This window comes from Malania oleifera, chromosome 6 (assembly GCF_029873635.1).
Source record: "Malania oleifera isolate guangnan ecotype guangnan chromosome 6, ASM2987363v1, whole genome shotgun sequence".
NCBI lineage: Eukaryota > Viridiplantae > Streptophyta > Magnoliopsida > Santalales > Ximeniaceae > Malania > Malania oleifera.
The window spans coordinates 8,036,052-8,108,140 of record NC_080422.1 but is presented as its reverse complement, the minus strand read 5'-3'; the positions used below and the strand labels follow the sequence as shown (position 1 = coordinate 8,108,140).

At 35.6% G+C, this 72,089-nt stretch overlaps 2 protein-coding genes across 4 annotated transcripts; one reads left to right on the top strand and one right to left on the bottom strand.

The window, feature by feature from the left end:
* The first annotated feature begins 3,862 nt into the window (after positions 1-3,862).
* LOC131158448 (uncharacterized) lies at positions 3,863-5,576 on the top strand. The gene is made up of 3 exons (XM_058113320.1): positions 3,863-4,637; positions 4,748-5,040; positions 5,283-5,576. The coding sequence occupies exons 1-3, from the start codon at positions 3,863-3,865 to the stop codon at positions 5,574-5,576; spliced, it is 1,362 nt and encodes a 453-aa protein (XP_057969303.1).
* A 30,933-nt stretch (positions 5,577-36,509) lies between these two features.
* On the bottom strand, positions 36,510-47,966 carry LOC131158440 (cation/H(+) antiporter 18-like). 3 transcript variants are annotated; one of them, XR_009137489.1, is made up of 6 exons: positions 47,534-47,966; positions 45,198-45,455; positions 42,807-43,808; positions 41,345-42,702; positions 40,455-40,643; positions 36,510-36,703 (listed from the first exon to the last, which is right to left on the bottom strand). XR_009137489.1 is itself a non-coding variant. In XM_058113313.1 (4 exons), the coding sequence occupies exons 2-4, from the start codon at positions 45,390-45,392 to the stop codon at positions 41,482-41,484; spliced, it is 2,418 nt and encodes an 805-aa protein (XP_057969296.1). In that variant the 5' UTR covers positions 45,393-45,455; positions 47,534-47,966; the 3' UTR covers positions 41,259-41,481. The 3 variants fall into 3 exon arrangements, 1 of the variants encoding a protein (XP_057969296.1); XR_009137488.1 differs by lacking the exon at positions 36,510-36,703 and having other exon boundaries at positions 40,382-40,643; XM_058113313.1 differs by lacking the exons at positions 36,510-36,703; positions 40,455-40,643 and having other exon boundaries at positions 41,259-42,702.
* Between the last annotated feature and the right edge of the window lie 24,123 nt (positions 47,967-72,089).

Below are 72,089 nucleotides of genomic sequence, written 5' to 3'. Positions count from 1 at the left end.
ACGTATCCCCTATCCTTTTGTTTTAAGGTAGTGAACTTGGTCTTGTCACCGGTCATATGCCTTGAGCATCCGCTATCCAAGTACCATTTGTCCATTGTCGTAGTTGTCCTAAGGCAAACCTATAAAGAGGGACACTCAGTGTTAGTTTTTGGAACCCAAATTCTTTTGACTTTTATTGTTTTACTATTAGTTCCATTATTTGTCTTCCATTCTCCTTGGACTTTAACATATTTTCTCTTTAATGGACAATTAAACATTATATGACCTTTAGTCTTGCATATATAGCAAGTGGTGTATTCATGTTTGTTATTTGATGAAGTGCTAGCATAGAACTTAGCTTCCTTATTAAAGTATCCCATGTATAGCTTGTTGTTCTTTTTATTTGTTTTACCATTGTAGCTTATTCCTTCTTTATTTCCATGAAGCCTTTGCGGTCCAATCATTTTTTCAAAGTTCTCTTTGCCTCTAGTGAAATTATAGATAATCTTTTCTTTATCCTTTACTATCTTTTTAAGTTCATTTATTTCTAACTCTTTCTTATTTAAACCATCTATATGGGTTTTATCTAACTCTTGTTTTATTTCTTCTTCCAGTTTCTTAATATAATTATTTCTTTCTTCTTCAATAACTTTGAATGATTCTAGTTGTTTTACTAGTTTTTGATTCTGATCTTTCAAAGTTATGTTTCTTTTAGACACTTTTATAAATCTTTTATGTAGTGAATATAATTTAGTTTGTAATTCCTCATAAGAAGGCAAACTATCACATGACTCATCACACGACACATTTTGAGATTCTGTTGAGGAGTAATAAGAATTTACCTCTTCATTGTTTGCCATGAAGCATATATTTGCCATCTCTTGCTCACTTGATTCAATTTCAGTTTCGCTGGTGTTTGAATCATCCCAAGTAGCTTTCATTGCTTCCTTCTTTTTCTTCTTGTCTTTCTTGAGTAATGGACACTCTGGTTTAATATGCCCTGGCTTTTTGCAATGATAACAGATTGGTCCATTCTTACTTTTATTTTCTTTCCTACTTGTATCTCTTTTTTCAATTTTCTTTTTATAGAATTTTCTAGGAAACCTTTTATTTCTTCTATAGAATTTTCCTAATCTTTTAGTAATGAATGTCAATTCATCTTGATCTAGATCACTTGTTTCACTTTCTTCTTCACTAGAATTATGGCTAGATGCTTTTAGAGCTATGGATTTTTTATGCTTTGGTTCAGGATTCCTTTCTTTCAGTGCCATTTCATATGTAAGGAGTGAGCCTATAAGTTCATCCAAAGAAGTAGTCTTAAGATTTCTACCTTCTATGATGGCTGTGGCCTTTGGTTCCCAAAGAGGAGGTAGACCTCTTAGAATTTTCCTGATCATTTCATATGTAGTATAGGTTTTTCCTAAAGCACTTAGAGAATTTATTATGTGAGTAAATCTGGTATACATGCTTGATATTGTTTCTTCAGAATTCATTTTGAAAGCTTCATATTCACTTATCAGCATGTCTATCCTATTGTCTCTAACATCAACCGTTCCTTTATAAGTTACCTCTAGTTTATCCCAAATCTCCTTAGCTATTTTGCAGGCCATGACTTGATTAAACTCATTTGCATCTAGTGCACAATATAACGCGTTTATAGCACTTGCATTTATTTGAAGCATTTTATAATCTGAGTCAGTCATGTCTTTCTTTTCTTTTGGAATATGTTTTCCATCAACTAACTTAGAGGGAATAAGGTTTCCATCCATGACAACTTCCCAAGCTTTCCAATCCATGTGTTAGAGATATATTTCCATTCTCTTTTTCCAAAAAGTGTAATTGTGTCCACAAAAAATTGGTGGACGAGTTGAGGATTGTCCTTCACCAAAAGGTGCTACACCAATGTTTGCCATTTTATTTTTTATTGATTCTTGTTAAGAATTTCTATAACTAGACTCTGATACCAATTGAAATGAGGAATAACTTCCCAAGAGGGGGGGTGAATTGGATTCTTTTTATAATTTTAATGATTTATAGACTTTTGATTTTAACAACCTAGAAAACAAGATATATATGAATGATAACCACACTCAAGAATATTGAAATTTAAATTTACAAGTCAATCAATGAAATCATGATAATTCAACCACTCAATCAAAATGTAAAAGCTTTTGTTGATTTCCCTGTAAACTTTTAGCATACACTCTACTCGATCAAGATTTCCGCAGATTAATCAACGTACTCCCTTCTTGGGTTTCCGCAAACGATTAATCAAAGCATACTTTCTAAATATCAAATACTTTTTGTTTCTTTCTCAATTTAGAACCTACAACCTGCACATATAAATCATATAACAATAGCTAGTAAGGAATGTAAAGTAAATCAGAGAGAAAGAGATAAGAGTTTTTACGAGGTTTGGTTTCAATACAGCCTACGTCCTCGCCTTTGGCAAAAATACCAAAGGATTCCACTATATCAATTCCGTTACCTGGTCGAACAATACCAATTTAAAACACACTCCTTCTATTAGACTAAAGCCCGCCTCTCCAAATAATAACCCCTTATTTGGCTCAACGATTCAACAACTCTAAATCGTTTAAGAAAGATAATAAAGGTATTTGTGTATAGAAGAAAACTCTCACAATAGTGTGAATTAGTACAACAATCAGCTCACTTTATACCTCAAAGTAATTCAAACATAAGAAATTTCAAGCTCAATATTTAGTATGAATTACCAAATAGTATTCAAAAGAAAATGAAAGATTCTGATTGTTGGAAGACTTTGCTTCAAAAAAAAACAATTTCAGATCAGCGATTTAACCTTGAAAGAATTTTAGATCCTTTGAAAACAAAATTTTGAATACTTGAAGATCGGTTTATCTAAAACCTTTCTTAAAAAAAACTTACTTTGATCTAAAAGTCTTTGAATATCTATGGATCAAAAAAGTTGTTGAAAAACACTAGATCTGAAAGCTTTAGAAGATTTCTCAATTTCAAAATTCTTTTGAATATTTCATCAAAGTTCATTCTCTCATTTTTTTTTTTTTTTCTTTGAGATTAAGACTATTTATAGAGGCTTTAGAAATCATCCATTACTCCCAAATATTTCTAAAATTCATTTTCAAATATTTTGAAATAAATGTATTCAAAAATGTGGTTCAAAAAATCTTTTCGTTGAGAAATTTATTGCAAACGTTCGAGTGGCAGTCGCCTGTCACAAAGCAACTCTCAACACAGAATGCAGGCAGTCGCCTGCCAAAACCAAGGCAGTCGCCTGGTTTGTTCACACAGGCGCTTGTCAGTTTAGGCAGTTGCCTGTCTAGTTACTGACTTTTAAAAAGATTTCTATTTTAATTTGGCAGTCGCCTGCCTCATCATAGCAGTCGCCTGGCCTTTCAGTAAAAAAAATTTTTCTTTTCTGAAACCCTTTCTTTTTATTGATTTGAAAATTATTTTATAGGGTATATGTTTAAAGACATATTTTTGACTTTCTATTGAGCGTCAAATTACTTTATACTTGAAATTTACTTTGAAGTACTTACATTTTAAAATATCCTTAAAAGTATAATTTAGTCTTCAAGCTTGTTCTTCCATCATCTTTGTAGTTTCATGCTTTCCTTTGAGCTTTTCACAATATGACTTTGTTCTTCATGCTCTTTGTAATCCATTGAACTTTCTTATGCACTTGAGCTCTGTTATTTCCCTAAAAACTTTTACTTGAAACATATTAAACATATCATTAGATTTGTTATCATCAAAATAAGAATTGTAAGCCTTATTAGGCCAACACATTATGTGCCGAGCCTTTGTAGCAACCCTCAAGGGTAGCGCCAGAGATTGGTATCGAACCCTACGACTCAGATCAATCGGCTCCTTCTTAGAGATGGAACAATTGTTCACCAGCCATTTCCTCAACAGTCAGAGGATTGTCAAAACAACAGCTCACCTAATGAGCATGGTCCAGGGAGAGAGGGAGACATTAATGAAATTTATGCATCGCTTCAACACCGCAACCCTGGAGGTCCGCAATCTAGACATGGGAGTGGCGTTGGCAGCCCTGACCACAGCTCTCCAACCTAGAAGTTTCCTATACTCGCTAGGGAAAAACCCACCGATTGATATGGGAGAGTTAATGGCCCGAGCGCAAAAGTACATCAACTTGGAAGAGATGATGGACACTAGGGGAAGCCGCATTGAGTTGAAGAGGAAAGGGAATAGCTTGGAGATAGGCAAATCTTCTAGGTCTGCAAAAAGGCATGAGAACGCAACGCTGCTTGCTAGCCCTAGCACGAGACGGCAATCCAGTAAGTTCTCCACCTATACACCCCTGAATATACGGTGTTCTAAATTACCAATGCAGATAAGAAAGAAAGATTATGTCTCATGGACCGAACCCATGCGAACTCCCCTGCATAAATGGAACATGTCTAAATTTTGCCAGTTCCACAAGGATCACAGGCACGACACAAAGGAGTGCATTCAGCTGAGAAACAAAATTGAAGCCCTAATAAAAAGGGGATACCTATCAAGGTTTATCAAAAAAGAAGATCCACCGAGGGAACCTCGCAAGCAAAAGAGACCCAACGACAAGGAAGAACAAGTCATAGGGGAAATTGCAGTGATCTTCAGAGGATCTGCTAGTGGAGGAGACAGCGGAGGTGCTCGCAAAAGTTACGCTAAATAGATGCTCCTTATGGAAAAAAATGGGAACCAAATAGAAAAAGTAACAGACAAGGTGAAGATATCATCTTCAACATCTGAGATGAAGAAGAGGTACAGCAACCATATGATGACGCATTGGTACTCTCCTTGTTGGTGGCGAATTACAAAGTCAGGCGCATATTAATAGATAATGGGAGCTCGGCAAACATCATGTTCTGGTTTATGCTAGAAGGGATGAAAATTGGAAAGGAAAGACTCAAGCCAATCGCAACCCCCCTAGTTGGGTTTGGTGGAGATGTGGTTCATCCCGTAGGGACAATCACGCTACCTGTAACCGTGGGGACGACCCCACAGCTAGTTACTTCATTGACAGAGTTCTTAGTGGTGGATCGACCCCTGGTATACAATATCATATTGGGCCGCCCTTTTCTTAATGTAGTTTGAGCCATCACGTCAACATACCACCTCAAGATGAAATTCCCTACACCGCACGGGATAGGAAATGCTACGTTATGGCCCTAAAAAGAAAAATGGAGGCAAGAGAAACCCTAACCGTGGAAGATCTGGAGGTAAGGGGAGAATATCCTCAAATCAACACGGTAGATGAAGATATTGCCCGCATACCCCTACTTGGCCACTAGGAGAGATCCGTGCAGATAGGGAGTCACCTGCTTGAAACCCTGAGAGCAGAGCTAAGCCAGCTGCTAAACGAATTCTTGGACGTATTCGCTTGGTGTGCTGATGATATGTCGGGTATTGATCCTACCATCATAGAGCATAGGTTGCAGGTGGACCCCAACCACCGACTTGTGAAGCAGAAGAAAAGGAGTTTCGCGATGGTCCTAGTAACGAAGCCTAATGGAAAATGGCGCACCTGCATAGATTTCACAGATCTGAATAAGGCGTTCCCGAAGGACAGCTTCCCTCTCCCCTGAATCGATTAGATGGTAGATTTAACTGTTGGGCATGAGCTTCTCAGCTTTATGGATGCATACTCGAGATATAACCAAATCCCCCTACACTAGCCTGACGAAGAGAAAACGTCTTTCATCACTGAAAGGGGGTTGTACTGTTATCGAGTGATGCCCTTCAGATTAAAAAATGTGAGACCCACGTGCCAGAGGTTGGTGAACAAGATATTTAAAGGTCAGCTCGGTAAAACTATGGAGGCATACATAGACGACATGCTGGTAAAAAGTTTGAAAGCGGAAAAGCATTGCGAAGACCTGAGAGAGACGTTTGAACTCTTACGCAGATACAACACGAAGCTAAACCCATCAAAATGCATATTTGGCAATTCCGCAGGAAAGTTCCTTGGTTTCATGGTGACACACTGAGGCATAAAGGCCAACCCAGAAAAAATAAGAGCACTACTAGAAATAAAGGACCCATGGACGAAAAAGGAGATCCAAGTCTTAACAGGGAGGATAGCCTCCCTCAGCAGGTTTGTCTCCTACTAAGGGGACAAATGCTTACCCTTCTTCAAAGCGTTGAGGAAGAGAGGAGGATTCGAATGGGGGGAGGAACAGAACAGCGCCTTCGAACAGCTTAAAGAGTACCTCAGCTCCCCACCCCTATTGAAAAAGGTAGAGAATGGAGAAGAATTATACTTGTACATAGCCACCATGACAAACGCGATTAGCTCAGTTTTAGTTCGAGAAGAAGGCCGGCAGCATCAACCCATATATTACACTAGCAAGGTGTTGAGGGGAGCAGAAGGAATTACAGCATGACTAAAAAGGCAGCATTCTCCATCATCTGTGCTACACAGAAATTACGGCCATACTTTCAGGCGCATAAGATAACTACGTTGACAAACCTACCGCTGAGACAGATTCTCCAATGACCAGAAAGTTTGGGGAGGATAACGAAGTGGTCCATTGAACTGGGCGAGTTCGACATACAATACTTGCCAAGGCCTACAGTCAAGGACCAGATGCTCGCCGATTTCGCTGCAGAAAGACCCCCTGAATTAATGGGAAGGTCAGACGTATGGGCGCTGCATGTAGACGAGTCATCAAACGCAGCCGAAGGAGGCACAATATTTATCCTTGCGGCACCAGATGGTACCGAGACTCTGTACGTACTAAAATTGGAATTCTCAACAACGAACAACAATGCCGAGTGCGAAGCTCTATTAGCAGGTCTTCGACTAGCAGAAGCATTAGGGGTAGCACAGATCAAGTGTCAAGTGATTCCCAGTCGGTAGTAGAGCAGTTGAAAGGAGAATTTGAAGCTAGGGATTAGAAGATGAAAAAGTACCTGGACAAGGCCCAAGAATACGCAAAAGCCTTTATACACTTCTACATAGAGTGCATGCCAAGAGCCAAGAATACAAAGGCTGATGCGCTAGCGAAATTGGCCTCGGCAACTAGTTCAGAATGGAGGGATGTAATTTACCTAGAGCGAATCGCGAAACCCTCATACGAGGAGTGCGGAATCAACTCACTACATTCTGAAGTCAAAGATGGAGATTGGAGGGCGCCTTTATTGCATTACCTCCACAACGGGTCCATATCAGGGGATAACAAGGAATCCCTTAAATTGAGAAGGAAAGCAGTGAGATACACACTGATTGGAGCTATACAGACGATCTTTGTCGTTGTCGTACCTCTATTGCCTGAGTAGAGAAGAAGGAAACTATATCCTGAGAGAAATCCACGAAGGAATACGTGGAAACCATCTAGCTAGCAGGGCTCTAGCTCACAAGGCCCTACGACAAGGGTTTTATTGGCCAACGATGAGAAAGGACACAATCGAGCTCGTTAAACGATGTGATAGCTACTAGTTCTACGGAGGAATACCACACGCACCCTCCAATCCGCTCTCCCCTCTGTCTAACCCCTGCACCTTTGCCCAGTGAGGGATAGATATCTTGGGACCTCTGCCTACAGCAACCGGACAAAGGAAATTCTTGTTGGTAATGATCGATTACTTCACTAAGTGGGTAGAAGTCGAAGCATTAGCCCACATAACTGAGTGAAACATCACCCGATTCATTTGGACATCGGTGGTATGTCGGTTTGGAATTTCGTGGGCCATAATTACCGATCATGGGAGACAGTTCGATAATGAGCGCTTCAAAAAATTCTGCTTGGACTTATCCATCAAACTACTCTTCGCGTCAGTAGCACACCCCCAAAGCAATAGACAGGTTAAAAACATGAATCGTACCATACTATACGGACTAAGGACAAGGCTCGAATCTATGAAGGAAAGATGGGTAGAAAAGCTGCCCTCCATCATCTAGGCATACCACACAACCCAGCGTGCCGCGACAGGGGAAACCCCATTCATTCTAGCCTTTGGGGTAGAAGCTGTCATCCCGGCAGATGTGGGTATTCCCTCTTGGCGGAGGCAATACTTCAACGAGTAGGACAACAAAAAAGAGCTCAGGGCAGAAATAGACTTGCTAGAGGAGAGACAGGATTAGACCGGGATAAAAATCATCGCTTACCAACAAAGGGTGGCAAGATACTACAACCATCGAGTAAGAGTGTGCAACTTCCGGCCCGGAGACTTGGTCCTCAGAAAGAATCGAATTAGCCCACAAGAGTCAAGCTTGCACAAGCTAAAGCCAAACTGGGAAGGTCCATACTGAGTTGCAGCATAGATCAAACCGGGGACATACAAATTGGAGGAGATAAGGAGAAGAAAATTCATTATACATGGAACTCTAATATGTTGAAAAAGTATTATTCATAAAGTGTTTCATACAACGTAGTAATAAATTCTCAAAAATATCAGTTGTACTACTTCAATAAGTCTAATAGAGCTACAAATAAAATTTTAGCGGCGTTCTAGCTCGCTTTGCTCCCTTCTCCTACCTCCTCCTCTTCCCCCTCTTCCTCTTCGTCCTCCGCAGAGTCAGGACTCTCATCTCCATAACCATGCGAACAAATGCCCTCCAAAGGGAGATCTGGGAGCTTAGTTCCCACTTGTTCCCGTCACCTCCTGAACCCTAATCGATAGGTTTTCACGGTGTCAAATACGAACCGACAACAGGTGCGTCCCTTTGAGATGATTCTCCCTCAAGCTCCCTTCTCTTCTTCCTGCTCCTACTCGCCCTCTGCTTCTTAGCTTCCCCCATAAGAGATTCATATCTATTAAAGTCCATATCTACAAAGACAGAAAAAAATATATAAAAACGCCAACAATAGCAGGAATATCCGAAAACATATATAGAAATCAAAGGCAAGGTAAGACTTGGGGAAACGGGGCTGATCCCCCACTGCACGAGGACACACGCCTAGAGCAGCTCCTCATGAGGGACGATCCCCTGTTTGCCAAGGGCTTGTAGCTCTTTCAAGATGGCCTGCTCTTCGGGGGAAAGCCTCGAAAGAAGATGGCGCACCCGAACTACAAAAAAAAAAGGGATGAAAGGGAAACAAGTGGATCAGCGAATAACCTACACGTAGCCCTACATGAAAAGATGGATAGGTATAGAAAACATTACCATCCAGAGGAGTAAACCAGACAAGAGAGCCTATATAGTTCAACTTTCTCGAGGCAAAGAAGTACCGGGACTTCCAATTATGTATGGAAGAGCTGCCCTGCGTAAAAAGCTTATAACCTGGTAAAGAGTTGAAATAATACAGTTCCTTCTCTACAGAGTGTGTTCGCATTTGGAAGCAACTCCTAAAGAAAAGAACTGTAGGCTGATAGCCAAGACGAAGCAAGAGGATGGAAAACAGGTGAACAAAAGGTGGGAGTTCGGAACCAATTGGGAGGGCGCAATTCGATAAAAACGCAATACATTAAAGATAAAGGGGGGAAAGGGGAGCTTGAGACCTAGGTCCAAGTAATCCGTATGCAGGCAGAGCTCCTCGGAGCCCGGATCAAGGGCTAATTCTGAAATAGAGGGCAACCTAACAGAAATGCTCTGGGGGATGCCAAAAAAGTAACGAACATTTTGCAAATCGGAGGGGGTGAGGTCGCAACGAGTGCTCCTCACTGTAATGCACATTTAAACATGCATTTATTACACCTCTGCAGGATAGACGATACCTCGAAAGGACAGTGGCGATGCCTCGGAAAAAGGGTTACATTGAAACCCCTCATAAATGAGGACATCCCAACAGGCCCAATTGACGAGTACGACTCGTGAGGCCAAAGACAGCCCAGCAAATGAGCACAACACATAAGGCGAAAACAGGCCCAGTTGATGAGCACGACTCGTAAGGCCAAAGGCAGCCCAGCAAATGAGCACGACTCATTAGGAGAAACATGCCCAATTAACGAGCATGACTCGTGAGGCCAAAGACAGCCCAGCAAATGAGCATGACTTATTAGGCGAAAAGGGCCCAACTAACGAGCACAACTCGTGAGGCCAAAGACAGCCCAATAATAAGCTCAAAAAATTTTGCCCAGCCCAAGCCAGCTCAGGAAAAATGCTCCAAGGAGTAGCTCAGAATATCAGTTTGGAAAAAATGCCCCACGGAGCATCTTGGAACATTAGCTCGGCAAATTCTACCCAGTCTAAGTCAGTTCGGAAAAATGCCCCATAGAGCAGCTCGGAATATCAACTCGGAACATCAGCTCGGCAAATTCTACCTCAACTCTATACAGCTCAGGAAAAATGCTCCAAGGAGCAACTCGAAATATCAGTTCAAAAAAAATGCCCCCCCGAAGCAGCTCGGAACACTGGCTCGGCAAATTTTGCCTAGCCCGATTTAGTTCGAAAAAATGCCCCACTGAGTTGCTCGCAATATCAGCTCGGAACACCAGTTAGGCAAATTCTGCCCAGCCTGAGTCAATTCGAAAAAATTCCCCACTAAGCAGCTCGGAACATCAGCTCGGCAATTTCCGCCCAACTCGTAATAGCTCGGTAAAAGTCCTCCACGAAGCCGCTTGAAATAGCAGCTCAGGAAAAATGCTCCATGGAGCAACTCAGAATATCAGTTCAGAAAAAATGCCCCATGGAGCAGCTCGAAACATCAGCTCGGAAAATCCTGCCCAGCTCGAGTTAGTTCGGAAAAAAACCTCACGGAGCAGCTCAGAATATAAACTCAGAATATTAACTTGGCAAATCCTACCTAGCTCAGAACAGCTTGGTAAAAGTCCTCCACGTAGCAGCTCAGAATATCAGCTTGGGAAAAATGCTCCATGGAGCAACTCGAAATATCAGTTCGGAAAAAATGTCCCCACGGAGCAGCTTGGAATATCAACTCGGAACATCAGCACAGCAAAGTTTGCCCAGCTCGGAATAGCTCAGTAAAAGTCCTCCACGAAACAGCTCGGAATATCAGCTCGGAACGTAAAAAAAATAAAACTAAAAATAAAAAAGGAAAAAGGGGGAAGAAGAAGAAAAAGAAGAAAAAGAAGAAGAAGAAGAAGAAGAAGAAGAAGAAGAAAAAGAAGAAGAAGAAGAAGAAGAGGGAACATTACATATCCTGGAAAGAAAGTGCATACACAGCAATTGTTCAAAATTCCATCCAGAAATTTGAAACCGAGGGGGGGACAATGGATACACCCAAAATAGTCTAGCCTATAAGAGTAGGTCAACACCTAGCCCGCGCCTCCTCCGGGTCAAACATTCTAACGAGCAATCAGCTACAACCCAATAAAGAGGAGGAGAGATCCACGCCAATGACTTAACTAGCCGAGTGATGGACGCAAACACTTTATGAGCTGGGAGCGATTCACGCCCCCACGCAATAAAGACGAATCAACTAAGGGTCAACTCGAACCCCTATAAGAAGGGATCTAGAGAAGAGATCAAGGTAAGTCATTCAATCTATTCTACTGTTGCATTCAGCCTCTCTAGAGCATCCCTCTTACTCAAGCATCAAAGTGATCCCCCGAAGTACACCCCGAGTCCTCCAAGCCTTTCTGTTTTCTATCCTTTTCAGGCCACTAGAGATCTGGGAGCACCCCTATTGGTCGTCACCGATTTTTTCCTAGCAACAAATATACATACATACCTATATATATAAGTATATGATATTATAATAATAAAAGTTATATATATATTCATATCAAATCTTCCTCAGGAGCAGAACGTCTCTCTTTCTCTCTCTCTCTCTCTCTCTCTCTCTCTCTCTCTCTCTCTCTCTCTCTCTCTCTCTCTCTCTCTCTCTCTATGTGTGTGTGTGTGTGTGTGTGTGTGTGTGTGTGTGTTTGTACTCTCCTCATCTCCTCTCCCACTCTTCTCAAATTCTTGATAAATATTCGGTTAATCAAAAAATCAAAAATAACGTTAGGTTCCTAGTTCCGCCACCGACATTTCTACTAGAGCGGATTTGTCATAGGAGCGGTGTAGGCACCATTCCTGGGGTAAGGTAATCATTCTCTATTTTCTCAAATTCTTTTTAGATCTTTAGTCAAATCGACAATCGAGCACTACCACGGGGTCCTAGCCGCAATCGTTGTCATTTTAGTTGGAGTAAATTTTCAATTTGGGTTTCTTAGGCATCATTCCAAAGCGAGAGTGGGATTTGGAGAATTAAGTAAATTGGTTATATTTGAGGGTATAACTATTTATTTGAAAATTTTGGGTGTATGAAATATTAAAATAATATTTTATTTAGGGTTGATTTAGTGGAATTAGGATTATTGATTCAGAGCTTGGGTAAGTGTCGCGGGTGTAATTTTGGAACCCTATAGGCATAGTTCAGGAAAACGAAGATAATTTGATTATTTTGGAGTTTAATAATTTATTTAGATTATTGGGAGCCTAGGAAATTTTTAATGGAAATTATGTTGGAATGTTGTTGAAATTTCTGGGGAAATGGAAATTGTAGACTTTGTGTTGGAAATGCCACGGGCTGAGGATTGAACTTTGTGGGCATGTCAGTAAGCCAGGTAAGGGAATAAATTATGTTCGTATTTTTCATGAAAATATTTACAATTTTACAGCATTTTATTCCAGAAAATTGTGTATAACATAGAATTATGTTTGGAAAATTTACTTCTATTAATAGGAGATTGTTTTAATACATTTAATCAAGGAAAATGATTTCAATGCAGATTTTATGAGTAAAACATGATTTACTTTTGTGTGGCATGGGTATAGAATTTTATGATTTTATGTGATAGCAAAATGCTATATTTTCAGAATAAGTATGCTATCACTATTTTAGGAAATTGTTAAAAACAGTACAAAAATATGTTTAAAGTATATTATAATGCAATGGCATAAGGGCCGTAATTTATGATATGTTGGCACAAGGGACGTAATTTATATGAAATGGCGCAAGGGCCATAATTTATATGATATTATATGCCGGCGCAAGGGTCGTGATGTATGATATGCTATTTTCATGAAATTATTATTATTTCAGATATTATAATGAAATAGTTATGTTCAACATATGAAACATAGTATATGATATCATAACCTAGATGGCTTAGTTGTTTTCAGAAGCACGGTACCATAGCTATATATATTCAGATTATGATAGTGCAACCACACGATTAGAGTTTGGTAAGGTGGCAGTCAATTTGGCTTCAGTATATTTTGGAGATGTTCCCCTGGGAGTTTGGACTAGGTGGGGCAAACTCATCATACTTACAAAACATAGTTTTTGATTTAGCATGGTAAGCCAGTCATTGCTAGGTCCCGCCTTCAGGCCACACAACCCAGTCATATGGGGGTAATACATGACACTAGCTAACTATCCATCCTGAGATTTATTTCACGTATTATACAACTGTATAAGATGATTTACACGTACAGAGATATAGCATGACATGTATGTTACTTTTAAATATATTTATTTAGTAAATTATCAGACAATTTTCACAGATATGATTTATATACAATATATGCTTATGACACATGAAAATACCCATATTGTCGTACACTGATATTAGTTTATTTCCCTTACTGAGAGGTGTCTCACCCCAACTCTAAAACATTTCAGGGAATCTAGGTAGAGGGGCGGATAGAGCTCCGCAGTGTTAGTGGTCGCCTGATCTACCCTTCCAAAAGGGTAAGTCGCTATGCTAAGGTCAGATGGGTTTCTGGATAGTGACCCTAGGGAACTTTATGATCATTTTGAGATGTGTGTATATTTATAGGACGGGCTTGTAAAACTCTGGTATTGTATTTCTACGGTTGGTTTCTTATGTATATGATGTATGTTTTCCACTGCTAGAGTGTCAGTGATACATGACAAGTTTATTCCCCAATACCCACGGTGTAAACCCTATGGGTCATACCCTATTTTGATTATGACAAATACTCAAGTATTTAATGACTACCGATTTGATGTGCAGGTTTATCTTGGTAATATCCTAGGATGGCATTCGGAGACCAGGAGGAAAACGAAGACCCTGAAGACCCTAGATATAATTTATTTGTTGTAAATTATATTCAGGCCTGTAATATTTAAGTAGAAAAGGTCTGTAATAGTAAATAGGGCTTTGATTGTAATAATTGCATGTATTACCTGCATGGCTTAATACGTAAGCTCAAAATGAAAATGACCTTAGACAGACCTTAAGGAACACCAAAGGTTGATCGACACCGAATTTTTTCGGTGTCTTCAAGAGAACCCAAAAATGACCCTAGGACATTCACCATTGCACCTATCAATGTTAGGTACTTGAATAAGGTTTGTGCGAATCATAACAGGACCGAAATGCACACTTTGTGCACTTTCAGTCGACCAACCTTGGCAGTTCATTTTACCCCGGTCGACTGACCCCAGGTCCAGGGCAACGGTTGACCAATGTCCCGGTCGACCGAACCATTGCAGTTCAAATCCCCTGGTCTACCGAAACCTCTTAAAGTCAACAATTTGACCACTTGATTGACCGAGCCAAAATTGAATACCAACTACCTAGTCGATCAAGGGTCCTCGAGAGAAATCCCAACTGTCTGGTCTACTGAACCATTCAGTTCAAAATAGTCTGGTCGACCGAAACCTCCTGAGCTCAACAGTTTGACCACTTGGTTGACCGAGCCAAAATTGAATACCAACTACCTAGTCGATCGAGGGTCTTCAGGAGAAATCCCAACTGTCTGGCCTACCAAACCATTCAGTTCAAAATAGTCTGATCGACCGAACCTCAGTAAAATTGAAAAATCACCTCGGGCATGCACTTTCGGTCGACCGAGTCCCAAGTTCAAAAATGTCCTAGTCGACTGAGCCATATGAACTTCGGTCGACCAAAAGTGTTCTGGTCGACCTAATCTCTCGGGTTGCCCTAATTTTTTTACTGTGGTTAATTTTTTAAACAAGGTTAAAATAATAAAAAGGTCATTAATCTTTTCTAATAATACCAGACTTGTCCCCAACGGTCATAATTCATGGGGTGTCTATATATACCCCTTCATTTGGGAAAATTAAAAAGATTAGCATATTTGATTAGGGAGAAATTCTCTCAAAATCCCAAAACCCATAATACTCATCTTTGAGTCTCCAACACTTATCCTTACCAAATCTTACTTCTCAAATACTTTTATAAGTGTGGTTTAAGTGTTGTTGTTCCTTAAGGATTGCTCTCTCAAGAATGTGTTTGTGTGAAATTATTTTATTTGAGAGCACACCCTCAAGCGTTCTTAGGGGACTTTATCAATAAGTCTTTCCCAAAAAGACTTCGTTGGAGCTTCTGAGTATTGCATCGTCATTGCAATATCTTGAGAAGTTTATATTTGATTTTGGTTGCAAAAATTCTTTTCAAATCACTTTCAAATATCTAGTGTGTTTCATCTTGATAAATCTTTGAAGAGATATTTGTTTGTATGACAAAAATCATTGTTGCAATATTCATTGATTTACATCATTCGTTGAATACAAAGATTAAACTCTTTTTGCAAACAAAACATATATATTACTTGAGCATCATACAACTGAGAAAATCTGTTGATTGAAATATACATATATATTGTCTGGCTAGTATCTTTGTATGAGCTGTTAGATTGAGCACATTGTAGACACCCCATTTTTACCCAGGCCCAATATTATTATTATTATTATTATTATTATTAGTTTTCATTATATTTATTACTTTGTTATTATTATTATTACTTTACCATTATCATTTTTTATTCTTATTTATTTATCTATTATTATTATTACTATTATTTATTTTCCTATATTGATATAAGTAATTTATTATCATTACTATTATTATATTATTGTTATTTTCCTATAGTGTTATAAGTGGCTTATTATTATTATTTTTATTATTATTATTATTTTTGTTAGTATTTTTATTTATTATTATTATTATTATTCTTATTCTTATTATTATTTATTTATTTTTGTTATTACTATTATTATTATTTCGTTATCATTATTATTTTTAATATTTTTATTATCATTATGTTTTATTATTATTATTATTATTATTTATTTTCAAATCTTATTGTTATTATTATTCTACCACTATTATTATTATTATTGTAATTATAATAATTATTATTATATTTAATTTATTATTATTATTGCACCATTATTTTTATTATCTATGATTATTATTTTATTTTTATTACCATTTTCGTTATTATTATCATTATAATAGTATATATTGTTACCATAAAAGTATGAAAAGAATAAAAATGGGAAAGGAAAAGAAAAGATGGAGTTTTTAGGTTTGAAAATTTTATAAAGGAGGGGGGGGGGGCACTGCGAACACGGCCGGGGGGCACCGGCAGAGGCCAAAAAGAAAAACAACCAAAAAAAAAAAACCTCACTGTCTCTCTCTCTGGCTCTCTCTCTCTCCGGCAAATCTCCTTGCCACTCTCACATCCTCCCATCTCCTTCACTCCCCCAGCAGCCGCCTCTGTTCCTCACCTCTGTCTTCTTCTTCTTCTTCTTCTTCTTCTTCTTCTTCTTCTTCTTCTTCTTCTTCCTGTTCCAGCCACGGCAAGACCTCCCTGCTCTCCTTGGCTCTCTCAGTTATCATCTCCCGCTCCAGATCCTCCCTGCAGCAATCTAGACCACCCGAGAGACTCCCCTGCCAATCCTCACGACCAGTTGCTCCGGTCCTCACGCCCAGCCTCCAGCAGTGTCGCCATCGCTCTAACAGTCACGCCCAGCAAACCACCAGCCACGACCCCTGCTGCAGCACGGCCACCGGCTGCCACCCTACCGCCGTCGCCGACGGTCCACCACCAGAGCAACCCACAGTCAGCATACCCAGAACTCTCCGGTCACACAGTCCAACAGAGAAGACACCATCTCCAGCAGCACGGTTGGAGTTCTCTGCTACGATCAACTCCAGTTGCAGCAGTCTCCTCTAAGCACCCACGGTGAGTCCCTGCCTCCCTCTGCTGTATCTGCACACACACACATAAAGTTTAAGTTTTTCTTAATTTTTACATGTTGTGTGTACTTTAAGTTTTCTTATTATGTATTTATTTTATTTTACTTGTTAGATAATAAATATAGTAATATAATATGTTTAGTGTTTAATGTCCATTTTTTTTAATCTCATAATGGTAAATATTAATTAATTTTATTCTTCTTGTTGCAGAATTTTTGTCCATATTTAAACTTTAATTATTTTTGTTTATGCATGGAAAACACTAATTGATTTTATTCTTCTTATTGCAGGATTTTTCTTCTTTTATGATAATATTTACTTGGGTATATCTGACATCAATTTTTATTCAGGATTTTTTTTTTCTTGTGTAAGAATTTTTATTTAGGTTTTACATATACATATCTAATGTTATTATTATTATTATTATTATTTTCTTTCTGTGATAATGTTTATTCATGTTTGTTTTCATTTTTTATTTTAGGGCACTAACTATGCATATTTAATGATGAATATAGGTTAGGATACAGTATTTTTATGATATATAGTTTTGTTATTGTTACATATTCGTGGTATATTATATATTATGGTGGGTATACTATCATAGGATTTTTTATTATTGTTATATATATCTAAGGGGTTCGTATATCATGTTGTTGTGTAGATATTATTTAGGTTTTCAGTGTATTTAGGATATTTATCATGTTTATTTTTCATATGATATTTAGGGATTTTGTTTATTATTTAGGATTGTAATATTTATGCACATCTAGGATTCTTGATTATTTACATTATTTTCATAATACAACCATTTAGGGTTTTGGGTTATTGTTTTGTTTCAGGGTTTTGGCTATTTCACGTTATTAAGGTTTTGAGTAGTGTTTTATTTAATTTACTTTATATTGTTATTGCATATATATTTATGTTCATTATTGATTATTATTTATTTATTTCTTGTATACGATTGTATTATTATTTTGTCATGTTCATAATATTGTTGTGGAATTTTTAATGCTATAATATTTATTTGAATAAGTGATATTTACATTTAGCAACTTAGAATTTTAAGTAACATTATACATTTAGTATTTTAGGTGACCGTGTACATTTAGTAATGTAGCGTTTTAGGTAATATTATATATTATTATTATTATCATATTTTTAGTATGTTAATATACAAGGTATTATTCATTATGGTAAGTTTGGTATTTTAGTTAATAATGTATATTTGGTGTTTTGGTATCATGCTATAATATGGTATGTTTAGTATATATAGTATTATAGTAATTTATTACGTATTATATTATTTGTGGATATTTATTATTATCGTGGTTATATGTATTATGGTATGTTTAAGTATTTTTGTTTATAACGTACATGTAGTATTTTAATATTATGATATGTTCATTATCTTAGTCTATGTGATATGTTTATATTCTACTATTATTGGTATGTTAGATATCTTAGCTTCTATTATATATGTTGATTAGCACGTATTATGGTATCCTAATATTCTAGTTTATTACTACTTTATTTATTTATTTATTATGTTTAAATTATTATATCTATTATCCAAAACCTCCCAAACTAGTATTTTCATACATAGGAAAACCCATAAAATTTCTAAAATTTGGGAGCGTATTTTATAAAGTATTTTTGATTTTTAATCCCTATGATTTTAATGCTAGGGTATCAGCCTTCGGGCTTCACGTACCCTAAGCTCTGAGGGATTATATATGTATATATTATCTTTATTTATTTATTATTTTATTTATTTATTTATTTATTTTTCACATGTATTTATAAATTCATAAAATAGGAGTAATTTGAAGAATTATTAGATTAACTTAGGGATAATTTCAAATTAATTAGGTACCGTTCGTAAGAACGGGCGCGTAGGGGGTGCTCGTACCTTCCCCTCGCGTAACCGAACTCCCGACCCCAACTCTGGTAATGTAGACCGATTCTACCCCTAACGGGATAGTAATCATGTGTTCTAACCGCACTAAAGGTTAGTGGCGACTCCGACATTCCATGTTTTTCCATGAAAATATTAAAATTGATTTCTAATTTCGCCGCCCGGGGCACACGCGCTCCCGGGACGTTGCAACACACATATTGTGATACAAAAATCATACTGGTTGATACTCTCATGCACTCATTACACTGATAGTAAATATATATATATATATATCTGAGATTTGAAAAACTAGACCACACTGAGCTTACATGTTAAATCATCTTGTGGTGTTTGTAACTGAGCGCATTTAGGTACATATTTGCTTTACACGAAAGCACAATCAATGTACCATTTCATTTATTGAGTGAATCTGTTGTATTCCAGGAACGAGCCTGAAGAGGGAGACTAGCCCTGGAATAGTCCCGAATTGGCTTAGATCCGATTAGGAAAGTTAGGTGCGCCATCCTGTTAAGGTGTGTAGGTTAAGGTCAGCCACGCTAATTAACCTAGTTAAGGTTGAGGTCAGTCCTGTGGTAATTGACCTGGTTGTAATCGGTGCCGCTCCACCCTTAAGTGAGATATTAGTGGAATCTTCGAGCTTGCGAGTTAGAGGCGGGGACGTAGGCACAGTTGGCTGAACCCCGATAACATATCGTGCATTTGTTTATATTTTCTCACTTTATATTTACCGCACGTGTATGTTATTATGTGAATGATGCGCTTGATTTAAATTTCCGTATATTATATTTATTGGCGTATTTGGAACTGCATAGAAAGACCCTAGGTTGCAATATTCTACTAACATCTAGTTCAACCTAGGAGAAAATTTTAAAATTGCAATTCACTCCTCCTCTTGGAAATACACCAATTCTAACACACAGGCCCGGGTGGATTATATTTACGGTTATCATGATTATTGGCATTCTATTATGTGAAAAAAAAATATGGTAAATTAAGAAAGTCATTACAGTTTGGTATCAGAGTCAAGGTTGTTAGGTTCTGTAGACTTTAGAGTGCAGCGGAAACAATACCAAAGTATAGGAATGGATTTTGATAAGAGTATGAGATGGGTAGATTGAAATATAAGTTATTTTTAGAGGATGAGATTTGGAATTTGGGGTTCTATCTTGCGGCCTAGAGGCAAAACTTCCGTGATTGTTTCTATTTTTTTCTTGGGGTGACGATTTCAGGAAAACCATGGATATTATCACCGGTTCTTGTTTCTGAGTGGTAGGATTGAATCCTAAATTGGGAGTGAGTATGATAAAATGAATGGTCATAGAAGGTTATTTTTTGATCCGAGTGTGTTAAGTGTATCAGTGGTATTACATAGCATCACCCAGCAGGTGATGGTAGAAATGACTAGGAGTTTAGGGGAACGGAGTTGCACGATTGAACAATTCATGCATATGAACCCCCATCGTTTTTTAGAGGGGCTGACCCATTAGTGGTTGAGAATTGGGTTCAGGATATGGAGGACATGTTGATAGTGTTCCCTTGTATTGAGGAGCAAAAAGTGTCCTTTATTATATTCAAGTTGACTAGGAAAGCAAATGCTAGTGGAGATCAGCGAGACTGGTAGAGGAGCAGAGACCTAAGCCTATAACGGTGACCTAGAGCCACTTCATGAAGTTGTTCTTCGAGCGATACTTGCCCGCTACCATTAGAAATATGAAGGCGGCAGAGTTTTGTATTTGACGCAGGGGCATATGACGGTACAATAGCATGCAGCTAGATTTATCGTGTTGTTCCGATTTGCCCCACACTTAGTGCCAGATAAGGAAAGAAGGAAAGAAAGTTTGGGGAGGGCCTAATTCAGGGATTTTATGAGCAGGTTGGAGGTTTCCAGACCCAAAATTTTTGGAGATAGTTGATAGAGCCACAATGATTGAGAGTGGCCTATAGAAAGGTGCTACGGCACAAAGTCAGAGGAAGAGGCCCGCGCCTCTAGATTTTCAGGTAGGGTTCAGCCGAGGGCTGTGGAGGAGGTAGGATAGTAGAGGAGGTTAGAGACAGGGGATGGGAGGTCAAGTGATAAAAGATGGACCGATGCCCCCTCTTTATCCCAGATGCTACAGGAGACACCCGGGTGAGTGCCGAGTGAGGGATTTTGTCTGTTATCGGTGCTATCATCCTGGACATATTTTGAGAAACTGTCAGGCACCTCTAGTGATAGCGGCTACTCCTCAACCATATAGAGGAGGCTATTAGGAACCTCAAGGCAGACAACAGATGAATACTACTCTAGCGCAAGTTTATGCACTGACGCCGGGAGATACTAAGGCAGTAGGAGACATGGTGACAGGTAATAAAGTTATAATTTCAGTTAAAGTTATTGTTTTATATGATTTAGAAGCAATGTGTTCGTTTATTTCTTGCGAATATATCAGACTGTCTAAGATGGGAACTTAATTGTTAGACATCAAATTATTTGTAGCCACACCAATAGGAACAATGGTAAAATGTAGAAGGGTGTTTAAGGATGGTCCAGCAGATATTCAAGGAAGTATATTGTCTGTTGGTCTTGTAGTATTTTATAGCCACTAGCTTATTTTAATCTTGGCAATGGATTGGCTAGCTGTCAGTTAGGCCAGTATTAATTATTATCAGAAAGAGGTAGTGTTCAGACCTCCGAGAGGATAGGAGTATAGATTTGTGGGGCCATGTGTGCGAGCCCCACCACAGTTGTTCTACGCCATACAGGCAAGGAGGTTGTTGTTGGAGGGTTGTCAGGGATTTGTGGCCTATGTGAAGGAAGTATTAGAAGGGGAGTTGAGGGTTGAGGATATCCCCATAGTGAGGGATTTTCCTAATATATTTCCCGAGGATTTGCTGGGACTACCTCCTGAATGTGAGGTAAAATTTGCTATTGATCTAGTTCTAGGGACAGCGCCGATTTCGAAGGCGTCGTATAGAATGGCACCAGGAGAGCTGAAAAAAAAAATGAAAGAATAGTTGCGGAAACAATTAGAAAAAGGAGTTTATTAGGCCTAGCGTGTCACCCTAGGGAGCGCTAGTATTGTTTATGAGGAAGGAAGATGGGTCGATGAGAGTGTGCATCGACTACATATTTTCATATTTCCATAAGTCGGCCAAAATAGTGAGGACAATGTAATCCTAAAATTAAGATGCCCATAAAAATGTAAGATACTAAGTGGGTAACAATTTGACTTCTATGTTTTGTGGAAATTCTTTATTCCCTGGGAAGTGATATTGTCACCATAAGCTGAAAACAAACCTGAGAATAAGATGTCATGAGCATCACATTGCCAAGTCTTCCAAAGGATTCTATGAATCAAATAACACCCAACAGAATCATCTTTATCAACTTACCTAAAAGAAAAATCATAATGATACTTGGATCTTTAACAATCTGCTATCCAGAAGAAAAACCATGTATGCTAGGACGTAAAGTTTTATTTTTTCTCTATATTCGTGTGAATCCTACTTGGCAATGGGACACCAATTTAACTACTTAAACATCGGCTCTGGTTGGGATTTAGCTTGTATACAACTTCATGTGAAATCTTCTGTAGTTACTAGCAGTTGATTATGGCTTTTGAAGCCATCTTTAGAATCTATAATCCTTCTACCATTAGCAACTTGATTATGCGTCAAAACTGCATTATTGGACATCTTAACCCGGGTTTTACGGCTTATATTCTTAATATAATGTCCAAATTTGTAAAACATTTTAATAAAGTGCCAAAATTATCATTCTCGAGTTTTATTGTGCAATTTATGAATTTTTGGTAATATTTTATCGCAGGAAAATTTTCGGGAATCAAACTGACAACTATTCGTATTTTATGCATAACTTTTCCGTCTGAGCTCTGATCAAGGCGATTCAAATTTATGGAGAAATAGGAAAATATTATCTACAACTTTCATGTTTTGAGTTTTACAAGAAACGGACTCCAGAAGGGTCAAATTTGGTGATGAACAGAGAATGAAAAAAATGAAAAAATATATATATAAGGATATGTGATGTGACCCGGCCATGCAAGCCAGGTTAGCTCAATTTGGGTCAGGTTGAGCCATCTGGGTCGTGGGTCTAGGGCAAGCCTCCCCTCTCCTTTATTTAAATTTCCTATTCTCCTTCTTTTCTCCTGTTGGGCGCTGCCCCAACCGCACCATTCTCTTCCTCTTCCTTTTCATCTTCCTCTTCTTCTTCTTCTTCTTCTTCTCTGTTCCTTCTCTTCCCCTTCCTTATTTTTTTTTCCTTGCTCTCTTTTCTCTCTTATCCTTTTCTCCCTTGTCCTCTACTCTCTTACCTTTCTCTTCCCCTGTTCTATCTCTCCTCTGAACTCCATAACTCCAGTAATACTAGCCCTCAAGCCTCCCTCTATTGCAGTAACCGAGCCCCCCATCACACCACAGCAGCAGTCTGGCAGCCCTCTGCATAGCAGTCCTTGCGGCCACTTCACCGAGCCTCCACAGCAGCGCTCCCCTGCTCTCGGCAAGCACAGATCCAGTTCAGCCACCTCTACTCCATGCTCCAAAGAACAGTAGCTGACCCTCTCTCCTGCCACACCAGCTGGACCCAAGCCTCCACAGCAACACCAGGAACTCTACGGCAACACCAACAGCAGCATACATGACTCTCTTTCAATTTTTCTCTTTTTCTATTTTTCTCTTTATCTCTCTTTCTCTCTCTCTCTCTCTCTCTCACACTTTATTTATTTTTGTTTAGTCTTTAAATACTGAATAAAGTTTAGTTTATTTTTTTTTTATGTTATTTGAAATTTCTTTTTAAGATTGGACATTGTCAAGTGTTTAATTCTTGTTAAAATTATTTGTTTGTTTATCTAATTAGTTGGAGTTTTAATTTAGTCTTTTTAATTAAGTCTGGTTTGATTTCTCGTGTTTTTTTTTTTTTTTATTATCGTTTATGTGTTAAATTTTTGTTTGTTTCGTGTTTAAATTGTGATTATGGTTGCGTATTTTTAATTCCATGTTTAAAGTTTTCATTTTTAGTTAATGTGCTCTAGTGTCTCCTTAAGTAAACTAGGGTTTCCATTATTGTTATTTAATTTAGTGCGTGCTAGTTTTAGGACTTTAATTTGCGTATGTATTTAATTTGTTAAATTAAGTCTCCATAATTTTGAAAATCCCGAATCTGAACCGAGTTCAGTACCTTTTTTGTTTTCGATTGGATGAACGTAAATTTTGAAATTAAAACGCATTCCCTGAGGAGACGATCTACCCCTTGGGCTTAATATTACACGACATAACTCCTATACTTGGGATAACTTCCGAGCTACTCATTTTTCGAGTGAGTCACAACTCTCTAGTACAAATGAATGTCACCCTTTTTCCTTCTTGGTCCATTTCATACAAGATTTATGCTGCTAGAAAATGTTCAATCACTGATCATAGTTGACTAAACAACTTCATTTGTGTTGTATTTTATACCAAAAAACCAAGACACGTGTTTATTGCATATTTTTCCAATCACTAGAGCAAGATTATGGTTGGCTTGAAGTCAGTATACCAGGACTTAAACTTGCTATAATTGCAATCCATGTTTTTCATTAAGGATATTTTCCAGCTATGTTTTGATATTCAATAGGTGCCAGCATAGGTTAGAAGTTAAGTTTTAAAAACTATTTGAAGTAAGAAAAAAAATATATAGGAACCAATTTGGTAGGAAAATGGTACCTTACCTTGATTTAAAAGTGTAAGCCTATACATTGGTTTGGCATTGAAAATAAATTGGGTGATTAGGATTTCAGGGAATATTTAGGGGTTCATATAATTTTTACTCAAATGAATTGCAAAGTTATGATGAGAGTTTGAAGTGCCTTTTATACATTTTATCTGACAGACTAATGATTACACATCCTGGTCTGGGATGTCTCAGTAGGTATGATCCTTGATGAGTATGAGTCATCATTGCAAGTTCTTTGTTTAAAATGAGGCTAATCATTGGTGGTTATTTATTGATCATACACCTAGTTGATTATTTCCAAAAAGAAGTAGTACTCGGAGATTCAAATGGAGTGATGGTTTCCTTCCAACTAACAAGCTCTCATATTTGACATCTTGAGAGCTTGTGAATTTGGGCACATGTCTGGGGTTTGTAGCAGTAATGAAAGAGATATACGAGTTAACGAATCCCAAACTTCTTTACCCATAGGTGATGAATTTTTAGATATTCTTTCTAGATGACTTATCAGGTCTACCTTCAAGAGGAGATTGAATTTAATATTGATTTGGTACTAGGAACGGAGCCTATGTCAATTGCTTCCTATAGAATGACATCAACTGAACTAAGGCAACTTAAGGTGCAACTAGAGGATTTCCTTAACAAGGAATCTATTCGACCTAGTATATCATTATAGGTTGCACCTGTGTTATTCACTAAGAGACATAATGGGGCCTTGAGGTTATGCATTAATCATTAGAAGTTGAATTATGTTACAGTAGGAATTGATATCGACATCCAGGTATTGGGGGATTATTGGAATAATTGATAAATCTCAAAATTTTTGAAGATTGATTTGCAATTAAATTATTACTAATTAAGATTTGGGAATTACACATCCCAAAGACAGAATTGAGTACACAGTAAGGTCGCTATAAGTTTCTGATGTTACCAATTGGGGTTATCAATGCACCTCGCATTTTCATAGATATAATGAATCAAGTCATTCAACCATAGCTGGATCAGTTTAATGTAATTTTTCTGGATGATTTTTGGAGTATTCAAAGACTCAAGAAGAGCATGAACAATATTTGAGATTAATTTTTCAAACATTATAAGAGCATTAGTTATATGCTAAACAAAAAAAGTGGGTTCTAGACAACTAATACGAAATTTTTGAGTCACGTCATAATCAAAAGATAATTATCTATTGATTCTTTCAAGGTTATGATGGGGTTAGATCTTTAAAAGATTGGAGATGAAAATTGAAGTTGTGGAGTGTTGGTGCTAAAGCAAGGTGTATTAGGAGAGAATGTATAATCCATCGATTTATATTAGTTACCATTTTTAATAGAGTTGTTTAAAGGATTAACTCAAAACTTGTTAGGTTAACGATGGATTTTACTTCGGATTGTATTTAACAAATTTCGATGACGAAATTTTTATAAGGAGAGGATAATGTAATGCCCCAGAAAATTATATGCATAGAAGTGTGGAAAATAATAATAATAATAATAATAATAATAATAATAATAATAATTAACTATTAATTATTTTTAAATTGCATTAATTCATTAAATTAAGCATTGTTGAATTGAATTTATTAAATAATTAAAATGATATACATACATATCAATATATAAGTATATGATATTATAATAATAAAAGTTTTATATATATATATATATATATATATTCATATCAAATCTTGGAGAACGTCTCTGTGTGTGTGTGTGTGTGTGTGTGTGTGTGTGTGTGTGTACTCTCCTCATCTCCTCTCCCACTCTTCTCAATTTATCGACATAATATTCAGTCGATACCGGAGTGGATTTGTCATAGAAGCGGCGTAGGCACCATTCCTAGGGTAAAGTAATATTTCCCTATTTTCTAAATTTCTCCTTAGATCTTTAGTCAAATCGGCGATCGGGCACCACCATGGGGTCCTATTCGCGATCGTCGTCATTTTGGCGGGAGTAAATTTTCAATTTGGGTTTCCTAGGCACCATTCCAAAGTTAGAGTGGGATTTGGAGAATTAAGTGAATTGTTTATATTTGAGGGTATAATTATTTATTTAAAATTTATGGGTCTAGGAAATATTAAAATAATATTTTATTTAGGGTTGATTTAATGGAATTAGGATTCTTGATTCAGGGTTCGGGTAAGCGTTGCGGGTGTAATTTCGAGACCCTGCGGGCATAGTTCAGGAAAACTAAGGTAATAGTAATCAGGGTTGAATGTGCATGCATCTTACATGATTTAAAATTGAAGCTCTACCTGACCTTAGATTGGCCATAAGACATCCAAATAATATGAAAAATTCTCTTCATAAAATGTATAACTTATACAAAGGTTTTTAAATGGTTTTAAAGTTAAAAGAAAGCCAAAACTAAATTTTTCAAAGGGGTCAATCAACCGGCTAGTCAACCGAATGTTAAAAATGAGCAATTTTCTCACTCAATTAGATCTCATCTCAAACCATATTCAACTTGAAAATTGTGGAATTTTTCCACAGCTTGCGTTTGATACCAAGAACGTCCAAATTTGAGTTACATATAAAAAGTTATGGTCAAAACACTGAAACGTGTTCGTAAGAGAAAAACTCCCTTCATGTTTCTTCTATCTCATTGATGGGCATTTTTATCAAACCAAAACTCATTATTTTAAAATGTGTTCAACATGAAAGTTGTGGATTTTCACTTACCTTTCTATTGATATCAAGAACATCCAATTTAAAATTGTATAGAAAAGGTTATGGCCAAACAACTGACAGGTGTCCGTGCAGAAAAGTCGAGGCCGGTTGACCGAACCTTCGCTACGGTCGACCGAAACTCGAGGATTTCAAACCTCGGTCGACTGTACCTTGAGCTTGGTCAACCGACCTTCTCGTGAAAGTGTCCCAACGGCCAAAAAATTGCTAGTTTTCAAAATAAAAATATATTTTAAGGTCTCAACGGCTATATAACGGTCACAAGGGGGATTTGCCTATAAATACAACCCCAAAACACTTGAAAATGGTTGGAGAATCCCTTTGTTAATTTACTTTATCATTATTTGATTCTCCCACACTTCTATACCCCATTTGTTCTTTAAATTCTCATTTTTCTCCTACTCTTCTTTTATTTTAAAATCATTTTGAGAGAAAATATTCTTGGGAGTTTTATGTGAAGAAGCTTGAACATATATCATATACATATATATTGCTTGATGGCCTTCTTCTTTCATTTATGATATATTTTCAAAGATTAAAATGTCTCCTATTCTCTTTTTTTGAAAACCATTTTTGGGGAAAATATTTTTGGAGTTATATTTGAAGAGGCTTGAGCATATAACATTCTCTATATGTATATTGCGTGAAGGCCTTTCTATTTTTCATGTTTTCAAAGATTAAATTTCTCCCGTATTCTTTTATTTGAAAAAATATTTTTTTGAAGAAATTTCTTGTGAATAATGTCTTAAAGGCTTGGGCTAATATTCTTGCTCATATATTTTGCTTGAATGCCTTCTTGGGATTAATTTACTAAGGTCAATCATTTTAAAGAAAACCCTAATATTCTCCTACTCTTATCTTGAAATACATTTATTGGAGAATTTCTTTGGGTTATGCAAGAGGGAGCCTTGAGCATATATCAATTTAATATATACTTGCTTGAGAGGCTTCTCCTTTTATTTTATAAAGGTCAATCATTTTGATAGCAAAATCCTAGTTTCTCCTACTTATCTTAAAGTATATTTTTGGAGAAACTCTTTGGGTTATTTAAGAGTTTTGAGCATATATTCATTAATATATATTGGCTTCAAAAGCTTCTTAAAAAAAAAAAGGTTAAAGCATATATTCATTTTTGCTTGGAAACCTTTATGATTTGAATTTGAAAAGGTCAATCATTTTAGAAAAGAAAATCATTTTCCAAACTCTCAAGTTTTACTTGAAAAATATTTTGAGAGAAAACCCATACACTACATGAGCTTCATTTCAAAATCATATGAGAGTGCATATTAGACTTTAATGTTGTACATCCCTTCTTAGTTTAGAAGAATTTGTTTGTATGCAAATTTTATTAAATATATTTGTATTCCAGGCGTGGCTTGAAGAGGGAGACTCACCCTGTGAAGAGTCCCGGATAGACTTAGACCCGGTTAAGAAAGTCCCGGACTGGCATAGACCCTGTTAGGAAAGCTAGATGCGTCATCCTAGTAAGGCGTGATGGTTTGGTTCAGCCCGTTAATTGAACTGGGGAGTTGCAGCCCCGTAAATGAGACCGGTTTGATTCAGCCCGGAATTAAACTGGGGAGTTTAAGTCCCACAAGTGAGACTAGTTTGGCTCAGCCTAGTAATTGAACTGGGGTTTTCCTTACCCCGTAAGGAGAGGATGTAAAAGGCTTTTGCTACGCCCAGTTAAGTGAGCATGTTATAGTGGAATCCTTGGGGATAAGCCCAAGGCGGGGATGTAGGCTGGTTTGGCCAAACCTCGATAACAAATCTGATGCCGTTCTCTCTATATCTTATTTAAATTCCTGCACTTTAATTTCAGCATGTGTATGAATGTTTATTTAATGTCAAAATTATTCTTATGCACACATTTAATTTAAATAAGATACTACACACGTGTATGTTTGCTTTTATTATTAAACTCGACTTACATACACACACACACACACACACACACACACACACACACATATATATATATATATATATATATATATATGTTGAATGGGATATGAACTGTGGTGAATCGGTGAAACATTTAAATTAGCTAAAAAGTTTTTAAAACTCAATTCATCCCCCCACCCCTCTTGGGATCACACCAAGTCCAACAATTGGTATCAGAGTCTTGTTGTAAAAGGCTAAAACATTTATGCATAAAGATCGCAATGGCTTAACTTTTCGGTGTATCCCAATTTTGAGGGTCAGCGCTTCGCAAATCCTCCACTGTTTTATTGCATAGATTTTACTGTGTTAAATCTGAAAATATGTTTGTAAAATCAAATGATTGGTGGATTTGGAAAGTATTCGTGTTTGTTATGCTTATCATATCCCATTGAAAATGTTTTCAAATTACAAATTTCCTAAATTTTGAAAATGAATTATATTTGCATGACATATGTTTTAATCCATATCATATGTGTGCCATGCATATTTTTTTGTGTGCCTTAGTCACTAATGCCTTTGTAAGTTCATTCTTTTGAGTGCTAAGGTCTTTTGGGAATCATAAGAGGTATAAGGAACTGAAAGAGAGATGACACAGCTCCAAGCTTAAACAATTAAGAAGGTGTAAAACCTAAAGGTATATCTATTCTCCTTCTAATATATTGAATAACTCATAGTATGATTCACATGATATATGTTGTGTTTAATTTGTTTGTTGCTGTGAATCATATGATATTTGTGTTAATTTCACGTCATGATTTGTATGATATATCTTGTATTAAATCTTTGTATGAATCATGATAAATCTTTTATGATAATAGCATGATGTCTTACGAGGTACATCCTAAAGAAATTTTTATATACTCATAAGATTTTAGAAATTGTTATACATAGGGTTAGAATACTTTATATGCCTAAATAGTGTATAATGCTTAAAATTCTAAACCTTAATATACACTATTGTTATACTAAGAACCCTAAGGAAATCTAGCCAACATGTAAGTTTTAATTGTCTCATCTAATCTAAGCTTAACATTTATATAAATCATTTTGATTGGATGTTACTTGATAATATTGGCTATAGCATGCTTATATAGAATTACCAATCATTAATTCCAATTTCATAAGCATGTTTAAATAAAATCTCATTCAAATGGACAAACTGATTTTAAAATGTCATTATATTTGTAATGTTATATATATATTTGTGTTGTAATTTGAAAAATCTTAAATATAGCATGTTTTGTCCATCACACAGATTGAGGTTTAGGGAATCCATCATAGTTTTATATATCATGCTACCCTAAACTTATCATGGAGCTTAAACGCTTAATCATATTCAAAAAAATTTATAAGCTCATCGTCCTATTTGAAAATATCAGTTATGCTGGATACTTAACTGAATATAAAACTTTTTAGCTGCATAACGGAAGGGGAGCAGAAAATTTAAAATTCATCTAATAAACATCTTAATTTAGTGCTTATACTTTTTGGATGTCTTTTTGTTGAGCTAAATGCAAATATCCATTTGTGCAAAATGAATATTCTCTATGATGGATGGATATTGTTTAAATTTGATCTAAAGAGAGCTGAATGCCTATGTCCATTCTTACTTAAATGACCATATTTTCTCATGAATGGATAATTTGTTTTTAAATAAATGCATATATCCACCTTTCGATTTAAGTTTAATTATATTTGATGGATAACTTATTTGTATTGAATGCCACTATCCATCGCTTGCCTGATGTGTACATCTTCGTATGGATAGTTTATATTTTATTTGATATATTGATTGAACTACCTGATTGCATGCTTAGTCTAGAATGTCTCCTGCATGACGGATGCAGCTGATGAGAATTGCATGCTGGTAGTAGAAATAGGTTCTCACATGCTTAAATTGGATTATTATTTGTTGATTGCGTGAATTTATCAGGTTTTAGGTACTTGGTAAAAATAGGAAAAATGTTCAATTTATAGACGAAATGCTGCCGAAATTTTGATAGAATCTTTCCCAAAAATGAAACCATGTACTAGGATAATAATACAATGCATGCTAAAATGTTTTTGAAAGGATGAGTGAATCATAAATGAATATCATCGTTCATCCTTAGTTATAGGTGCATACTAAACCATTCACTTGTGCATGTTAAATTTTGAATGACATATGCTAAACTGAAAAAACATGCACAATCTTCATACTTGTTTCCTAGGATGCTAGATAACTAAATAGGTTGTACATGTATAAATCCAAACCGCTATATAAATTGAAGACATGTACACATTATGTTGTCCTAGGAGAGACTAGTTCATGGACACCATTTGGTCTAACTCTTTGTGTTATATACTTTCACTCAGACCCAAATGGTAAAGCATCATCCTTAAAATTGAACATACCATATTTTGATGATGATCCATAGACTAGGAGAATTGCATGACTCAAGGGGGTTTTTTCATTTCACACACACTCATTGTGAATTTTGAATTGTGTCATTTTTTTAATCCCCTATTACATTACCTTTGAGTACAATCTTGATTGACTATCGTGTTGTTAAAATAAAATGCAATATGCCATGCTAGTATATGCTAAATGCCTATATTTGCTGCATGCTAAAAATATTTTGAAATGATGAATTTTTTAGGAATGCTCTTAAATGACCACCATCCTGAACTTAATGCAAGTACGTATGCACATAAATATAAAGGGGGAGTTTAAGCCCCACTTTTAAGAAAAATGAACTTAATGCCTATAATCTCCTGCATGTTAAGTAATATTTAGAAGGATGAACATGTATTGAGTGTGTTTAAATGAAATCCATCCTTAAATGTTAGTGCACTTTTGTATGCTTGAGACAATACCGGGGAGGTTAAGCCCCATCCTTGAAAAAGGATAAGAATCACCTGACCTATGGACTCACATTATTTCTATTGCTTCTATTTTTTGAGTCTGAAGGTTTTCTAGGCACCTTGAACAACATATCTTGTCTCTACTGAATATCTTTGATATGGATTGTTCCGGGTACACATGAACACCATGCATGAATTAGTGTTTGATTTTTTAGCGCATGTGTGCTTACGGATATTTTACTGGTGAAATTTATTTGTCTAACACTTATCCAGTAAAATCTAAAATTAATACTTATACTGTTTGAACTCTTAATGATTTTTCATGAATTATATCAGTATAAGTAGTTAAAAGAATCTAAGCACGTATTCAAACTGATAGGGGGAGCACCTAGAAATTATTTTTCTATCCTGTTGTGCTCGCAATATTTCTAGTTTAGATTTGGTTTTTGAATTCATTGTGGCTTGTTCTTAATTGTAATGTCTTCATTTGAATATAACCAATGAAAATATTTTGTTTGCCACAGTGTTTTAGGTTTTGCCATATGATCCCCTTTCTTGAATTTATTTAATATCCTTGGATCTATATGGTTGCATATTTCTTGTACTTTGTGATTTGTACTTAAATGATAAACCAGGTTAATAATGTTTTCTTGAGTTTTTAAATTAAAGTTTCTTTTTCAGCAAGCATTGTCCCCAGAACTTATTAGTAATATTCGAAAGGAATTTTTTTTGGCAAGAATGATCTTATAATTTTTAAATCTTATTTCTTGTCTATGAGCTTAAAAGCAATCATGACAGGTACTACTTAGCTTCAAAAATTCATTTGTGTCATGATTTTTTTTTAGGTTTTTAAGGGCTTTGGACTTTAAATAGTATTCTTTTCAAAGAAATTTTGTTTTAGCCCTTTTGCTGATGACAAAAGGGGGAGATGTTTCTTAAGAAAAATTATAAACCTTTTTTATCTCTCTACCTTTTGTTATTCAAAATGAAAAATGACAAATGCACAAACTTGAATATTTTGTTAAAATAGCTTCAAACATAAACTGCACATTGAACCACTGAACTTAACTATCAACTTGAAAATTCGTGAAGTCTCCATGTTTATGATTGAGCATTTTTGAATATCATTTTGAATTTATGCATATCGTAAGGGGGAGCCTTATAAGGCAATCCCAATTTGCTCATGCGTTTGCATTATCAAAAAGGGGGAGATTGTTGACTTTTTGAGTCTAATCCTTGTTTTGATAATGACAAACTATAGTATCCCACTTATGTAACTGAGTGTGAACAGGTTTATATTTCTGTAATTACAAGTGATGAATGCAAAATGGAAGCTATAAAGAGCACTGAGAAGAACACCAATCGACATATTCCATGGAGCATTGAGGAGCAAAAGACACGAACACTTTATCTATTTTCTAGGTTGTAATAGTAATTAGGGTTGAATGTGCATGCATCTTACATGATTTAAAATTGAAACTCTACCTAACCTTAGATTGACCATAGGACGTCCAAATAATATGAAAAACTCTTTTCATAAAATTTCTAACTTATACAAAGGTTTTTAAATGGTTTTAAAGTTAAAAGAAAGCCAAAACTAAATTTTTCAAAGGGGTTGGTCAACCAGCCAATCGACCGAATGTTATAAATGAGCAATTTTCTCACTCAATTAGATCTCATCTCAAACCATGTTCAACATGAAAATTGTGGAATTTTCCCATAGCTTGCGTTTGATACCAAGAACGTCCAAATTGGTGTAACACAGAAAAGGTTATGACCAAAACACTGAAACGTGTTTGTAAGAGAAAAACTCCTTTCATGTTTCTTCCGTCTCATTTATGGGCATTTTTATCAAACCAAAACTCATTATCTTAAAATGTGTTCAACATAAAAGTTGTTTAATTTTATCTTACCTTTCTATTGATGTCAAGAACATCCAATTTAGATTTGTATAGCAAAAGTTATGATCAAAACACTGAATTGTGTACGTGCAGAAAAGTCGAGGCCAGTCAACCGAACCTTCACTACGGTCGACCGAAACTCGCAGATTTCAAGCCTTGGTCGATCGTACCTTTAGCTTGGTCAACCGACCTTCTCAGGAAAGTGTCTCAATGGCCGAAAAATGGTTAATTTTCAAAATAAAAATATATTTTAAGGTCCCAACGGCTATATAACGGTCACAAGGGGTTTTTGCCTATAAATACAACCCCAAAACACTTGAAAATGGTTGGAGAATCCTTTTGTTAATTTAGTTTATCATTATTTGATTCTCCCACACTTTTATACACCATTTGTTCTTTAAATTCTCATTTTTCTCCTACTCTTATTTTATTTGAAAATCATTTTGGGAGAAAATATTCTTGGGGGTTATATATGAAGAGGCTTGAGCATATATCATATACATATATATTGCCTGATGGCCTTCTTCTTTCATTTGTGATATATTTTCAAAGATTAAAATGTCTCCTATTCTCTTCTTTTGAAAACCATTTTTGGGGAAAGTATTTTTGGGGTTGTATTTGAAGAGGCTTGACCATATAACATTCTCTATATGTATATTGCGTGAAGGCCTTTCTATTTTTCATGTTTTCAAAGATTAAATTTCTCCCATATTTTTTTATTTGAAAAATATTTTTTTGAAGAAATTTCTTGTGAATAATGTCTTGAAGGCTTGGGCTAATATTCTTGCTTATATATTTTGCTTGAATGCCTTCTTGGGATTAATTTACTAAGGTCAATCATTTTGAAGAAAACCCTAATATTCTCCTACTCTTATCTTGAAATACATTTACTGGAGAATTTCTTTAGGTTATACAAGAGGGAGCCTTGAGCATATATCAATTTAATATATACTTGCTTGAGAGGCTTCTCCTTTTATTTTATAAAGGTCAATCATTTTGACAGCAAAATCCTAGTTTCTCCTACTTATCTTGAAGTATATTTTTGGAGAAACTCTTTGGGTTATTTAAAAGTTTTGAGCATATATTCATTAATATATATATTGGCTTCAAAAGCTTCAAAAAAAAAAAGACTAAAGCATATATTCATTTTTGCTTGGTAACCTTTATGATTTGAATTTGAAAAGGTCGATCATTTTAGAAAAGAAAATCATTTTCCAAACTCTCAAGTTTTACTTGAAAAATATTTTGAGAGAAAACCAATACACTACATGAGCTACATTTCAAAATCATATGAGTGCATAGTAGACTTTAATGTTGTACATCCCTGCTTAGTTTATAAGCATTTCTTTGTACGCAAATTCTCTTAAATATATTTGTATTACAGGCGTGGCCTGAAGAGGGAGACTCGCCCTGTGAAGAGTCCTGGATAGACTTAGACCCGGTTAAGAAAGTCTCAGACTGACTTAAACCCGGTTAGGAAAGTTAGGTGCGCCATCCTGGTAAGGCATAACGGTTGGGTTCAACCCGTTAATTGAATTGGGGAGTCTCAATCCCATAAATGAGACCGGTTCGGTTCAGTTCGAAATTAAACTGGGGAGTCTAAACCCTACAAGTGAGACTAGTTTGGCTCAGCTTAGTAATTGAGCTGGGGTTTTCCTCACATTTGTCACTAATACTATATTATTAGTGACGGTTTGAAAATCGTCCCTAATAGTTGTCTGTGAGCAATAGTGACGATTTTCAAACCGTCACTAATAATAAAGCATTAGTGATGAATTTAAAACCGTCACTAATACTATGACTTTAGTGCCAATTTTTTATCGAACCAATGTAGAATTTATAGTGACGGGCTCAGGTTTTTAGTGACGGTTTTAATCCGTCACTAATACTCTATTATTAGAGACAGTATGAAAAATTCGTCACTAATAAGTATTAGTAATGGTAGATATAGCAACTAATTCAAAACCGTCACTAATACTCACAAAACCATCACTAATACTATTAGTGACGGTTTTGTGAGTATTAGTGACGGTTTTGATCCGTCACTAATAACCTTATTTTTTATAGTGACATAGAATTATGTTTAGGAAATTTACTATTGTTAATAGGAGATTGTTTTAATACATTTAATGAGGGAAAATAATTTCAGTGCAGATTTTTTGAATAGAACATGATTTACTTTTGTGTGGCATGGGTATAGAATTTTATGATTTTATGTAATGGCAAAATGCTATGTTTTCAAAATAAGTATGCTATCACTATTTTAGGAAATTGTTAAAAATAGTACATAAAAATGTTTAAAATATATTATAATGCAACGGCGCAAGGGCCGTAATTTATGATATGTTGGTGCAAAGGCTATAATTTATATGATACGGTGCCAGGGTCGTAATTTATATGAAATGGCGCAAGGGCCATAATTTATATGATATGATATGCTAACGCAAGGACCGTGATGTATGATATGCTATTTTCATGAAATTATTATTATATCAGATATTATAATGAAATAGTTATGTTCAACATATGAAACATAGTATATGATATCAGAACCTAAATGACTTAGTGTAGTTCAGTTTTTAGGAGCACGGTACCGTAACTATATATATTCAGATTATGATAGTGCAACCCCGCGATCGGAGTGTGGTAAGGTGGCAGTCGATGTGGCTTCAGTGTAGTTTGGAGATGTTCCCCTAGCAGTCGAGACCAGGTGGGGCAGACCCATCGTACTTACAGATCGGAGTTTTTGACCTAGCATGGTCGGTCAGCCATTATTAGATCTCGCCTTTGGACCGCACAACCCAGTCATATGGGGGTAATACATGACACCAACTAGCTATCCATCCTGAGATTTATTTCACGTATTATACAATTGTATAAGATGATTCACACGTACAAAGATATAGCATGACATGTATGTTACTTTTAAATATGTTTATTCAGTAAATTATCAGACAGTTTTCACACATACGATTTATATACAGTATATGCTTATGACATATGAAAATACTCATGTTGCTAAACATTGATATTAGTTTATTTCCTTTAGTGAGAGGTGTCTCACCCTAACTCTAAAACCTTTCAGGGAATCCAGGTAGAGGAGCGGATAAAACTCCTCAGCGTTAGTGGTCGCCCGATCTACACTACCAGAAGGGTAAGTCGCTATGCTAGGGTCAGATGGGTTTTTGGGTAGTGCCCCTAGGGAACTTTATGGTCATTTTGAGATGTGTGTATATTTATAGGACATGTTTGTAAAACTCTGGTATTGTATTTGGACAGTTGGTTTGTTATGTATATGATGTATGTTTTCTACTGTTAGGATGTCAGTGATATATGATAGGTTTATTCCCCCAGTATCCACGGGTTTGGGTGGATTATGTTTATGGTTATCATGATTATTGGCATACTATTATGTGAAAAAAAAAATATATGATAAATTAGGCAGGTCATTACAATATTATTACATTTTATATTTTTTGGGTCATCACAAAATTGGTATCAAAGCATTGTTATAATGGTCTCCGAAACTTTATCTGCTAAATTTGATGTTGTCAAATTTGATGGAACCGGAAACTTCGCTTTGTGGCAGAGAAAAATGAAGGATTTGTTAGTACAGTAAGGTATGGTGAAGGTCTTATACGGAAGTAAATCTATGTATATAAAAAAAGAAAATATAAGGGGCACAATTTGTAGAAAGTGTTAGAAGTTTAATTTGTAGGCTAGTTTTGAAATGTTGAATTAAAGTCATATGTAAAACCATAAAATACAGCAACATTGATGGATGATATACCATCAACCCTATTAACATATATAACCATAAAGCTTAAAAAGTTATAGATTACCGAAAAGCAAAAGTAAATACGCTATAAGATTATATAGAAGTAAAACCATGTATTTAAAAAAAAAAGGGCATGATTTGTAGAAATCACACTTTTATTGCAAGTATTGAAACTTGTGAGTGTTATGGATGAAAATATTTTTGTAAGAGTCCGGGTTTAAGTAAAAGAGGTATGTGTTGCATTATGACAGTCAGAGTGAGATTCATCTATGTAGAAATCACACTTTTTATTCTTGATTGAAGCACATTTTTTTTTTTTTTTTTATTAAAAGAAGGGTGGTACCTCCATTTATTTATTGATAACCCCTCACTTTTGGCGGAGGAATATCATGGTTATAAGACAATCAATGAGAGATAACAAAAGACAAACAATAAAAATCTCCCAAAGAACAACACCAACATCCAGCCAAAACCAGGCTACAAGTCCAAACAAAACGAAACAAATCAGGACCTACAAAACAAACCTCACACAACAAAACAAAACAAAAGATAAACAGTAAAAAACATAAGCAAAAACCAAAAGGAAATCGGCTAAACATACCTCATATAAGCCATACCCATCTTCTCCAATTTATACAAACCATTGCTAACTCTAGGGAGTTGACTACTATTTGTAAACAAACTATTCCTCCCCATAGCACCTTGTCGAGCCAAGGCATCTGCTACTTTGTTCCCTTCTCTATACGAATGATTTATCAAAAAATTCACTCCCTCCAATAAACCAATAAGCTGCTCCCAAAAATCCCACAAATACCACAATGAGCACTTCCTGACTCTAATCCAATTAACTACAATATTCGAATCACATTCAATATCGATACAGGTATGACCCAACTATTTGCAAATCTTTATTCCCTCCAACACAGCTCTCAATTCAGCTTCATTATTTGAACAAGAACCAAAATATTTTGAAAAACCAAATACAAAAGAACCTATATGGTCTCTAAGGATGCCACCACCACCCGCCGGCCCTGGGTTCCCCAGGCTGCTCCCATCCAAATTTAGTTTCAACCTCCCTTGCCTCGGTTTTAGTCATCTTACACTTTGCATAGTTTTAATTCTTTTATTCACAATTTGCACTTCCAGATTCTGCAAAACCCGAAAATCAGCATCCTTTAACTGAATCATTTCTGTCATGTTCCTACTCAAAACCCCCACCCAATACTTAATGGAGAGCCACACATCAGTACTACTCTCTAATTTTCCTCCCATTCTAGCCACACATCTCCTTCTCCACAGCCTCTAAACTACTAAACAAGGAATCAAACCCATCAATGATCCCAGTTGAGAGAACCTAGAAGCCTTATTAAACCACATTTGGACTCTTTCTTTCCAACTTTGTTGCCTAAGGAAAGGAACACCTACCTCCACCGAAACCTTCCTCCAAACCTCAGAAGCAAGATCTCCCTTATTTAACACATGATTGAAACACATTGATATAAAATATCATTGGATTAAAGATGCATTGGATTCTGACTTGTTAAAAATTGAAAATATTCATATTCATGATACCATGGTTTAGACATAATGACAAAATCTCTTTCAAGATAGAAACGTAAATTTTATTGCATAATTGCCGATACAGCGTACTCCACATAGAAGGGGGGAATTTGTTGGATTTCCCTCCTATATGGAGGATGGCCCACATATATGGAATGGTCCACTTGAAAGTTTTGGTCAATGCCCAAGTTGAATCCATTTTCAAGTGCAAATGAAGATTTTTGTGCTTAGTGGAAGCCCTTTTTTTTTTTTTTTTTTGAGTGACGCCAAGTGTCCACGTCCGTTTTACGGTCCGCGACTAATCCCACGCCCTGTGCAGCAACCGCACACTCACAAGGAGGGTAAATTCAGGAGCCAGGAGCAGAAATCGAACCCAAGAGGCGTATAATCGCTGACCTCGTGAAAGGCACTCCCGCAGTCTGCCCTGCCACCTGAGCTACACCCTGGGGGTAGTGGAAGCCCATTTTTGTTGTGGAATGAAGTGGTTTATTTATTAGTTGGTTGGGGGTTTCTTCAAAAGATGATGGGTCATCTTTGAGAAGCAAAAATACTTAATTTCAAAAGCTATTGCGGTTAGAAAGTAAGATTGGTGCATGCTTGAGACCGTCAAGAAAAGAGAGGAAAAGAAGAAAAATATTCCTAAAAATTCAAGGTTGAAATGTGCAATCAGCTTGATCTTTACGACCGAATGGTAATTTCCCATCCAATTTATTTTAAATTTTGACAGCTTGTTTGTGACTCATCCTTCTTCATTCTAGCCAACATTTGAAGATCAATAGCCTTCGTTTCATGGCTTGGATAATAGCCTCTATTTTTAGGTGAGACTTCTCCATTTCTCATTGAAGTTTGATTCCACTTTATTGGTGATGACTTATATTCCTCTATATGCCAAGGATTTGTAATGCTTGATAATTGTGTTTGATGTATGTCTCTAGTTTCGACTAGGGAAGTCTTACTGTATCCTAATATTTTGATATAGTAGAAGATTAGAGCGAACTTCGATCCAAGATTTTTTTTTTCCTTCACACTGAAGGATTTTCCACACAAATCTTGATATTCTCTTTGTGATTGTGTGATCGATTAGTGCTTTTTGATTGCTAATTACTTCTATTTTTAGGCAATTAATTATTCTACTTAGTGTTAATTGGACTAAGAGAGGGATTATCTTGGGCAGTGGTGGCTGTGTTTTGAAATGCATACTTTTCCTGCTTCACATATGAGCAAAATCACAAGCAACGGTTTAAGTGTACAAGCATACCGCCGAGGTTCTGCAGCATCTTTAAGACTCCCTGCAAAGTGTTTTTGGAGAACCTCTAAACTAATTGATTTCTCAGTTTCTCCACCTTTCTCTCGAGTCTTTCATCTGCCTTTATTCTCTGGAGTCTGATGTTCTCTAGTGCATAGCGTACCACGGGGCACTCTGTTTTGCTGAATTTAGTTAATATCCCTGCAAAATCAAGAATCATGAGATGAAAGCATGCCTCTTCTGCTAGCAAAACCCCTACCCCCATTTGTAAGTGGTGCCAACTATCGCAACAAGTGCATAGTAAGGGCCTTCAATGCAAATCTGGGTCACAAGGGAGATGGGAATTAACTTTTCGTTCCTGGAGATTGTTTGATTTTGCAATCTCATTTTTTTGAGATCTCAGGGATCAAACTTTGATTAAGAAAAAAAGATTTCAAAAATTACATTTTCACACTAACCGATTTTTTTTTATTCCTACAGCAGAACATAAATTTGGATAGTTTGGCCCCTCATATCCTGAACAATTCTCATTTCCACCAAGTTGTCAAATTTTCGCAAAATTTGGATCAAAATGGAATAGTGTCAAAGCTAGTCCCATTTCTTCAGATTCTTTACAAGATGATTGACAAAGGCAAGGACATGACCTCATTTTGAACCATCTTACAGTAAGCATGCTAAAAAGGAATATTGAGTCATGTACTTGAAAATTAACAAGAACTCAAAACATGTGCAATTATATAAAAACAAGAACCGAGTAAACCCGTGGGGCTAAGAATGGGGTGGCATAGGAACAAAATCATGGCCACCAAAGGTAAGTATCACAGAATTTGTATATATATATATATATAATAAAGTCTGCAATTCATAAAATCTTACTTTTCTGTACGACCTTTGAGACTTACATATGGTATAGATAGTTCAAAGACCTCCAAATGAAGAGCAAAAAATATGGAGACAGAGAGCTGATCGCTGATCCTACTGAATTTCCATCATTCATCATCACCACACATGCTGTACAATTGGTCAAAACCAACCAGTTCTAGTTTGATTCGGAGTCTCTCCCAGGCACCTCTGCTTCCCCTGGTGAATCTAAGGAATCCAAAACCAACTGGCTGCGATACTGCTGCACCACCAAAACTGATGCTGACGTTGAAAAGTCTGGAGAAGTCAGCAAGCTGCCCACCGGCCCAAGCTCCGGGCACTCGCTCCTTCCGTTACCCAGAGCTTTAACCACCTCACCCTCCGACATTCGGCCCACAACAAACAGATTGCACTTGCTAAACTCCCGAACAACATCCACTGTTTCAGCAGCACTCTTCACCAGCCTTTCTTCATACCCAACCGAGTTCTCACGGGAAATCTTCTGTTTGAACCCAGCAAGGAACTCTTCATCTGCAGGCCTTGCTTCATTTCCATGGTTGTCATATATATCCACTTCTGTTGATTTCCCAGCAATCTCCGGTTCTATCAAGAACCTAATCACCACTAGACTAATCCCGGGATGTTCAGCCATTCGTGCCCCATAAGCCAGAGCTTCCCTATCATCGCAGCCTCCAAAAAACAGAACAGTTATGAGGGAAGAAACATTGCTGGCAGGGACATGGGTGCTCCCACCAAGCCCTCGGTCCACCAGAATCCCCACTGAGCAGGGTGCATTCTCAAGAACCCTCCGGTTCACCCACCGGAACTCGATTCTGGTGGTCTCTAACCCTCCATCCAACCTCTGGTGCTTGTGGAATGGGAGAATGATCATTGCTGCCCTTTTCCTCTCTGCGCTCCCACAGATGTCCTCATGCATGCTGGAGACGGCAGATATTGCTGTCATTGGGCGGACAGACACCCGGCTCAGCTGCCGGAAAGCCTCAAACGCAACAACTACTTGGTTGGAGCCAGAGTTCAGTCCCTTGTTCCAAAAGGGTAAGCCATTCTTTCTAGCCTTGTGGACCATGAGTATAGCAGAAGGCCTCTCGGTGAGCTCCATGAGGTGCATTGCATAGACGCAGAGTCCTTCCCTCTTTTCGGTACCCCGGGAAGCCTCAACAAGGTTGATCATGGTAGGGATGTTCCATGTGCTGTGGAAACATGCCAGGATCCTTAGCTGAGTACTCGTATCTTTTCTCTCGATTGTTCGATGCTTATAATCAGCAGCTTTACTCTTGCTTTTAGCCGGCTTGTACACGGCCATGACTAGTGGGGTAGTGATAAAAGTTGTGAAGAGAGCCATTAAAACCATTATGGCAAACGTTTGATCATTCAATACCTGCAAAACCCATCACTTAAATTGCTTAAATCCTAAAATAAATAAATATTCAAATATGACTCAGCCAATAATATTCTTGATACAAACTAATTGATTTTACACACCTTCCTGTCTTTACCAATGTTGAGTACTATGAGCTCCACCAGGCCTTTAGTGTTCATTAGGAACCCAAGAGCTAGAGCCTCTTGAAAGGGCACCCTGCAACAGAGGGAGACAATAACAGTGCCCACAATCTTCCCAAAACAGGCTGTGAATATAACCAGAACTAGGAGGCCCCATGATTGAGCTCCGCTAATGCTGGCAACATTGGTCTTCAAGCCGCTCGAGACAAAGTACAGAGGAAGGAAGAGGCCAGATACCAGATCCTCAACCTTCTCAACCAGGGCACCTGCAAATGGGCCTTCTTTTGGCATCAAAACCCCAACCACAAAAGCCCCGAACAGGGCATGAATTCCAATAGCATCTGTGACAAACCCCGCAGCTAAGACTGCTGCCAGAGTTGCACAGACATACATTTCTTCCACCGGCTCACCCTCCGGGCATCGCTGCGCCATCCATCTGAAGACTGGAGGGAGAGCAACAGAGCAAAAGATAACAAACCCAATTCCGCAAAGGAAGACCCAGAGAGAGGTAAGGGGAGAACTATTAGAGCCAGAGAGGGCAATGGCCAGAGCAAGAAGAATCCATGCCGCAACATCGTTAACAGCAGCAGCTGACATGGCCATCCGGCCAATATCAGTAGTTAAGAGCTTAAGTTCGGCAAGGATTCGAGCAAGAACAGGGAAGGCAGTGATGGAAAGAGCCACCCCCATGAAGATAAGAAATGGGGGACCGTCCACACCTTTGGAGATGGTTGCTCTGAGGGCAAATGAGGTACCAATTCCTAATGCAAATGGCAAGCTGATTCCTGCAAGGGCAATGCTGAGGGCTTTCTTACCTGTGCGGCGGAGGGATTTGGGGTCCAACTCTAGGCCTACAAGGAACAGGAAGAAGAGGAGACCAAGGTTGGCTAAGGTATCCAGCACAGTGAGGCTCTTGGATGGGAAGATTGCATGCAGATACTTCTCACTGCGTCCCAGAGCTGATGGTCCTAGCAGTACCCCACCCTTCATGAAAAGACAAGAAATTTAGAAAACAGAGGAGAAAAAATTGCTCCTAACCCTTTTTTATATACAATTACAAAAATGAATGGATAATTTTGTACAATAATAATAATTTTTTTAACAATCCAAACAGTGTAAACAGACAAATTACTCTCATTTTTCTTCATTTCTCTCTAGATATCCTGTTATCCAAATACAAAAAAGAGAAAAAATAAAAAAGAAGTATCATTTCTTTTGTTTTCTCTATCTTCATTAAAATTAATCATTATCATTTCTTTTCTTTTCACTCCCAGTTATCCAGCCATAATTTTAAAAATGCCCATTAACTAGTTCTGAATTAATTGGATTAATTTAAATTAATTACCCGAATTAATTGTACCAATCAAATGCTCTCCCCATACATACCCATATCCATGTTGAAATGATAGAATGTTGTCTTTGAGAGCATGAATTTAAGATTTTGGATTTGAATTTGGGTCGATTTCAACAAATTTTAATATAATTTTACATTACATTTTATCCAAATTTAATAGTAAAAGGTTTATCTAAATATAGGGAAAGAGTATTAAGGTCAGACATCACAATGGTAGATAGGTGAAGTTTATATTATTCATCAAATTTGGAAAAGTAGTTTTTTTATTTTTATTTCTTTGGAAGAAAGAGTAAGTAGTTTTAGAAGTTGGTGCAGAATATGTGTGTGTGTGTGTGTGTCATTTTCTTTGACTATTTCTTCCCCGAGCATAGGATTCTAGACTATTAAATCATGCTGCAAACATCAGGTGGTAGACAAGGTTTTCTAGGCGTAATAAAAACAAATAAATAAATAAATAAATAAAAAGATTCCTAGAATCAATTTCCTACTCACTTTGACACTTTAAAAAAATATATATTTAAAAAATTAGCAATATAAAACTACTTGCTCCAAAGAAAAAGATGAATACTATTAACTCAAACTATCTAACACTTTTCTACACCTGTGTGTATCTATGATTTGTGGATTGCAAATCAAAGGGACAGTCCTTCCTAAGAATTTCTTGAAAATTGAAGCTCGACCGTAGCTCAATACCACGTTAGTTCTTTCTTCCTTAGGTGGAATCTTTGCAAAAGTTCCTTTTTTCTTTTTCTTTTTTTCTTCTTTTTGGTGGGGAGGTAAGGAGTGAAAGCTATAGTATACTATGATGCTCAAATAATCGCGGGACAAAGTTTCAATGCAGAAATGTATGCACATGGATCAGGAAAGTCTCTCCAGCAAAAATAATTTAATCCCACAGTGGACAAGAATCTCTTAAAGAGAAAAGTGGCTCAAAAGTTTCTAAAGGGATTGCAGCTGACTAATTAGTAAATTAAATGAAGTAAAAAGAAGTAACACTACAAGAATGAAGGAGAACATACCACAATCTCAGCAATCACCCGAGGCTGCTTAAAAGGTTTTAAAAGAATGGCGAGGAACCGCGTGATAAGAACCACAAAGCAGATCTGAAGAATGGCAAGAGGGAGTGCAAAATCAAGAGGGTTGTCTCCCTGGAATACCCCATTTGATGTTGCCTTCATTGGGGCCGGACAACTGCTTGCATTAGCCGAGGCCATGTTTTGACCCAGTACAGCTTCCCAAAACTATGGACAACTTCAATTTCTCAATTCAATCCCTACCTGCCAAAAACATCAGCTCCTTCATATTAGGAAGCCTTATTAGGTTGAGTTGAATTTTAAACAGCCAATCAAACCATAATAAGCTTAGCCTAAGGTCGAAGTGTAGAACACAGAGTGGTGGTGGCCTAATCACAAGAATGGCCGAAGGATTTCTCCACTGGTGTGTTGCTTTCTATCCATTTTAGCCGTCTAATCTAATAATCATTCACTTTGCCACAAAGAGTTAAAATGTCATCCATTCATTAATTTTTAGGCCAACTACCCAATTAATCACATCAACATTTTACGCGCAAAAGCAAGAAAAAGAAAAGATAATCTCTTTGGTTAGAAAGTCTGCACCGATTTGTTTTCAAAGAGGCTGCCACAGAGTCCCTGTGAGAGGGCAGGCGCGAAAAGTAAGAAAACAATAAAATAGGGGTTTGAAAGTAGTAAGTCAGCCATTTTGTGCGGAAAAAGCCTGGGGGGGCACCAGAATCACATGCTACAGCGACAGGAAAGGGAGGCTGCGGGTTCATGTGCCTCCGTATTGTGACGTGGTCACAGGCCATGACATCATTTGGCTCGAGCCCGGATTTCTAAAATTGAGCACACTTCCCAGCGGCCTATGTTTGACTTCAAAAAGAACAACTAAAATAATTGTATAAATATGAATCGTTGTTTTAAAATTTTATAGGAAAAAATATGACGTGGAATTACAAAAATAATAATCAGAATTCAATTGAGAGTTTGCTTGGATAAAACGTTTTAAATTTTTAAAAATAAGGAAGAAATTTATTTTTTATTGTATTTTATTTTTATATTATATTTTATTAGAAAAAAAATTTATTCATATATAATTAAAATTTTAAAATTTAAAAATCAAAAATTTAAAAATTAAATATTAAATATTAATAATATATATAATTAAAATTTTTTATGACTTTGATATATTTTTCTCTCTTTTTTTTTCTCAATAATCAAACATGAAAACATGAATTTATTAATTTTTTTTAAAATATTTTTTAGATTCCAAAATGGAGCATAAAGAAATTGAGAAAAGCAAGAAAATTAAAGCCAAACTTGAGCACCAGTTGCACAGAAAATAGTTTATTTCTATTTTTAGTTTCTATAATTATAAAAACATATATCTATATGAAAATGTTTTTAAATAAATTTTTACAAATATTTTAAACTTAAAAATGAACATAAAAATTACTTCCACACTCTTTTTTTTCTTTTCTCGAGAAAGTGGGAAAACTAACATCAACTCAACTGCCAAAAAATAAACTCATCCTACTCTATAATATCAAGTTCAAAGCTACTCAAGCAACAGCGTAAATCATTGCCCGGTCAACTTACACTGTCCCCAGTTCCCCACGTTTGCTGAGTTACAAATTTTGGATTCTTCAGGACTCACCCCCAGTGACAATGTCAAAATTCGTTCATTTATTTACTATATATTTTTCTCTGTTCATTTCTAGACAACCAAACAAAGCCCTACACGGAACAGGGCAAATAACAAGTGTACACAATACAGCATACAGATCGAATCATCCTTCCGAAGAAGAAAATATAATAATAATATTAATAAAAGATCAAATGGTCAAAGATCGCACACAGACAATCACTGCTCTGTTTGGTGGCATTTTCGTCATTCTCGCAGAAAGATATTCAAAATCAAGTCAGCTATTTACATGGTTTCGGACTTCCACGAAGGCCAGGTCAATGACTCGCAGCTGTTGAAAATGCGGGCCGTGGATTCCAGAGGACAACGTTGCCCCTGAATCCCCATTGGATTTACAATTTCAACGCCATAATGCCGCACTTTCTTCCTATGTAATCTCCTTTCAAATTTCAAAGTGAAGGAAAACACAGGATGACCTCGAGAAAATTTATTGTTTCTCGAGAAACCGATTTGAAATAGCCAAACACCCAGAACGCACACATTAACTGAATTTAAAAGAAGAAACAAGCACACACAGACAGAATCTTTATTCATTATGATCGCATATGTGCAATAATGAATGAATATACATACACGCACAGAGAGAGAGAGAGAGAGAGAGAGAGAGAGAGAGAGAGAGAGAGAGAGAAAGTACCTGAATTTTGTCCGGAAAATTCTTGAGATGAAATTGTTTTGGGATGAGATTATCAACAGTTTATAGCTTGATTCTTCGTCTGATGATTGATTGCCGGGGGAAAGTGAAGTATTGGGAGAGTTGGATCTTCAAGAACGTCCAAGAATGGACGCAGCAGGGAGGAGCGAAGGTGTCGTTTAACGCGGCAATTTTCCTCAGATTGGGGAAAGGGACGATCGACGAAGACGAAGCAACACGGTCCGTTTGTTTGGCAGCAAGCATTTCGTTTAAATAGACTCTTTTTATCGAAATACCAATATTGCCACTGTTAAATGTTTCTATTTACCTTCTTACCAAGGCAGTGTAAAATATTGCGATGACGAAACTAGCGTCGAAAATTAAAGCCCCTATCTTCTTTTTTCTTTTTAAAATTTCAATAATATTCGTTATTTATTAAAAAGACGAGGGTTGAATTGTAAAATGACATTTTAGTTCTTGAATGCAAGTTGATCATTTTAGTGGTTTAGTTATAATGCCTGTAGCAACTTGGTGAGGGATGAAATTTAAATTACTCTAATCTTGAATTTAATTTGTGAGGATTAGGATGGAATCCAATTTAATTTGTTTCAACTTAGGAAAATTCATACAAAAGTATATTGATTTTTATATAAATATAAATAAATAAAACTTAAAACTTGAAATCTATACCCTAAAGAAAGGTATTATAATTACTTTTTAAAAAATAATAATAATTAAGTAGTCATCCATGTTATGGCATATTTTGTGGTTAAAATGAGAAGTTTAATTTAGGCAATATTGTAAAACGTATACATTATACATGTGGAAGACTATCTTGAGAATAAGTTATAACTTTTTTTTACAAAAGGTTATCAACACGATCAAGTCTCTAATGATATAACATAATTCTTTAAGTTTCATTAGTATTATTCCACTTGTTATCTATATAACTTTAGGTTTTTTTTTTTCTTTTTGTCAAATTATATTTATATGTTAATTATATCTCTAATCTTAAATACGTGTCCTTAAATGTATTTATGTTGAAATATATGTGAGAATAACATTTTCATTTTAACATTTACCTAACTTTGAATTTTTATTTGTTTTTCAAAGTGACTTTATGATGTCATACCTCACAAAGTTTGAATTCATTACCCTTGATATTTCTAGAAGAAATTATCTACCATGGATACTTAATGTTGAGATTCACCTTAATGTTATGAATCTTGGTAGTACAATTGAAGAAAGAAATCAACCATCCCTACAGAATCATGCAAAGATAATGATTTTCCTTCGACACCATTTACACGAAGAATTGAAAATTGAGTACTTTACTATTAAGGACTCATTAGTCCTTTGGAACAACTTAAAGGAGAGATATGAAAAAAAAAAAATCAATAATTCTTCCAAAAGCTTGATATAATTGGATATACTTGCGACTGCAAAATTTTAAAACTGTAAATGAATATAATTCAGCCTTGCTTAAAATTAGCTCTCAATTGAAGTTATATGGAGAAAAAATTACTGATGATGATATGTTAGAAAAAACATATTCGACTTTTCATGCCTCGAATGTGCTTTTGCAACAGCTACATCGAGAGTGTAGATTTATAAAATATTCTGAGCTAATTTTTTATTTACTTGGTGACTAAACAAAATAATGAGTTTTTGTTAAAAAATTATTAATCTCATCCAACTGGTTCAACACCATTCCCTGAAGTGAATGTGACTTTTTCTCAAGGTCGTGCACGAGGTCATGGTTGTAAAAAGGGTCGTGGTAGGAAAAATTGTTGGACCCGTGATGATAATCCTTCAAAGTTTGAAAGCAAATGTGCTAAAAAGACTCAAAGGAAATTGACAAAGAATAAAGAAAGTTCTAAACAAAATAATAAAGTGCAAAATAATGACAATATTTGCTATAGGTGTGGAACAAAAGGTCATTGGTCTCGAATATGTCGCACTCCTAAACACCTAGTTGATCTCTACAAGGTATCATTAAAAGGAAAAGGGAAAAATGTTGAAGTGAATTTGTCTGAACCAATTGGTGCTAAGTATGAGTCTCCTTTGGATGTTGATTTTGATGTTTCTGATTTTTTTGAGGATCCTAGTGGCAAAATTAATCATTTGATTGGGGATGGAAATGTCTACTATTAAATTATCTTCATGTTTATGTTATTTTGAAAAAAATAATTTATGTAATTTTTAAAAATTTTACATATAATATGTTTGCTAATATTTTGTTATTTTTTTCAATTCTTAAATTTTATTTTTTATTTATTAGATCATACACTTGATAAAATGGAAGATGAGATGTGTTTGGTGGACAATGGCACGACTCATACAATTCTTTGTGTAAAAAAATATTTCTTGTTTCTATTCGTCGTTAGTTCATCTCTAGAGTTTCATTTGGTGTATTTTGTTTTGTTTTTTGTTGTTTTTATGTTTTTATCTTCTTTGTTAGTTATGTTTAATTTTGTTTGTCATAATTTGGTTGGTTGGTTTTAATTTGTGACCACGATATTCCTCCGCAAAAAGTGAGGGTTTATTAATAAATAAATGGAGGTGCCGCCCTTTTTTACCAAAAAAAAAAAAGCTGAAATTAATGTTAATACAATATTTGGCTCTACAAATGTAATAGAGGGCTCTGGAAGAGTTCATATTATGTTTCCAAATGAGACAAAATTATATATTGATGATGTGTTGTATTCTAGTAGATCCCAAAGGAATCTACTAAGTTTTAAAGATATACATCGCACTAGATATAATGTTGAAATAAAAAATGAAGGAGATAATATCTTTTAATTACATCTATAGTTTCAAACCAAAAGATCATATTTGAAAAATTTTTCAAGTTTTTCCATCTGGCCTATATTTCACAAAAATAAGGATGGTTGAATCAAATTTTTTGCACTGGAAGTGCTCCGAACTTAGAAGTTTTAAACTTTGGCATGATCTTCTTAGTCATCCTAGTTCAACTATGATGCGATAAATCATTGAAAATACATATAGGCATCCATTAAAGGAACAGAAAGTTCTTTTACCTAGTGATTATTTTTGTATTTCTTATGCTCAAGGAAAACTACTAGTTAGACATTCTCCATCTAAATTACCTTTAGAGTCACCATCTTTTCTGGAAAGAATATAAGGAGATATTTGTGGCTCAATCCATCCATCTTACGGACCGTTTCGATATTTCATAGTTTTAATTGATGCCTCCACTCGATGGTCACATGTTTGTCTAATTTCAACTCAAAATGTTGTTTTTGCTAAATTTCTTACTCAAATAATAAAGTTAAGATCAAGTTTTCCTGATTATCTCATTCAGACTGTCCGTTTAGATAATGCAGGCGAATTTTCTTCAAAAGCATTTTATGACTATGGCATGTCAATAGGAATAAGTGTTGAACATTCTATTGCACATGTTCATACACAAAATGGTTCAGGGGAATCCTTCATTAAGCATTTACAATTTATTGCTAGACCTATGCTTATGTGATTAAAACTTCTTGCATCTACTTGGGGTCATGCTATAGTGCATGCTGCGTCTTTAATTAGAATTAGACCAACTGCATATCACAAGTTTTCACCTTCACAGCTTGTATTTAACCACCAACCTAATATACCTCATCTTAGAATTTTTGGTTGTGCAGTATATGTTCCTATTGCACTTGCGCAACGAAGTAAGATGGGACCACAACGTCGGCTTGGTATTTATGTTGGTTTTGATTCTCCTTCTATCATTAGATATCTTGAACCACTAACAGGTGATCTTTTTGGAGCAAGATTTCTAGGTTGTCAATTTGATGAATCAGTTTTCCCGTCATTAAAAGAAGGAAAAGTTAAAGGATTAAACACATAAGAAATTTGTTGGAACACACCAACTTTTTCTAATCTTGATACATGCAAAAATCAATGTGAACTTGAAGTTCAAAGAATAATTCATTTGCAGAATGTTGTAAATCAATTATCAGATGTTTTTACATACACCGAAAGGGTCCCTCAATTACATGTTCCAACTGCAAATATTCTTACTAGATTGATTGTTCCTGAAGAACACCCAATGAGATTAGCATCTAATGAATCTAAAATACACCAAAAGCATGGTAGGCCAATTGGTGCAAAGGATACTGTTTCTCGAAAGAAAAAGAAAATGGATAAAAGTGACACTCCAAAAGAGCTCATTAACACCCAAGAAGAGGTTAAAAGAAATATAGATCAACAATCTCATATTTCCACAGAAGCAACACCAGAAGTGTTTCCGATACCGAAAAATTGTGAGATCTCATTACAATTTGGAAATATACAGAGAAGAAATGAAGTTGTTGTTGACAATGTGTTTGCATATGCGATTGCTTCAGAAATTATTAATGATAATGAGCCTAAACCTCAAACTGTAGAAGAATGTCGATGTCGAAATGATTGGCCAAAATAAAAAGAAGCAATACAGGCTAAGCTAGACTTATTAGCCAAACGTAAGGTATTTGGACCAGTAGTCCAAACACCTAAGGATGTCAAACATGTTGGGTATAAATGGGTTTTTAAATGTAAAAGAAATGAAATGAATAAAATTATGAGATACAAGGCGTGTCTTGTAACACAAGGTTTCTCACAAAGGCTTGGTATAGATTATAATGAGACCTATTCCTCTGTTATGGATGTAGTTACTTTCAGATTTCTGATTAGTTTAACGGTTTCTGAAGGTTTTGACATTTGCCTCATAGACATAGTAACAACTTACTTGTACGGCTCATTGGATAATGACATGTATATATATATATATATATATGAAAATTCTTAAAAGATTTAAAATGCTTGAAGCATATAATCCAAAACAACAACAAATGTATTATGTTAAATTACAAAGATCCTTGTATGGATTTAAGCAATAATCTGGACGAATGTGGTACAATCGTTTAAGTGAATATTTGTTGAAAATTGGATATGAAAAGAATCTTAGCTGTCCTTGTGTTTTTATCAAGAAGATAAATTCTGGATTTGCTATAGTAGCAGTTTATGTTGATGACATAAACATAGTAGGAACTCCAAAAAGGATCTCAACGACTGTTGACTACTTAATGAAAGAATTTGAAATGAAGGATCTTGGGAAGACAAAATTTTGTCTTGGTTTTCAACTTGAACATTTAACAAGTGGAATTCTTATTCATCAAACATCTTATGTAGAAAAAATCTTGAAACAATTTTTTATAGATAAATATTATCCATTAAGCTTCCCGATGGTTGTTCATTCACTTAATGTGAAAAAGGATCCTTTCCGTCCTCGAAAAGATGGTTAAGAAATCCTTGGTCCTGAAGTACCCTATCTTAGTGCAATTGGAGCACTCTTGTATCTTGCAAATTGCACTAGACCAGATACACCTTTTGGACAAATTTGCTGGCAAGGTTCAGTTCTACACCAACTCAGAGACATTGGAATGGAGTAAAACATGTTTTTCGTTATCTCCGCGGCACATCTGATATGGGTTTGCTTTACCCAAAGAGAGTAAAGTTTATGTTGAAAGGATATGCTGATGCTGAATATCTTTCTGATCCTCATAAAGTTCGATCACAAACAGGTTATATTTTAACATGTGGTGATATTGCTATCTCATGGTGATTTGTAAAGCAAACGATCACGGCTACCTTTTCAAACCATTCAGAAATATTGACAGTTCATAAAGCAAGTCGTGAATGTGTATGGTTAAAAACTATAATCCAACACATTAAAGTGACAAGTGGATTATCACTGGAGAATGACAAGTCAACAATATTGTATGAAGACAATGCAGCATGTATTGCACAAATCAAATGTCGGTACATAAAAGGTAATAGAACTAAACATATTTCACCAAAGTTCTTTTACACTCATAAACTTCTGAAGAAATGAGATGTTGATATTTGTAAAATTCGTTCAAGTGATAACTCAGCAGATCTATTCACAAAAGCATTGCCAACTTTAATTTTCAAAAAGTATGTACATAACATTGGAATACGACAACTTAAGGACATGTCTTAATTGATTGTTTTAACAAGGCATATTCATAGTGTATAGTCATCCAAGGGGAAGTGTTGTAAAATGTGTATATTATACATATGGATGACTATCTTGAGAATATGTTATAACTTTTGGATGTCTACATAATGGTTCATTATGGAGATGACCTTCGGGATGCCAATATAATCTTTGCCTATATAAGGACATGTTTTACAATCAAAATTGTGGAAAAAAAAAATGATTAGTAATATTTAGTTCCTGAAGAACTAGACTGTTGAATTTCTACAATTCCAAATTTCTTTACTTTAAATTTTCTATAATTATCTCTTTATTTCATTTACAACAGGTAATAGTTTTATAAGTACAAATAAAAATTGAAGTACTCAATGAGATGAGACACACACTATTATTATTATTAAGGAGAATGAGTAGGAAAGAGAAGTTTTAAAATAATTTAGGTGGTGTACAGGAGTACGAATTTCAAATTTTAGATTTAATTTTTTGCTAATTTTGGATAAAATACAATACAATTTTATAATATATTTTATTTAAACTCATATAAGTATAAATTTAAGGATCAAAATTCAAAAGAATTAAAAGTGAATAAAAATTAAATTTGGGCAAAAGACATTGACCTTGCCTGGGACTTGATAAAAACAAAATATTAACCTCTCCTAAAATTTCAAAAATCCCAGAGACTTTCCCTAATGTTTCAAGAATTCAATGGATCACCCCTTTAATTTGCCAAAAAAAATGCAAACCTCCCCTTACAAAATATAAGAGGTTTGTATCTTTTTTACAAATTTTAAGGGAGGTCAGTGTCATTCTTGAAAACTTAGAGGAGGTTAATGAATTTTTTCAAACTTCATGAGAGATCTTATCTTTTTGTCAAACTTCAATAGAGATGAGTGTCTTTTACCCAAATTTAAATTGTGTTCATTGATTTACTATAAATTTTATCTTATTATTTTTTTTTCTTCATAATCAAAACATGAAAAAAAAATTATTTTTTCTATTTCACTTCCTTTTCTTCAATATTCTTGAAATTCCATACAAATTACAGTGTTTTAATAGTTTGATCTGAAATTTTGGATCCATTGATTATCTACTCACACTTTAAAATGACAAGAAAAGAGAATAATTAAAGAATTAAGGTATGAGCAATTTAAATAGCTTTTTCTCTTTTTCAAAATTTTTGAATAATCCCAACTCAAATATTAGCAAATGTATTAAAATTTTGATAATTCTTTAATTTTCAAATACAATTAAAGAAATAGGAAGGGCAAATGTAACATATTAAAAATAGTTTAAAAAAAATAATGGCATAAAAATGGTAATAAAAAATGTAAAAGGAATGAAACCCGTGACAACACACATGACAATTAAATCTGACCTCTTCTTTATATCCAAGATGACACCAGCATTTAAGTACACCAGCATTTAAGTTCACCAGCAATCAATTTCATCAATCCAAATCGTTGAGGTCAATGTATATCCGTTTATGTCGAGTTTATGAAACAGATAATGAATAATAATAATAATAATTATTATTATTATTATTAATACGTGCATTAAATAAATACGAAAACAAAAAAATTAATTTTAAAAATCAGGACAATAGAAAAGGTGTATTTTGGAAAGAACACAAAAATGTAATTTGGATCGAGATATATATATATATATATATATATATATATATATTTGTTACTGTCAAGAATCGTTGGATTTTTGTTAAATTACATTTCGACCACGACCACTTAAAATGAATCAAATAAAAATGGCTTGAAGATCCAGAGTATACTCCGGGGAGCACTCTGATACCTAAGTTAGGGAATGGAAGGTTCATATTGCAACAGTTAGTGAAGAGTGAGTGAGAATGAAATATTTATCTTCTCCTAAAATATCATTTTTATAGTGGTGGAGGCAAACTCTCCTTCAATTTAGTATTTATAAGTAGGGGTGAGCAAATGGTCAATTCGGTGAAATTCGGTTAATTAATCAAAAATTTCGGTTAACCTTTTCCATTAACCGAACCGACCAAATAAGAGGTATTAACCAAACCTCAACTGACCGAATTAACTGTTCGGGTAATTGGATTAACCGAAATTATTTAAAATTAATTATTAAAAACAGAATATAATTATAATTCTTTTAGTTTGCAGCTCATTTATTAATTTTATTAAAAATAAAAACAAAAACAATAAACATTAAACATTTGAAGGGCTTTCTACATAAGTTGCCTTAGTTTTCTTGGCTTTTTTCCTTGTTTTAGTTCTCAGGACTTCTAGCCTTTAGTTTATATTACCTCCTTTCTCTCTTAATAATTTTACTGTCCTATCAAAACAAAAAATAGGCACCTTCAAGTCTTCAACTGAAAAGCATTACTCACAGGTCATTCATGTCCTCTGGAAGGGAGTTTTCAAGCTCGGACTGAAGATCGAAGGGTCATCAATTCAGACTGGAGGCCAGAAATCTGCTAAACAATTCGTAATGCTAATACATATGTTGAAAAGGGATTTGGGACAACCGGGCAGGTGAAGCTGCGAAGAGGGAGAATTGAGAGGGATTCAGGAATGGGGACCTCAGGCGAGTCGAAGGGAATGGAAGCAAGAACTGAAGAGGAGAACTGGAGAACTGCTGAACTGAGATGGAGAAGCCGTCAAGCCGAGAACTCAAGAAGGAAGGAGAAGTCGAGACTCGAGAGTGGAGAGGAGTCGAGGACAGTAAACCTTAGTTAATTTATGCTTGAAATTTAAGTAATTATTAAATTGGTTAATTAGTTAACCGAATTTATATTTCCTATTCACCGAACCGAAAACCGATTCACCGAAATTTGGTGAACCCCAACCGAACCAACCGAACCAATTTTTTTACCCAAACCGAACCGACCAATTTCGGTTGATTAAATCGGTTAATTCGGGTTTCCCCGAATTATGCTCACCCCTATTTATAAGTGTGTTATTATGTTTAGGGGATTATAGATAACTTAAGGGCAATTATGTAGGATATCAATAGTGGTTTTGTAATCGTATCGGGGGGTTACGGATAACTCAAGTGCAGTTATGTGAGGTATCTGTCGCGACGTTCCCAAACGCGAACTGGACGAGGGGCTTTTAAAAATATTTTAGTGGGAAACAATGTGTAATGGAGACGCCATTAACATTTTAGTGTGTGGTTATAACACTTGATTACTACCCAATTAAGGGTAGAATCCGTCTGCGCTACCAGAGTTGGGTTCAGGAGTTCGGTTACGTGAGGAGAAGGTATTAGCACATCCTACGATTTGTTCTCACGAATGGTACCTAATTAATCAAAAATTATTCCGAAATAAATTTAATAAGCTTTTAAAGTTATTGCCTTTTAAAAAGTGTAAAAAAATGCACACAATAAAATACTATATAAGTATTCCCTCAGAACTGAGGCATACCATGCTTTGAAGAGCTCATGCCTCTCTTTTTAAAATCATCGGGAAATGAAAATCAAGAAAATAGTTAGAAAAATATGCTCCTGGGATTTTGAAAATTTTATAGAATTTTCTAAGTATGAAAAATAATATTCCGGGAGGTTTTTGATGAAAAATTTGCAAAACATGAATTTCCAATCGTAAAAAAATATTGTTTATATTTTTCTGCAATTTTCCTGAACAATTTTTATATTTTTCCCCAAATTTTGAAATAAAAAAAGATAATTAAAGAAAAACAATGAAAATCAAGTCAAAAATATTTTTAGCATTTTCTTTTTAATTTTCTGAATTCTTTGGGATTTCCTGAGTATGAAAATATTTTTTGAACTTTAAAAGGTGAATTTTTGCATTTTTTGATTTTTTTTGTGCTTTTTCAACATGAAAATTATTTTAGGAGGAACGAAAAAAGAAAATTGGCTAAAAAACATTTTTTTTGAATTTTTCTTGATTTTTCTGATTTTTGTTGAATTTTTCATGAATTATTAAAGTGCTTAAAAAATAATATTTAAACAAAATTAGAGAAAACTAGCAAAAACCGGTTTAGGAGGTGAATTAGTCAAATATTGACCGATTTGGGGGGAAGCTAGTTTAATGGCTGGTTAGGGCCATAACGCCACATGTCCGTCTTCGGGTGGATGAGCAGGTGCGGGTAAGGATTAGTGTGGTGGCATGATCTTGACATCCATTGAAGGCGAAGATCCAACGGCTGAGAGGGAACACGCATCTCTCTGCATGCATAGGGAACAGGTGACCCATGTGTCACCTGGTGCGTGGAGGGGTGGAGCTCGAGGGATCACTAGACCTGGGGTAATCTTGAACGTTGATGAGGAATGGCAATCCGACGGTGGAGGGGAGGCATGCATGGATCGTTGACACGGTTGAATCCTGACCGTTCGGAGGATCTTCAATTGTGTGGTGGAAAATAGAGTGCACATGGATCTATGAAGTGGCAGGATTTGATGCGTTGACATGAAGCACAAATCCAGCAATTCCTGAGAGTCCACGTGGTCTTTGATCAAACGGGCGAACAAGTACCACGTGTTGAAATCCGATGGCCTCGGGACCTAAGATACTTAAACCCACTTTTTTCTTTCTGCTTCATTTTTCCAATCTTTCTTTGAAGACTCTCTCTCTCTCTCTCTCTCTCTCTCTCTCTCTCTCTCTCTCTCTCTCTCTCTCTCTCTCTCTCTCTCGTCTCCTTCCTCACAGATGAAACCCTATGGTTTCTTTGTTCTGCAACTCCCTCAGTCACTCTCCTTTCTTAGTCTCTTAATCTCCCTGCAATTTGAAACCTGTCACTCCATCTTTCTCAATCCTCCTTCTCTTTTCTTCCTTTTCTCTAACGAACCCCTAACCTTGACTCTACAAATCCCTTTCTTGTAACTTGCCTTCACCTTCTCTCTTCTGCAAAACCAAAACCCTAAAATCCCCACTCGTTTTCCTCGAACCTCTCTACTACCTGCTCTCAAATGATCTGAACCTAGGTTCAGATCTCTGATCCCCGAGGCCTTCACTTTCAATTTTATGGTTTGAACTTTCTCATCTCACCCCTCTCTATAACTTCCCTTAGTGAAACCCTAAATCTGAATCTTACCAAACTCTCCAACTCTCTATCATCTTTGAACGAAAACCCTAGATTTGCTTAAACTTCATTCCCAAGATTCTTTCTCAGAAACTCTCTTCTGTCCAAAAACTCAAATCTCTGTTTCACACTCCTTGACCTATGCCACAAATGAATAGAAGCCCTATGAAGTACCAGCTACCTCCCTTTCTCAAATCCTCATCCCAAGCGTGAATGCCTTGAGCTCTCACGAAAGTTTCCCTTAGCTTTCCTAGCTAGCCCAAAGATATAAGCCCCCCCCCCCCCTTTTTTTTTTTTGATTTTTGTTTTTTGTTATCTTTGTTGTGAAATCTAATATGTTGGGGGGGGGGGTGTGATTTGTGAGTGTTGTTATTCTGATCTATGACTATTTTGGTTGATGATGGTTCAAGTTCTAGGGTTTTCGGTTGCAGACCTCAGGTTGAAGATGAGCCAACCCGTCTTCAACTCGGTGGGTTAGGGTGAGGGCTAACTCACATGAGTTAACCTAGGGGGGAGTTTTGGACTCGGGTGGACCCGATTGAGCTGGGTCACATGTGTGTGGCCTGGCACGTGTGGGTTAGGGAGATTGGGCTTTTTGGCTTTGGTTTGAAAAACAGATGGACTGAACTTGGTTTTTTAAACTGGGTCAGGTGTGTTTGTTTTCAAAAGGCCTTTCGGCCTAGGTTTTTTTTTTTTTTTCGGGAACTGGGTTGTTTGGTGTTAAATGGGTCTTGATTTTTTAAAAAACATATGGGCTTGGAGGTGATTTTAAGAAAATGGTTATGAGCTGGTTTAATTTTAAAATGAGCGGGCTGGGTGAGTTTAAAATTGGGATTTCTTGGGGTTTTTGCAAAATACCAGGCCTTAGGCTGGTTTAAAAATTAAAATGGGCTGGATTTTTGAAAATTGAAATGGCCTTGAGGTTAAAACCTGAAGACAGGCCTGGGTTATTTTAAACAGGAACTGGGATAAGATTTTTAAAAAATAGATTGGGCTTGGCTTGGTTATACCTTAAAACAAAACGTGCCTAAGGGTTGAGTTTAAAATGAGATTCACTTAATTATTTGAAAACAAGCCCAAGTTAGATGTCGTGATTCATATTATGTTATGTTGGTGTAGATGCTGTGATTCATGTAATGTTATGCCGGCACAGATGCTGATATTCATGTTGGCGCAGATGCCATAATCATGTATGATAAGACAAAATTTATGAAATATATTCATGTCAGATATTATTAAGAAATACAAAACATTTTTGTTCAGTATACGAAATATATATTATATGTTATCAAAACCCGAATGGTATGGTTTAGTTCAGTTTCAAGAGCATGGTACCGTAGCTATATGTTCAAAATTATGATAGTGTAATGACCCGAAGAATAATCGTATTTAAATATTAAAGAGAGAGGAAAATGGAAATAGTAAAAGGGGGTGGCAGCAGATTTCGTCGATGAGGGTGCACTTCATCGACGAGAAGATACCGAGAGACTATTTTTTTTCAGCTCTGAATTTCGTAGACGAGGAATAGTATTCATCGACAAATTTCCTTCTTGACCTCGTCAATAAGTGACATGACTCATCGATGAAGGCCAGTGTACAAATAACCCTAAACTTGATTTTTTCTCAGAAATTTCATGTAGAACACTCACTCTCTCTCTCCTCTTCAGTTTCTCCCCTTTCTCTCTAAAATCTCGGGCCAGATTCTCGCCAGTTCAACGATTTGAAGCCACCACGACGCTCTTGGGAAAGTTCTCTACAAACCTACCGGAGTGAATCGTCGGTGGAGCTACTTTGGAATTTATCCCTGGTTTAAGGTAAGACTTTTTATTCAAAATTTGGTCTTTCCATAGTTATAGGAAATGTTGTACACGAAAAAATACTAAAGTTTAGTTCTGAGAAATGTTGATTTCAGGCTGTTAATTGGGGAACCCTGCGAGTGTAGGATGAGTGTATTTTAGGGGGTTTCTTTGCAGAAATCATGTAAGTGAATAAACTAAAGCAATCATTTTTTTCATGAAAATACTATTAAATTGCTAGTAGATTTATGTTTAGAAAGCATGTATTGCATTTGAATATTACTCAGAAAATGTTTATTGGGAAAATACTGCTATTATATTGAAATGTATGTATTAGTATGAAATGCCAGAAAATATGATTTCAGTATAGAATATATGGTCTTATTTAGCATTGCGTGGTATGAATATTATTTTATGTGAAAAGTATTATGTTAAGGCAATTTTATAGATAAAGTATGTTTTCAAAAAATATGGAATAATGCAGTACATTACGATTTTGAAATACGTGATAAATAACATGTTTATTCAGATTATTATTTATGAAATGTTCGACGCAAGACCGTGATTGATAGTCGGCGTAAGGCCGTGTATTATATATGATTTCAGCGCGAGGCCGTATTTATGAAATGTTCGGCGCAAGACCGCTGATGTGAAAGTAATCGGCGCAAGGCCATATGTATTTATGCTATTACAAAAAATGCTATCAATCTATTTACGTTAAACTGTATATTATCATATATTATATATTATCAGAACTCGGCTGATAGTTCAGTTCAGTTACAGGAGCACGGTACCGTTGTTATACAGATCAGATTATTATGTTTCAGACTTGTGCTAACCGCCCCTGCTAGTAGAGGGGGTGGGAGATGGATAATCGATGTGACTTTCAGTGTAGAGTTGTAGACGTCCACCTGATAGTTCGAACCAGGGTGTGGCGGACCCATCATACTTACGAACATTTTTGACTCGGTAGTGGTCGGCCAACCATTGTCGGGTCCCGCCTTCGGGCTGCACAACCCGTCATGGGGACTAATACATGACATTAGCTAACTATGCATCCTGGGTAAATTTCAGTATTATTAGCTATACTCATTCATGAACAATATGATTTATTAGAAATATGAAAGTATATGCCTATGCAATTATTATATGATTAATGTTTTCTAGTATGCAAAATGTACTGTATATCTATAATAGCATTAAATATTCATGTTGCCACACAATTATATTTAGTTTATCATCCCTTACTGAGAGGTGTCTCACCCTAGCTTAAATAATTTTTAGGAAACCCAGAAAGACCGGCGGAGCGAGGCCGCCGTTAGTTGTGTTACCCCGCTAGGAGGGTAAGTTTTGAACTAAGATCAAGAGATTTTTGTTGTGGGATCCTAGATAATTTTTTGGATATTTTAGGGATTGTATATGAGTACACTATTATTGTGGATTGTAGTTAACTATGGTAATATGTTTTTTTTTTTTGGTTTGATGGATGTAATTTATATTTACTGCTACTTAGGTTTCCGCTGTGTATGTAAGGTGTACCCCGCTACCCATGGGTTCGGGTTTACTTTATTGATTGTGATTAATCATACAGTAAATTAAGCAGGTCGTTATAGATAGTGCTACCATACGACTAGTAGTGTGGGAGATAGCAGTCGATGTGGCTTCAGTGTAGAGTGGAGTTGTTCCACTGGCAGTCCGGGACTAGGTGGGATAAGCCCATCGTACTTATAGACTTATGTTTGATCTAGCATGGTCGGCCAACTATTGCTAGGTCCTACCTTCGGGCTGCACAACCTAGTCATGTGGGGATAAAACATGACATCAGGTAGCTATCCATCCTAGGTATTATTTCAGTATTGTACAGTTATATAAGATGATTTGCATATGTAGAAATCTAGTATGCTTTATTATGATATGACGAATCATGTTTTACTCAATTTTGCTATAGACAGATTTTACCAAACATGTTTATTATACTATTTATATGTATAACACGAAAATGCTCATAACACTACACATTGATATTAATTTATTTCCCTTATTGAGAGGTGTCTCACCCCAGCTATGTAAACATTTCAGGAAATCCAGGTAGAGGAGTAGATAGAGCTCCACGACAGTAGAGTCCGACTAAGCTACCCTGTCAGAAGGGTGAGTTGTAGAGCAGAGGTTGGATTTATTTTTGGGAAGTGACCCTAGGCTACTTTTGGTCTTTTGTGGATAACTATATATGTATATAACAGTTTTAGTAAAACTCTAGTATTGTATTGTTTGGATGATTTGATATGTATATGATTTTACATTTCTCGCTGCTTAGGTATCGGAGTTATATTTCAGGTATATCCCTGGTACCCATGGATTTAGGTTGATTATGTTTTAACAGTTGAACATGATTATTATATTAAATGATATTATGGAAAAAAAAATGGCAAATTAGGCAGGTCGTTACAATACAAAACTAAAATTCTATTATATTATGCTCTCCAACACTTTTTAGCCTAGATCCATTTTAAATTATGTGTGGCATGTGCTTAAGTGTAACGTTCTTATTGAAAAACATAATTTGAAACGTGTTAATTTGCCATAGTCATTTGACTTGCCATATGATCTTGCATGTGATTGTTAAGTTTCTAGGATCATTACGGTTGTGATTTTCTGGTTATATTTTAGTATGTTCTTAATAGACAAACTAGAAAATTTGTATTTGCTTGATCTTTAAAGTTTCTTTTTTAGCAAGCACACCCCAGTATCTCTTGACAACATCCTAAGGGGGATATATATATTTATAAATAGATACATCTATATTTATTTTAATATTTTATGGAAAAACCCATTTCAAAACTAAAAATCTTTATCTCTTGCCTTATTATTATTATATACATATATGTTTTTGAATTGCATAACTGGTTTGGTGGTTTCAAATGAAAATGTATACAATCCTATTAGACTACATTTATTTGCAAATCCACTTTTTGCTATCATATGCCACATGTTCTGATCTTCATTTTGTTTGTGGGTCTTATGTATTGTTTACTGCAATGATTTGTGAATATTTCTAGTTTGACTTGGTTTGTATATATTATTTTAAATTTAAATGACCAGTTATACTGTTTGTGTGTTCAATTGTCATTCTTTTCAAAAATAGTTATATTTTTATATGCCCAAAACTCTTTTAAATAAGGGATGTTCTCTTATGCTAATTTTTTAAAAAATGCTCAAATTCTTTTACTTAACCTTTTTTGTTGATGCCAAAAGGGGGAGAAATATATTTGCAAAATTAGGTGAATATTGGCCTTTAAGATTTGATAGATGTGCTTCAGTGACAAAGTTAAAATGCAATGCATATTGCTTTGACAATGTCTTTTGTTCTTGATATGCTTGATATGCACCATAGAAAATTTAAAATTATGCATATTCTTTGGGGGGGGGGGGGTGCTTTTTAGGCTATACCCACTTTTGTCCTTGTATTTGTAATCATAAAAAATGGGGAGATTGTTGAATTTTTGGATCCTATCTCGCTTTGATTATGATAAATACAAAGTATCTTACTAGTGCATTGAGTATGTGAGTAGGTTTATCACTTTGCATGCACGGATAGTAAGGACAAAATGAAGCCATGAGGAGCCTGAACTTCAACATCACCTAACATATGGCTGGGAAATACGAAGTGCAAAAGGAATGAAGAGAAAGTTTCACAATTGTAATTGTATTTAAATTTATTTGGTTTGTAATTTATTATGGTCTGTAATAACTGCATCATACATGATAGGTTTAAATGCTTAAAGACCATAGATTGACCATAGGGAACCGAATGACCTTAGGGCACCCTTCGGTCGACCAATGCCAGATTTTTTCGGTAGGCTAGAAAGACCTTAGATAAACCCTATGTCCTTGCACTTACACTTAGGATAGTCCCCATTATCACAGATATTATCAGGGGAATCAATTGAATTAAAACAAGACTTAAGGTATAAAATGAATAGGGTTTCGGGCGACCGAACCTTGGTGTTCAAAACACTTCATTTGACCAAACCATTAACTAGTCAGCGTGTTGACCTGACTTCGAGCGACTTAACCAAAAGGACTCTACCATCCTCGGTCAACCGAACATCTGCCCTTACTTTTTTCAACAACTTGGGTGCCCGACCTACACATTCAAAATACCCTCGGACGATCGAATGTTCAAATTCGGCAGACCGAACTTGAGACCAGTTGACCAAACTTTGTACAGAATGGAAAATCGCCTAGGTCAGCAAGCCGAACCCTAATTCGGGCACCCGAACTCGAAAAAGTCACTTTTTTCATTGTGTCTGTTCAGGCGACCGAACCTTTCGGGTAACTTAATTTAACCGTGGTAATTAAAGTTAAAATTTCAATAAAACTTTTCTAAAATCCCTAATTTGTCCCCCAATGATTACTTTTGGACAGAAATTATATGTAGCCCTTCATTTTTTTGATTAGCACGTGATTAGCAAATAAGATTAACAAAAATCCTCTCAAATTTTTTATGCTCCCATTTGCCCAAACTACACATTTTCAAGGCAAATTTCTTATACTCTGTCTTACATTATTTGCTAAAATCTTTTTAAGAGTGGAGAGATTTATTTTCTTATACTTCTCACTTGCAAATTAATTGCAAGTTGAAGGGGAGTTTTGAGCTTTATTATTGTGAGGTTTTTCCTACACACATTTTTATATACGCTTACATTTCTATACTCATTTGAAAAATCTCCTTTGAGAGTTTGCTTGGTAATTTTCCCATATTGTTGTTGATTGATTAGCATTGTTGGGGAAAATTATTTTAGCTTGTGAGTTTCTTGTATACAAATTGCAAGAACTGAAAGTTTGCATTCTTTATTGATAAATCCTTTTGCAAACTTTATCCATAACCTCTAGTGTGCTTTATTTGAAAAATATTATTAAGGTACTAGCTTAAGGTTGTTTAGATTCTGTGATTGCTTATATTGTGAATAACATATTTTAGAATCAAAGACCTTACTTACTCACATGTATACACATTGATATATCTTACTGTGAGTAGATACCCTGTTCAGAACAAATCTCATTTGAGCATTAATTCTCTATCATATGTGAGTGCATTGATTTTACTATGCTTATTGTTGGTAGAAATTTGCTTGTTGGAGAAGCATATATTCTGTACACAAATTGTATTGTAAATTGGTTGTATTCTAGGCATGGCCTGAGGGGGTGTTAATCCAACCTGAAAGGATTGGTTGTAAAGGTTGAGGTCAGTCGTGCTTTAATTTGATCTGGTTGTAAATGGTGCCGCTCCACCCATTAAGTGAGCAATAGTGGTAATCCTTAAGCTTGCGAGCTAAGGCGGGGACGTAGACAGTATTGGCTAAACCCCTATAACATATCGTGTGTGCACTTTACATTTAAGCATTTTATATTTATTGCACGTGTATATTATTCTCAATTGTCGGTGAATGGTGCACATGATTTAATTTCCACACATTATATTTATCTACGCATTTCGACTTGCATAGATAGATCCTAGGTTGTGTATATATTGCTGCTGGATAGTTTAACCTAGGAGATAAATTTTTAAACTTCCAATTTATCTCCTTTCTTGGGAATACACCAATTCCAACAACTGTTATATCGTATCTTAGAATAAAACTATCATATCATAGTCGGTATAAAATCGTCATATCATAACTGTCATATCGTATCTTAGTATAAAACTGTCGTATCATATATATATTCCTCATGCCACACAATTTGAGTGATAATTTATAATGTAATTGACTGCCTAGGAAAAATATATTTCGCTGAAAACAAGGGTATAATCATCTCCATAATTTTATATAACTCAAAATACATGTTTAATAAGAAAAGTGAGATGATTACCCTACTCACTTTAATTTTCCCCAAATACATATATAATAATCAGAATCACCATATCCATATGCCTGAATATTCAGAAAAATCATATATAATGTTCATGTAATCACATACTCCTTTTTAATTGGTTAAATTTCTAAAAATAACTGACATAATCTATTCCCCTTACCTTATCCTTGGAGTGGTGCCTAGGATGCCCAAACGAAAAATCCGCTTCGGTTAAAATGCTGAAGATTGGAGCTAGGATCCCGAAGTGGTGTTTGTTTTTCAATTTGGCCTAGAAATGAAGAGAACTTGAGGAGAGAGAGAGAGAGAGAGAGAGAGAGAGAGAGAGAGAGAGAGAGAGAGAGAGAGAGAGAGAGAGGATTCACAGCCTTAGGAAGAGCGAGAGAATTTCCCAAAAAAATGAACTAAAGTCCTATTTATAGGTTGCTGTCCCAAACCGTCGACGGTTTTTCCTAAACTCACCAAACCATCAATAGTTTGGTTTGCACCAAACCAAACTCCCTTATATATATATACCCACATGTTGACCTTATTGGTCACGCCCGGTTTTGATTATGACAAATACTCATTGTATCTAATGAGTGTTTGAGGTTTTGTGCAGGAACTAAGAGTGATAAGATCAAGATGTGCACAAAGCAAGAAAAGCTTGAAGACCAATTTATAATTCAGCATTGTAATATATTTATATTGGTCTGTAATAGTAAGTAGGTATTTGGTTTGTAATAAGCTCACACACATCACATGCATGATTTACTACGTAAGTTCAAACAAACCATGAATGAGAATGGACCTTAGAAAGACCTTAGGGTTTTCCCTAGTGACCCTAGGACACACACATCTACACATATGATTGTTAGACACTTAAATAGGGTTTGATTGTGTCAAGACGGGACTGAAATGCACACTTGGTGCACTTTCGGTCGACTGGCCAAATCAGTTCATTTTTGGCCTGGTCAACCGAACCATACTTGGGTTAATAGTTGACCAAGGTCCCGGTCGACCGAGCCCTTACAGTTCATTTTACCTCGGTAGACCGAACCACCTGGGAGTCAACTTTTTGACCTCCCGGTCGACCGACCACTTTTGTACTCTAACTACCTGGTCGACTGGAGGGTTCTCGGGAGAATTCCCAGCGGTCTGGTCGACCAAACCGTGCAGTTCAAAAAGGCTTGGTCGACCGAACCTCGGAAGTTTGGGAAATCTCCCTCTTTGGTCGACCGAGCCCTCAATTCAAAATTTCCCTGGTCGACCGAACCATATGAGACTTGGTTGACCGAACCTATTCTGGTCGACCGGACCTCTCGGGTTGCCCTGATTTTTTACCGCAGTTAATATTTTTTAAACAGGGTTAAAATGCTCTAAACTTCATTAAACTTTCCTAATAATACCCAATAGGTCCCCAACGGTCATATTTTCTCCCATGTATATATATATGACTTCATTTGAGAAAATTAAGGGTGATTGCCACCTTGATTAGGGAAGAATTCTCTAAAAAATAAAAACCCTATACTACTCATTTTCTTACTCAAATCACTCAAACTTACCTTCTATTATTGCCTACATCATTTGTAAGTGGATTGAGTTTGTGTTTGGGAAGGTTTGCTCTCCGCATTTTATTTGTTTGACATAATTTTATTTGAGAGCAAAACCTAAGGATTCTTAGGGGACTTTGTTGATAAGTCTATCCTAAGAAGACTTTGTTAGATCATCTAAGCTTGCATCTTCATTGTAAGATCTTGAGAAGAGTGTATTTGTTTTTGGTTGCAAAAACTTTTCAAACACTTCCAAATATCTATTGCATTTTTATCTTGCAAAATACATTTGAAGAGATATTTGTTTGTGTGATGGTGGTCTTTGTAGCAATATTCATTCACTCATATATTATTTGCTGAATACAAAGATTACACATATTTTGCAAACCAAGGATATACATCCATTTAATACTTACATGCTTAAGATATCTTGCTTATTGATATGCTTGAGACTTGACATCTTTGTGTGAACTTATTTGTTGAATATCGTGTGATACAAAGATTGCTTGTTTGCCACTCTCACGTACTCATTACACATATAGAAAATACCTTTGAGAGTTGAACCATTTAGACTACATTGAGCTTACATATTAAATCATATTGTAGTGTATGTTATTGCGCGCATCTGGGTACATATCTGCTTTACATGAAAGCACAATCACTGTACCATTTGATTGTAATACACTTTGGTTATATTTCCAGGCACGAGCCTGAAGAGGGAGACTAGCTCTGGAATAGTCCCGGATTGGCTTAGACCCGATTAGGAAAGCTAGGTGCGTCATCCTGTTAAGGCGTGTAGGTTGAGGTCAGCCCCGCTAATTGACCTGGTTAAGGTTGAGGTCAGCCCTGTGTTAATTTGACCTGGTTGTAAACGGTGTCGCTCCACTCTTAAGTGAGCCTTTAGTGGAATCCTTGAGCTTGCGAGCTTGAGGCGGGGACGTAGGCACAGTTGGCCAAACCCCGATAACATATCATGTGTTTATTTATATTCATGTAGTTTATATTTACCGCACATGTATGTCATGGGTGAATGATGCGTATGATTTAATTTCCACGTTATACTTATCTATGCATTTAGAAATTGTATAGATTGACCCTAGGTTGTGTATTTACCGTTGTTGGATAAATTAACTTAGGTGAAAATGTTTTAAATTCCAATTCACCCCCCCTCTTGGGAATACACCAATTCTAACACCATATTATTTGCATCATCTACCAGTGCCTTCACAACAACTTCCTGTGGGGCAGTTGCCTTCCTGCTAGATACTGCTTCTATTTGGTTAGCCCCTAGACCATGCTCCCCATGATTTTTTTTAATGCAAGATCATAGTGAACATGTCTTCTACACCTTTTTTAGAAGACTAGAAAGTCACTTAGTGGCATACTCGGGTTATCTATTTGAGTGGAATGAATTAAATGGGATGATTGGTTTCCCCCAGCAGGTTCTGGCTTGGAGTAATGTGATGTAGTCATGGTCAAAGATAGAAAACCTCCTAAGGATTCCCACAGACTGTGCCAAATGTTTCTACCAAGAATCGTATGACTTTTGTTAAACCATCCTTCGACTGCGACCACCTGAAAGGAATCAAACAATAATAACTTGGAGGACCACGGTGTATTCTGGGAGATCACTCTGATGCCTAAGTTAGGGATTGAGAGGTTCAAATTTCAATAGTAAGTGAAGATTGAGTGAGAATGAGATGCTTACCTCATCTTGGGATCTCCTTTTTATAATGGTGGAGGCAGACCAACCTTCAACTTAGTATTTACAAGCGTGTTATTATGTTTAGTTATAGATAAGTTAAGGGTGGTTATGTAGGATATCATCAATAGTGATTTTGTAGTCGTATTGGGGGGTTGTAGATAACTTAAAACACTGTTATGTGAGGTATTAATGGTGGTTTTGTAACCGTATCCCCTCATAAGTATGTCTACCAATTTTTGGTGTATCAATATTCAATATATATATATATATATATATATATATATATATATATATATATTGAGTGTTTTTATTAGGGATGGTTAGTATCGCCATAAAAAATTATAGAAACAAAAAACCAAAATGAAAATTAAAAATAACAAATCAACAACATTTTTGGTTAACATTTATAAAACAAATATAAATTAAAAATTTAATTAAAAAATACTCATTTTTATTTTTAAATTAAATACTATTATAAAAATATGACTAAAATAATAAAATTGCAAATAATACATATTTAAAATTCTATAATAAAAATAAAATTAAAACTATTGTAGTTATTTTCCTTAAATGTGTTTTCAAATTTTACTTTACGATAAAAATTTTATAGTTGAAAATAATTAAAAAAAATATATTTTTCAATTGGTTTCATTATTATTTTTTCAATTTTTTTATATTTATATTTTAATATTATTTAATTTCATATGGTTATTTTTTAACTTAAATTTAAAAGTATATAAAATAAAATATTTAATCCAAAAAAAAAAAACTAGTTTTGGATATTAAAATTTATGATAAGAGGTTGTTAGAACAACTAAAAATCATAAATTTTTATTTTTATTTTTATTTTTCATAAATAAATAAAAACGGACAAAGCTAATTAATGCAAATTTAATATATACTGTAATATACATATTATTATGTCTAATTTTACAAAATATTATTTAGTATGCCATTAATTAATGTGACACCACATATATAAATCATCATTCTCTAAGGCTGTACATATATATATACTGTGTCAATGTTATTAATGATTTTTTTAAAAAAAAATTTAAATGTATAGTACTATTTTTATTCTAAAATTACCAGTATACCCTTCAAAATATTTGCAATTAAGGGAAAAAATTTCAGTTTGGAATTTATGAAAAGAAAGAATTAAGGGCATCTACGTGAGCAGAATTTTTTTTAAAATTACAAATATGTCAACTTATTTAAAATTTTCAATATTTCTAGAAACAAATCTGAAAATACATTATTTTTATAAATCTTCAATTTTTTTATGCTAATGCTGAAAATTAGAAATGATTTTTTTGTAATTAAATAAAAATAAAAATTAGTTTCACAGTTAAACATACCATAATTTTTTATTTTATTTTATTTTTTAGAAATGGAAAAAATATTGACTTATTTCTTGCAATTTTAAGATGTCAAAAAAAAAATATTGACTTATTTCTTGTACCTTTTTTTATTTTTAATTTTTAGATTAAAAATTTATCATGATTGGCTCTCGAAAATATTTTTTAAAGAATGCAGGCACAAGAAAAAAAAATTAATTTTAAAAATTACCAAAATTATAATTTTCACGTTCCTTTCTCCCCCTGCTCTCTTTTTCTTTCGGCCCCTATCCCCTTTTGCCACCCTGCCTCCGCCGCCCCCCCCCCGCTCCCTTGCTCCTGGCATGGATCCCATTTCCTGTGTCTTGTATATCTTCTCTCGCTTTCCTCCCTTACCCTCTTTCTCCCCTTCTGTCTCCTACCTCCATTTTTTTTTTTTCCCCCTTTTGCATGTCCCGCCGCCCTCGATTCTTCCCTCACATCGTATACGCTGCCATTCCCCGTTTCCCCTCTCTCTCACCACCCCACCATGCCCCTCCCTCCCTCTCCTCGATTGCCAGCTTATCCTAAACACTCGACCCTTTCCACATTTACCTTCTCACTTCTTTTACAGCATCCCGGACATAGTGAGATAATGTCAAGGAACAATCGCAGGCAACAAAGTCCACAGAGGGGTGGTAAGACATATAATATTTACACTAACACGGGACCGGCGAAGGGAAGAAGTCGCACACGCCTCGGTAATGACAACAAAGCGGGAAAAGGTAGGATGGAGGCAGAAAGGCGACAGGTGGATTATTAAGATAAATCAATTACAATCGTGTGCAACAAAGTCGCATATTTGGATTATTAATATTTGAAAAGAATACCTCTTTGAATAGTTAAGGATTAGCGGTTCACTTCCAAAAGCCTAAAAGAAAAGATTTTTTAATCTAATGATAATATTCTCAAATTATAAATTGAAAATCTAAACTTTTCAATTAGACTGATAGGTTTGTCTTTCAGGACGATAAAAAGAGATGATTCCCTTAAAAAGACTTTATTATTATTATTATTATTAATGCCCATGTAAATGGGAAGCAAAGGATGGAAGTCAAACTTAGGCTTGCACTCTCAAAGAATGTATATATATATATATATATATATATAAAATTATATCTTAGGCACGCCTAGCTACTTGACAATGCTTAACTAAACATAGAAGATTGATTTTCTCTAAGCCCTACCAATGGCAGAATGTTACCATCCATTATCTATATACATTCTCACATAGCTCAAAGT

Bases quoted from the DNA above. Each gene is read 5' to 3' on its own strand.
- LOC131158440 (XM_058113313.1), bottom strand. From the start codon at position 45,392: ATGGCCTCGGCTAATGCAAGCAGTTGTCCGGCCCCAATGAAGGCAACA. The intron at 43,809-45,197 runs GTATGTTCTCCT...CTTTTCATGAAG, and splicing joins GGGTGATTGCTGAGATTGTG to GGTGGGGTACTGCTAGGACC. The intron at 42,703-42,806 runs GTGTGTAAAATC...TGGGTTTTGCAG, and splicing joins ACATTGGTAAAGACAGGAAG to GTATTGAATGATCAAACGTT.
- LOC131158448 (XM_058113320.1), top strand. From the start codon at position 3,863: ATGGAACAATTGTTCACCAGCCATTTCCTCAACAGTCAGAGGATTGTC. The intron at 4,638-4,747 runs GTGCTCGCAAAA...TCTGAGATGAAG, and splicing joins TAGTGGAGGAGACAGCGGAG to AAGAGGTACAGCAACCATAT. The intron at 5,041-5,282 runs GTATACAATATC...CTTGGCCACTAG, and splicing joins TAGTGGTGGATCGACCCCTG to GAGAGATCCGTGCAGATAGG.